Below are 68752 nucleotides of genomic sequence, written 5' to 3' on the forward strand. Positions count from 1 at the left end.
ACCTCCTTGTGAAAGCAAAGCTGGCTGCGGAAAGCTGATGGCCTACGCGCGGGGAACAGCTGATGCAGCAAGATGGCCCAACCAAAAAAAGAGAGATAAGCAGACACACACAAAAAAAAAACGTGCAGAGAATGGACACAGAGAACAGACAGCAAAAAACAAGGAGCAAGGAGAGGATAAATAAATAAATAAACCTTTAAAAACAAACGAACAAAAAAAAAAATCCCTTATCAGATACGTGGTTCCAAATATTTTCTCCCATTGAAATGGGTTGCCTTTTTACCTTCTTGACGAAATCCTTTGAATCACAGAAGTATTTAACTTTCAGGCAGTCCCATTTATACATGTTTTCTTCCATTACTTGTACTTTCAGTGTAAGGTTTAAGAACCCATCACTCGGTCATCAGTGCCTCCTCAAAAAAGAAGATGAGCACACACAGAAAGCACACAACAAACAGAGAGCAGACAGCAAGCACAAACAATGGGGGGGGGAATAAAATAAAATAAATCTTAAAAAAAAAAAGAACCCACTACCTAGGCAGGTCTTGAGAGGTCTTCCTACATTTTCTTCTATGAGCTTTATGGTTCTAGCTTTTCTATTTAGGCCTTTAATCCATTTTGAATTAATGTTTGTATAAGGCTAGAGATAGGAGTCCTCTTTCTTTCTTTTGGCTATGGATATCCAGGTCTCCCAGCACCATTTGTTGAATAGTCTATTCTTCCTCAGCTGGGTAGGTTTACAGCCTTGTCAAAAATCACTTGACTATAGATGTGAGGGTCTGTTTCTGAACCATCAATTTGATTCCATTGATCTACATGTCTTATCTTTCTGCCAGTACCATGCTGTTTTTATGACTGTAGCTAGGTAGTATGATTTAAATTACCGAGGTGAGAGTTCTTCAACATCGCTTTTCATTTTTAAGATATGTCTGGCTATTCAGGCTCCCTTACCCTTCCAATTAAATTTGGCAATTGTGTTTTCCATTTGTTTTAAAAATGCTGGTGGAATTTTTACCAGGATTACATTGTATCCAAATTGAGTATCAATTTGGATAGAATTGACATCTTAATGATATTTAGTTTTCCAATCCATGAGCATGGAATGTTCTTCCAATTATATAGGTTTTTTTTCTTTCTTTTAGCAATGCATTGTTGTTTTCTGAATACAAGTGCTTTACATCCTTTGTTAAGTTTATTCCTGAATATTTGATTCTTTTAGTTGCTATTGAAAACAGAATTTTTTCCCTGACTTCCTCCTCAGATCATGCATTATTAGTATCTAGGAAAACCACTGATTTTTGCATATTGATCTTGTATCCTGACACTCTACTCAAATTGTTTATTAGCTCTAGCAGCTTTGTTGTAGTTTTTCAGGACTTTCTAGGTATAAGATCATATCATCTTCAAATAGTGAAAGTGTTATTTCTTCCTTTTAGATCTAGATGCCCTTTATCTTTATCTGGATGCTCTAGCTAGAATCTTTAGCACTATATTGAACAAATACTGAGATAGCAGGCATCCTTGTCTTGTTCCTTATCTCAATGGGAAAGCTTTCAGTCTTTTATTATTAGTAAAATGTGAGTTTTTCATATATGAGCTTTATCATGTTGAAAAAGTTTCCTTCGATTCCTATCTTTTGCAGTACTTTTATCAAGAAAGGAGGCTATATTTTGTCAAATGCCTTTTCTGCATCAATTATATAGGATCATATGATTTCTCTACTTTGATTTATTAATGTGGTGTACTTCTTGTATTGAACCACCCTTGCAGGAATAAAACCCATTTGATCATGATGAATAATTCGTTTAATGTGTTGTTGAATTCAGTTAGCAAGTATTTTGTTGAGGATTTTTGCATCTGTATTCATTAGAGAACTGGGACTATAATTTTCTTTTCTCATAATATCTTTATCTGGCTTTGGTATTAGGGTGTTATTGGCTTCATAGTATGAGTGTGGTAGTGTTCCTTCTTGTTCAATTTTTTGAAAGAGCTTGAGTAAGACTGGTAGTAAATCTTCGAATGCTTGGTAGATCTCACTTGTGAAACCATCTGGTCCTGGTCTTTTCATGTTGGGGAGTTGTTTGATGACTGCTTCAATCTCTTTACTTATGATTGGTTTTTTGAGGTCTTCTATTTCTTCTAGGGTCAGTGTAGGTTGTAGGTACATTCCTAGGAATTGTTCCATTTCATCTACATTGTCTAGTTTGTTGGTTTTCAGTTGTTCATAGTGTCCTCTTATGACCTCTTTTATTTCTGTAGGGTCAGTAGTAATGTCCCCAATTTTTTATTTATTTGTATCTTTTTTTTTTTTCTTTGTCAGTCTGGCTAAGGGTTTGTCGATTCTGTTAATCTTCTCGAAAAACCAACTTTAATTTTGTTAATTTTCTCTATTGTTTTTTTTTTGTTTTCAATTTCATTTATTTCTGCTCTGATCTTTGTTATTTCATTCCTTCTACTTCTTTGAGACTAGTTTGCTGTTCTTTTTCTAGTTCCTCCAGCTGTGAGATTAGGTCATTGATTTTAGCTCTTTTTCTTTTTCAATATAAATTTGCTTCTCAGCACTGCCTTTGCTGCATCCCATATGTTCTGAAGTGTTGTGTTCTCCTTTTCATTCATCTCAAGATATTTACTGATTTCTTTTGCAATTTCTTCTTTGACCTCATATTATTTAAGAGTTTGTTTTTTGATCTCCATATATTTGTGAATTTTCCCTTTTTCTGCCTCTTCTTGACTTCCAACTTTATGCCATTATTAACAGAGAAAGTGTTTTGCATAATTTTGATCTTGTTGAATTTATTGAAATCTGCTTTGTGGGGAAGTGGATTTGGCCTAATGCATAGGGTGTCTGCCTACCACATGGGAGGTCTGCAGTTCAAACCCCAGGCCTCCTTGACCCATGTGGAGCTGGCCCGTGCACAGTGCTGATGTGTGCAAGGAGTGCCGTACCACGAAGGGGTGTCCCCCGCATACGGGAGCCCCACGCACAAGGAGTGCGCCCCATAAGGAGAGCCACCCAGCATGAAAGAAACTGCAGCCAGCCCAAGAATGGCACCACACACACGGAGAGCTGACACAACAAGATAACACAAGAAAAAGAAACACAGATTCCCGGTGCTGCTGATAAGGATAGAAGCGGTCACAAAAGAACACACGGTGAATGGACACAGAGAGCAGATGAGTGGGGGGGGGGAAGGGGAGAAAAATGAATGAATTAATTAATTAATTAATTAATTTTTTTAAAAAAAGAATGATGTCCAACATATACTCTGTCCTGGGGAATGATCCATGAGCACTTGAGAAGAATGTATATCCTGCTATTTTGGGGTGCGATGTTCTGTATATGTGTAGTAGGTTTAGTCCACTTATCATATTATTCAAGTTCTCTGTTTCTTTATTTATCCTCTGCCCAGATGTTCTACCCAATGATGAAAAGTGGTGTATTGAAATCTCCAGCTGGGAAGCAGACACGACTCAACTAATAGAGCTTCTGCCTACCATATAGAGGATCCAGGGTTCAATACCCAGGGCCTCCTGACCCATGTGGTAAACTGGCCCACGCACAGTGCTGCTGCGTACACGGAGTGCTGTGCCACACAGGGGTGCCCCTGCGTAGGAGTGCCCCACATGCAAGGAGTGTGCTCCGCAAGGAGAGACACCCCATGTGAAAAAAGCACAGCCCACCCAGGAGTGGTGCCACATACCTGGAAAGATCATGCAGCAAGATGATGCAACAAAAAGAGATGCAGTTTCCTGGTGCTGCCTGATAACGCAAGCAGATGCAGAAGAACACACAGTGAATGGACACAGAGAGCAGACAACAGGGGGAAGGGGAAAGAAATAAATAAAATAAAATTTTTTTAAAAAGAAAAGAAATCTCCAACTATTATTGTAGAGACATCTATTTCTCCCTTCAGTTTTGCCAGTGTTTGCCTCATGTAATTTCGGGAATCCTGGTTAGGTGCATATACATTTATGATTGTTGTTTTTTCCTGATGAATTGCCCCTTTTATTAATATATAATATCCTTCTTTCTCTATAATAACAATTTTGCTATTGAAGTCTATTTTATCCAATATAAGTATAGCTACTCCAGCTTGTTTTTGTTTTTTGTTTGTTTTGTTACTGAGTGGAATATCATTGCCCAGACTTTCTCTTTCCATCTATTTCTATCCTTGGGTCTAAGGTGAGTTTCTTGTAGACAGCATATAAATGGCTCATATTTTCTTATTCATTCCACTAGTCTGTCTTTTGATTGGGTAGTTCAACCATTAATATTCCATGGGTTATTATTTCACCCATTATTAGCTTTGGATTTTCTCTGTCATATTCTATTTCCACCACTCTTTTTATACTTTTAGTCACTTTTACTTCATTTGTAGACTCTCTTCCAAGTCTCTCTCTACTGTTTTTCCTTAATGAGGTATCACGCCCTTTAGTATTTCCTGCAAAGCCTAGGTATAAACTCTCTCGGTTTCTATTTATCTCTGAATATTCTATTCTTGCCCTCATTTTTGAAAGACAATCTTCCTGGATGTAAGATTCTTGACTGGCAGTTTTTCTCTTGTAGTATCTTAAATATATCATACCACTGTCTTCTTGATTACAATGGTTTCTGATGAGAAATCGGCACTTAATCTTATTGGGTATTTCTTGTATGTTATGCATTACTTTTCTCTCGCTGCTCTCAAAATTCTCTGTCTTTGGCATTTGACATTCCAATAAGTATGTGTCTTGGAGTTGGCCTATTTGAATTTATTAAGATGGGAGTATATTGTGCTTCTTGGACACTGATATTTGTGTCCTTCAATAGGATCGGGAAATTTTCTAACATTACTTCTTCAAATATTCCTTCTTCCCCTTTTCCCTTCTCTTCTCCTTCTGGGACACCCATGACATGTATGTTTGCATGACTTTTGCTGTCATTTAGTTCTCTGAGACCTTGTTCAATTTTTTCCATTCTTTTCTTCATCTGTTCTTTTGTGTGTTCACTTTCAGATGCCATGTTTTCAAGCTCACAAATCCTTTCTTTTGCCTACTTAAATCTGTTGTTATATGCCTCCAGTGTATCTTTTATTTCATTTATTGTGCCTCTCATTCCCATAAGATCTGCTATATTTATATCTATGCTTTCAAATTTTTCTTTATGCTCACCAAGTATCTTTATAATGTCCTCTTTTTTTTTAAGATTTATTTTTATTTATTTCTCTCCCCTTTCCCCCATTATCTGCTCTCTATATCCATTCGCTGTGTGTTCTTCTGCGTCCACTTGCATTATCAGGTGGCACTGGGAAACTGTCTCTTTTTTGTTGCATTATCTTGCTGCGTTAGGTCTCTATATGTGCAGTGCCACTCCTGGATGGGCTGCCCTTTTTTTTTCATGCAGGGTGGCTCTCCTTGTGGGGCGCACTCCTTGCACGTGGGACACCCCTACTCGGGGGCACCCCTGCGTAACACGGCACTCCTTGTGCACAGCAGCACTGTGCATGGGCCAGCTCACCACGTGGGTCAGGAGGCCCTGGGAATCGAACCCTGGGCCCTCCATATAGTAGGCGGACACTCTATCAGTTTAGCCAAGTCCACTTCCCCGTAATTTCCTTAATCTCTTTAGCCATCTCATTTAACTTATTAATGAGGTTTGTTTGAACATCTATGATTAGTTGTCTCAACTCCTTTATGTCATATGGAGGCTTATCTTGTACATTGGCCTGAGCCATTCCTTCCTGATTCTTGGTGTGGATCGTAATTTTTTGTTGGTGTCTTGGCATCTGGCTTACTAGATGTATTTATTCTGGGTGCAGTTTCTCTTTAGTTCAGGACTTTCTTGACCTTTCTCCTTTGCTGGTTGTGTAGTAGGAGCTGAGGATATAGATGATACTGTAAGCAGTGGTCGCTGAAGCTGTCCACGTTGCCCCAGGAACAGATGAATCTTCTCCCACCTTTCTCCTCTTCCCGGGTTAGGGGCAGAGCCACAGCTGTGTGTAGTAATCCAAGCTCTGCAGGCTAAGGCCGTCTGTAGTTGTTTGAAGAGACTGATGATGCTTCACGTCCCTTCATCCTTTGCCTGGGACATGAAGGAGCTGCAGGTGTGGGCAGGAATCTATGTCGAGCGGGTCCAAAATGACCATAGTTGCCCAGGTAGTCTGGTATAGCACCAGCCTCCCTCCTCCCCCGCCAGGGAGTGGGGATGGACCCTGTGGAGTGCCCAAAAATCTAATCTGTGTGGGCCAAATGTGCCTGCAGTTGCCCTGAGAGGAGTACGGCCCTTCTTCCCTTTAGGTAGAGGGGATGGAACCACGGGCATCCAACAGTTCAGCTCATTTAGGCTGAAAGTGCCTGCCATTCCTCACGCAGGCTGAGGAAACACCAGACCCCTCCTATTCTGTTGGGGGGGTGGGTCCACAGGCTCCCAAGAATCCAGTCTATACAGGTTATAATTCCCATCCTTGCCCAGAAAGGCTGAGCAAGCACAGCTCCTCTCCTATCCTACCTAGGGGCAGGAATGGAGCTACAGGTGTCAGTCTATTCAATCTGCGTTGGCCAAAAGCACCTGCAGCCATCATGGAGATGGCTGGGAAAACACCACCCCCCCCTTGTCCTATCAGGGTGGGGGTGGAGCCACAGGTGCCCAACAGTCAAGCTCATGCAGTCCAAGAGCCCGTGCAGAGCTACAGGTGTCCGAGTATCCAGTCTGTGCTGCCTGTAAGTGCCTGCAGTTGACCAGAGAAGCTGAAGAAACACCAGCGCCCTCTTATCCCATTGGGGGGGTGGGGTAAGACGGAATTGAAGGCACTCGGCAAATCAGTTCCTGCAGGCCAAAAGGCCCGCGGTTTGCCTGGAGAGGCTGAGAAAACACGGCTCCCGTCCCGTCCTACCGAGGGGCAGCGAAGGCGCCCTGGGAGTCCAGCTAGCCAGTCTGTGCCAGCCGGAAGCACCTACTTACTAATCAGGAGCTGAAGTCGGTGTCCAGTTCTTTCTTCCTCTCCCATTTTTGGGAAGTGGAGCTTCCAACTCCAGCCATGGAGCAGCTCCCAAGGCGGCTTGTGCCGCCAGTGGAGGATGGGCACCGGCCTCCGGGGCGATCTTCTCTGCAGATGGGCAGTCTCCTCCTTCCATTCTTTCAAGGATGTTGCAGAATGGTCTTCTGGTCTCCTGCCTCCTCCACCCCTGTCCCCACCCCCTCCCCAAACAGGTGATTTAGATAGCTCTGGGTGATTACTAACTGCCCTGTAGGATGAGCTGACTCTTGGAGCTCCTTACTCTGCTACCATCTTGCCCCTTCCCCTGCCTGTATTATTTTCAATAAAAGTAAAGAATTAATGTTAAAATAAAATCCAAATGCCAACAGATCAGTTGGGTTTCCAAGCAGGGACTCATGGCAGGACAGGTAGATAAGTTCTGGAATGGAGAAGAGGGTTCTTCTTGAGGAACATCAATCCCTACCACAATGTTAACACATCAGGCAAGGCCCAGGCACACACAAAAAAGAAGTGGGTTGCATCTTTATCTCAATGAAATATGCACATTTCTTCATAAATATCTCCTCATCCTTCTAATACTTTTCTCCTAGAGAGTAGAAAATATTTTGTTTTGTTTCCCCAAGGGTAGATGTTTTCTGCAAAGGAATGTTGGCTCACTGTGCGGAAGACTGTTTTTACAAGCTCCTTATCTATTTCCAGGGCTATCTCTGTATGTTGTCTGCATGCTTGTATGCTGGTGTATCTAAGAACGGTTAACCCTCATTGAATATAAAGGCTACGCTGAGCTGCTGATTGGAGTGGCAGCCCTATGGGAATCAAATTCTCATTAGGGAGCAACTGCCCTTGTGACTTCATCTGGGGCTCAGATGCAAGTCCACATTTTGCCTTCTTGGGTACCACATCTTATTTCCCTCTCACACCAGATATTATTGTTTCAGGAATTACAGCTTATGTTCTCAATCGCTGCAATTGAGGTATAGAAGATAAGAGTAAAGACTTTAGACCGAGCCAAGGTTAGAGTCCAGCTAGGCTATTTGCTAATTGAGTCACCTTGATAAATCCCCTAAACTCTCCACATCTCTTCTGTAAATTGATGCCTCATTAATGATGTGAAGAGGATCAATTTAAATATGGGTAAAGCACTTGTAACAATGCCTGGCACACAGTAAGAGCTGAATAAATCTGAAGCTCTTTTTTATTCAATTGCCATTATGGCACATGGGATTTAGAAGGACACTTACCCGACTATTTTTTTTAAAGATTTATTTTATTTATTTCTACCCCCCGGTCTCCCCTTACCCAACTATTAATGATGGTTTCTTCTGAGGAGTGGAAGATAGGAAGGGGGGCTATTGCCCCCATACCTCGGTATTGTTTGAATTTATTCCTTTTTATTGAAATTGTAGTAAAGAAAAAGTAAATAAAATGGCACCTGGCTAAGTGACTATGAAAAATCTCTCCCAACCTCCCACTAAATTAGTTAAAAAGACACAAAGATGTAAAACAAGCAAAATAAAATCTTACTGAAATATTTAAAACTAACGCAAATCCCTCATATTTTTATGTAACGTTTTATGTAATCTAAGTATCTTTTAAAAATAAATTAAAAATGTATTTAAAAAATAAAAAGCTGACATGATGTGCAAAAAACAAAAAACTAATGCTGCCAATCCAATACTTGAAACCTATAAGACCAACTAAATGAGAGAAAGAAAAAAAAAAATTGATTCACTGGTCCATCTGTGTTCTGCTCCCCCAAAAACAGCTATTAAGAATTGTATTAAGGGGAACGGCTGTGGCTCAAGCAGTTGATCTCCTGCCTCCCACATGGGAGGTCTGGGTTCTCCTTGCCTCCTAAGAAAAAACAAACAGACAACAAGCAAAAATAACAAGCCAATAGACAAGAGAGCCAACTCAGGGGAGGCGAAGTGCCTCAGTGGTTGTACACCAGGCTCCCCCCCTGAGATCCCAGGTTCAATCCCCAGTCCAGGTACCTCAAAAAAATTAATTAATTAATTAATTAATTGTATCCAGCCCACTAGCAATTAAGAAATTTGACACCAGTAGCAACCATGAAATCCCCAATCGGGAAATCAGTACCAATCAGGAAATCCCCCCTACTTAACGGTAAGTTTACTTGTTTGTTCTGAGGCAAATATCAGGTGGCTGCCTCCACTTCCCCACTGGTTTCTCTTTCTATATTCATTAAAAAACTACAACTCCCAGAAGATCCCTGGGCAGGAATAGGGGCTGATAAAGCATGGGTCTTAGCCCCATCTGCCTTGCCCTAAGGTCATTCTCTAGAAAAAAGCAGCTGGAAGTTTGTCAGTGCAAGGCACGAGTGCTCCGGAAACCTCGCCTTTGTGCTGGTCTTGAAGGAATCACTTGAAGACGTTCTCTAGTCAACAGGAACGAGGAAGGCTGTCAAAAGGGCAGGCAGATGGCAGTGCTGTGGAACTGCAGGAAGCATAGAAGCTGACTCGACCCTGGAATCCGGCAAGAACGACTGAGCAACCACATCCAGTAGGCTGTCACGTCCTCTGGACTCACCAGGCAGAATGTGCAGGGGCAGAGTCTCCCTCCACGGTAGCATCTGAATGAGTTCCAAAAGGAAACGGCCATATTTTGAATTATTATTGCTCATTATTGGAATAACTGTAGTTCACTCATTACCATTATGTGATTCACCTTGTCAGACCCACAGAGCTCCAACTATTGTCTAAATAGAAATGCATCTAAAATAGTGCAGCCATTTTGGAAAACTTTGGTAGTTCCTCCAAGAGTTAAACACAGAGGTATAGCACTCAGCAATTACACTCCTAGGTATATGCTAAGAGGATTGAAACATTTGTCCACACGAAGATTTGTGCATGAATATTCATAGAAGCATTATTCACGATAGCCAAAAAGTGGAAACAGCCCAAATGTCCATCAATGGATGAATGGATACACAAAATGGGATATTTCCATACAATGGAATCTAATTCTGCCATAAAAAAAGGAGTAAAGTACTGAAATATGCTACAGCATGGGTGAAACTTGAAACCACTATGCTAAATGAAGAAGCCAGATACAAAAGGTCACGTGTTGTATGATTCTGTTTTTATGAAGTGTTTAGAATAGGCAAATCCATAGAGACAGAAAGTAAGTTACCAGGGTGTGGAGGGAGGGTGGAATGTGGACTGGCTGCATGGTATAGGATTTCTTTTTGGGGGTGAAGAAAAATTCTAAAATTAAATGGTTGTGATGGTTGCTTAACTCTGTAAATACAATAAACTGCTCAAATGTACACTTTAAAAGTATGACTTTTATAGTATATGAATTATATCTCAATATAGCCGTTATTAAAAAAGAAAGAAATGCCTCAAAATGTTAATACAATGCTTTTGAGTGTGTCCAGTGGCACCATTTTCATTTCCACTTTTCTGTTTTTTCCGATTTTTTCTCCCTCTAATGGGCGACTGTTACTTCATAAGCTGAAGCTCTGGAGTCAGACAGACTCTGCTGAATTCAAATTCAACCTCCTCTGGATAAACTGGGTAATCTTGGGCAAGTTACTTAAGTATTCTAAACCTGTTTCCTCATGTGTTAACTGGGAATAATATTGTTTACCTCAGTGGCTAATTGTGAAAATTTAAGGAGATAATGTTGTAAAGCACTTAGCTCACAGCCTGGTGCATTAGCAAGTGTCAAAAAAATATCAGATGTCATTTTTGTTATAAAAAATGCAAGGCTGTTTCATAGCCACAATAAAAATTAAAATAATAATAAAAATATAAGACAGTAAAATAATACTAATAATTGCAGTGAATATTATGTAGCACTACCTCAGACATTTTATGTATTTTAACACATTTAGTCTTCATAATTACCTTGTGAAGATGAGCATTTACTGTGGAGTTGATGAACCCTTGCCAGTGGGATGCAGTCTGTACATTTTACAAGAATTCCAGAGAAGGTAAAGAACATAAAGGCTGAAACAATCAGGGAAGACTTCATGGAGGAAATTGCCCTAGAAGGAAAGGAAGGTGGGCCCTAGAAAATACAGCACGGGTGGGAAAGGATGGCCAGAACCTTGCAGGTAGAAGAGAAGTTATGGCAGCAGAGGTGGAAAACAATAACATTTGTTCAACCTGAGTGATGAGTACATGGCTATTATATTTTCTTTGCTGCACCTTAGAAATAACAATTAACAAAAATTAAAAATATTTAATCACCATGTCCTGTTGATTTTCTGGTCTTTAGTTTTTGACCCTCCTGGGAACACATAATAGAAACCTTTACTGGTCACAATAATGACCAGTTTTAACAGTTTTACTTATTCTTTCTAAAATAAACTTACAGTGTTTCAATCCAATTTGCCTCTTTTGCTGACTGCGCCTTGCAGGGTTTCTCACGGGGATATACCTCACCCCTCGTCACGACTGCATTATATTCTATAGCAGGAATGCTCCATGATTTGTTTTTCCATCCCCTACTGATCTCAATTTTCCGCTATTACAAGCATCGTTGCCACGAGCATCCTCGTACAAGCCTTTTTCATGCGTCGTGAGACTGTTACTCTTAAGTAGACACCAGGAAGCGGAAATGCTGGGTTATACATCCAATTTTTAAAAAGTAAATTACAGACTACACGTGCTGTTCTCCTCGGCTTCGCTTGCGAACTCCGAACCCAGACGTTTTAACGCGATCCCTGGGCCCGGAGCGCGCGACACTCGCATGGGTTAAACCCGCGCAGGGCGCAGCCTCCCAGGCGGGCGGATTAAGTGCGAGAGCGCAGCGACCTACTACCCGACGGGCACGCGCTCAGGCGCCGCCTCAAGGCCCTTTCATTGAGAAACCCCTGGCGATCACGTGAAAAAGGCCTGGCCGCCGCGTGACGTCATCGCAGCGCAGACCAATGGGAGCCTCTGTTTATATCGGGCTGTCCAATTGCCCCTTAGCCCCCGCCCCTCGCCCCGCCCCGGCGGCGCGGCTCGCAGGCCCGGACGGAGAGCGCCGAGCGGGAGCGCGAGGCGGCGCGGCTGGAACGCGGCGCCCAGGGGCCGCCCGGGTTGCAGTCTGCAGCCGCGTCTCCGCCCGCTCTCCTCGCGTTCCTGGGCCGCTGAGCGGCTCCAATCCGGGACTGAAGCCGCTGGCCGTCGCGGGCAGCAGGGTCCGCGCCCCGCCTCAGCGCCCGGAGGACATGCGGGAGAGAGAATGAGCCAGAGGGACACGCTGGTGCATCTGTTTGCCGGGGGGTACGCGCTGAGGGGGCCGGGGCGAGGCTGGGGCTCGCGGCCTGCGGCGCGGGCTGGAGGAGGCGGAAGAGACTTGAGTGCCGGGAGCCCGAGGGCTGAGGTGGGGGGTGCTGGAGACCCGGGTGGGGAAGGCTCGAGCCCCGGAGCCGAGGGGGTGGGTCGGCCTGGAAAAGGGGACCCTGGAGGGGCGCGAAGCCCAGGCGGGATCGTGTCGGGCTTCGGGCCCCGGGAGGCGGGGGCGCGCCCCGCGGGCCGGACGAGCAGCTGGCGGCGCGGCGGGCGCGTCCGACCCCGGGCCCCGCGGCCCGGCCTGGGTCCCGGCTGTGCGGCGGCGGCCGAGCGGGGCGCCGGGCCTCGCGTAGGCTGCCTGGCCCGGGAGGGAGGCACGGGAAGTGCGGCGGCCCGAGACAAAATGGGCGCCGGGGCCTCCTCGCGGCGCTCACGCCCCACCTCGGGCTGGTTTCCGAGCCCTGGGCGCTGCCCGGTGCTCCCTAACGGGCCTGACGGCGTAAGCGTGGAAGGCTTTGGGGTTCTTTTCGCTGCGACAGCCGTAGGTTGTCGCGAACTCCTGGAGCATTCCCTTCCCGAACTTCTCCATGGTGCGAGATATGCAAGGCGGCAGGGACTGTGAGGTCAGGTTTTTTCCACCAAAGCCAGTCCTGTGCATCCATTTCTTTTTTCTTCTGTTTAAAGGAGAAAGTGGGGGGTGGGGAAAAGTCACATACTTGAAGATAGTAACTATGTGTGTAGAAGATTAGGGCTAAGCTTAACGTTTTAGTTACTTGAATGCTACATTTATTTTCCTGAGCCAATTTAGTCTCCACTTTAGGTTTGTTCCTTCCAAATTATTTGAAGAACCATAGCAATTTTAAGTTTGACTTACCTCTTATTTGTAGGATTATAGAGAATTTTATCAAAAATGGCTACGGTGAATTATTATGCTAAGGCTCTTTTCTGCCTTAGGCTGGCACGTTCATTCATCTTTATTGTACATACATTATGCCATTTATGGGCTAGCCACGGTTCTGGCGTAAAACAGTATTTTTTTAATCCGTGAGATCCCAGTTTAGGAGGTTTGCTTTCCATACTTCTGAAATGTTTGCTACCTGCAATCTTGGCAAATTAAATAATTTCTTAAGTAAATGGTCCTATGACCAGTATTTTTATAAAAGAAAGATGTCATGCCAATAGGTGTGTTACCTTCTATGTGTAGATCATTATGGAAAGACATGAAAGGAGACCACAGATCTCATTCTGGCCACTCTTCTAATTTGAGTGAGAAATGGGCAGACCCTTTGGTTTTAATTGAAAATGAAGGGAATGTATTACATGCTTTCTAAGACCATTTTCTACCTCCTAAAATTCTACTCTACATTCAGGATTCATATGTCAAGTGTTGTTAAAAGTAGGGTACACTTACATTTGAAATAAATATTAACTTGCTAGCACAAATTTAAACAGTTTGGATTAGGATTATCAGTAACTTTTTTTATTGTTAATACATGGGAAATCCCTACTGATTAATTTTTTCTTTAAGAAGAGTAATGGAGGGTTTATGCGATATTTAAATACAAATGGATTAGCAAACAAACCTAGCCCGTGCAAGTTAGGGTATTAAATGAGGTACTGTTGTAGTACCTTTGTATAGTACCTGTATATCAATGTGTAAATGAGGTACACAAGATACAAGTGCTCAACCTTATATATATAGTCCCTTCCTTTGCATCTTGTCTTGATTCTACATTAATATGTGGTTGCTTAATTCATTTCACTAAAGCCTGCCTTTTTATGGTAAACATTTGCATTGATTTTTAAAATTTCTACAGTAATTCTGCATGAGTTTTATTTTTACAACAAAAAAGTATATTAAGATATTTCCACTTCAGTGTATATAAATCTGCCTAATATTTTGCTTTTTGTACTTTTTAACTAAACTTATTTGAAAAATCTATTTACCTTTGAGAGAAGTTCCAAGAACTTTTCAGCTTTCATATACTCTTCACCTAGATTACCCTGTTGTTAATATTTTGTCGCATTTGCTTTATTTTTCCCTCCCTTAGTATTCCTTAACTATTGATGGATGTTTAAATTGTTTCCATTTTTTGCAGTTACAAATGTTTTTTTTAACATCTTTTAACTTGGGGGGGGGTGCTTTGTGGGATGTAGTGAAGATGAAGAGACTGGCTTTTCATAGAGTGAGAGAGACCACCAGGGGGTTTAAACCCAAGTTGAGGGTTACAGAACAATCATGCATGAAAAACAGGATTTCCATATACCACCCTATTAGGAGCACCTTGCATTGGTGTTAACCATCTGTTACAATTGACAATAGCATATTTTGTAATTGTACTATTAACTGTAGTCCATGGTTTAACTTAGACTGCCTTTAACTCTAGAATATTCTGGAACCTTCTATGTTCTAGGCATTGTGGAGATGTGCTAGGCATTGTTAAATTGTTTTTACTGTTTGAAGTTAATTAAACTTCCAAGTTGTTTATTTAGGCAATTTTTAAAACAATGTTCTTTATAGAAAATTAGCTTTTAAATATTGTTTATATTCAGTTAGAATTATGTGAACTAGAAATTACAATAACCAGATAGAGGAAAAAAGAAAGATCTCTTTTTATAGGCTGCTGTGCCCAGGCTACTTCTCACTCAGGTGTCATTCAGATTAAGTTATGATTGCTCTTACTGTATTTTAAAAGAACCAAGTGTAATCTTTCATAGTGTCATTTAATTTAGGCACAGATTGTCTGAATATGGAACCTTTGGGTGTAACATTTTTTTGTGATTTTATAATGGTATATATTCAAGTCGATGTCAGGGTCTCAGAGAGATTTCTAATAGCTTAATAGCTGCACTATTGAAGCTAATATATTTGAAACAGACTGTCACGGACCTTGGGTCTGGGTGGCATACTCACATGCATAACTCGTGCTTTCTCTCAGATACCCTTTGGTCTCATTTTGCTTTTGCCAGAGTTAATATTCAGAGTTTGTAAGGTCATTGGTTAAGTTAATTGGGTAATGGAAGCAACTCATGGTAGCCTGTAAAAAGGATATAAATCTGATTTAATTTTAGCTATACCTGTAATTACTTTTGATCTGTATATGAACATATAAGCTGTGTGAAATGTATTTTTAAAGGCTTTAACAAAATTATACACTGTCTGATTATTGTATCTGCTGCGTATGTCTGCCAAGAGGCAGTCGACTCTGAAAAAGAGATAGTCTGTTATTTTGATATCCTGGAATATTCTTTTAATTATTCAGTAAGAAACTCACTTGATAACCAGATAATGTTGATTCTGCAGAAATTTTGTGATAGTGATACTTGTTAAATTATTGCGCCTGCTTCCTTGTAAGGTCAGGGCAGAAGTAGAATACTTAAAAGTATAAATAAAGTGATTTACTTTCATCTCATGATATCCATCACTTATCATTTCCTTAATTTTCACACTTCTCCTTTTCCTCTTTTTTTCTTTGCTTCTACAAATGTATTCTTTCCATCTCAATACTAGAATGCAAGTTTAAGGAGAGTAGCTTATTCTGATGCAGAATATTGTAGAATAGCAATATGGGTTAGGGACTCCTGGGAATTTCCAAGATTTCAGGGGTCTGAGAGATTAAAACTATTTCCATAAAAATACCAAGACATTATTAAACTGTGTTCATATTTACACTAAGAGTACAAAAGCAATGGTGGGTAAAAGGTCTGATGCCTTAGCATGCATCAAGGCAGCAGCACAAAACTGTCTTGGTAGTATTGTGTTTTTCACCACCAAGAACTTGCAATTAAAAAAAGATCAGTTTCACTTAAGAATGTTAAGTAGTACAAATTCTATTAAATCTGGATCCTTGAGTACACATCTTTATTTAATAATCTGTGTGACAAAATGAGAGATATGCATAGAGTATTTCTGCATATCAAAGGGAAGTCTTGAAATTGTTTGGTTTGCAAACTAAAGTATCTCTTTTTCATGGAGCACCATTCTTTGTTGAAAGAATGCTCGTATTGCAGGCTTTGGCTCTTCAGACTTCAATATTTGGCAGACATTTTCTTTAAAGTTGGCTTCAAGGAAAACAACTGATAACATTTTTTGGCAAATAATAAGATATGCATTTTCAAGCAAAAATTAAAAATTTCTAAACCATGGACTCTCGTGCACTTGATAGCTTCCCATTACTTAAAGACATTTCCTGTGAGATGAGTGGGGATAGTGAGGAAGTGTGATTTTTAAAAAAATATATTTTGTAATAAAGTGCATTGACATTTAGAAGACTGACCTGCATAACCCATTGAACCAGTATTTTTTAAATGATCAATGAGTGCATCTTGATGCAATGCCAGACCAGTGGATTTTAATATAAAAGTATGAAAAGTTCATTGATATATTTCGATGCCACATTCCCACAAACCTTTAAGAATCTACCACTTGTTGAGTTTTTATGTAGTATTGAAGAATAGTCACAATTATCCAAAAAGGGATTGAGAATAGGGAATTGAGGGATAATAAGTAGTTGTCACCATAAATAAGTAAATTATATAAATTGTTAGGAGGTGTTAAGTGCAATGGGGGGAAAAAGAAGGGTGGAACAGGATAAAGGGGGATAGTGGTTGGGATGGTATTGAGAAGGTGACATTTGAGCAAAGACCTGAAAGAGGGGAAGCAGTTAGCCCTGCAGAGAGAACAGACCATTAAAGAACTTTCACTTTTTCCAAAATGGAAGAAGTCATTGCAGGATTTTTAAAGGATAACTGGCTGCTGGGGCAAGGGCAGAAGTAAGGAGACCATTTGGCTGTTGTAATCCAGATGAGAGATATTGGTGCTTCACACCAGGTTAGAGGTAATGAACACTGTGAGAAATGGTGGGATTTGAAGGTATAGCTTACAGGACTTATGATTGAGTAGATGTAGAGTTTGAGAAAAAGAAGAGTCAAGAACAATTCCAAGGTGTTTTTTTCTTCTTTTTTTCTTTTTTTAACCTTCCCCCCACCCCCCACCCTGATGGTTCCCTTATCTGTTTGCACTCCCAATTTGTCTGCTCTCTTGTGTCCATTCACCGTGTGTTCTTCTGTATCTGCTGCATTCTCAGTAGCACCGGGAATCCATGTCTCTTTGCTGCGTCAGCTCTCTGTGTATGCAGCGCCATTCCTGGGTGGGCTGCACTTTTTTCCCACTGGGCGGCTCTCCTTGTGGGGCACACTCCTTGCACGTGGGGCTCCCCTACATGGGGGACACCGCTGTGTGGCACAGCACTCCTTGCACACATCAGCACTGCACATGGGCCAGCTCACCACACGAGCCAGGAGGCGCTGGGTTTGAACCCTGCACCTCCTATATGGTAGGTGGACGCTGTTATCAGTTGAGCCACATCTGCTTCCCTGTTATTACTTTATGAGGCACTGGGAACGATACCCTGGATCTTCCATGTGGGAGGCCAGCACTTAACTGCTTGAGCCACATTGCTCCCTGCTTGTTTTTGTCTTCTCAGACATTGTCTTCTTGCTCACTGTCTTCTCATTTCAGCTGAATGTCTGCTTGTTGTCTGCTCATTTTTTTTTTTTGTCTTCTTTAGGAGGCAACAGGAACCAAACCCAGGATCTCCCATGTGGGAGGCGGGAACTCAGCTGCTTGAGCCACATCTGCTCCCCCAAGGTTTTTGGTTTGGGTATCTGGAAGGTGGATGGAGTTATTGACAGCTGAGATGGTCAGAGTTGCAGGTGGAACAGGTTTGAGCAGAGGAGAGCAGAAATTTCATTTTGAACATGTTAAGTTTGAGAAGTAGTGATGTCAGGAAGGCAGATGTTCAGGTGGTTGGACATATTAGACTGGAGACCAGAAAAGAAGTCTGGATGCAGAGAGAGAACCAAGGACTGACCTGTAGGAAACTCCCACAAAAGATCAGAAGAAGGAGAAGAACTAGCAAAGTAGACCTAAAGGAGTGGCCACAAGACTGTGATGTCCTGGAAACCAAATAAAGTACCTAGGAAAGAATGAGTAATCAGCTGTCAAATGTTACTGTCAGTTAAACAATTAGATGAAGTCAGAGAACTGGTAATTATTGAATTTAACAATTGGAGGTCACCTTGGTTAGCAGTTTCATGGGTTGGGGGTAAGTCAGGTAGGGGAGAGAAGTAACCCTAATTGGAGTCAGGGAGAAATTGGATACAGCAACTATAAACAACTTTGAGATTTGCTGCAAAGAGAGGCAAAGAAACAAAGCAGTATTTCATGGGGGGAAATAAGAATAATCTGTTAATTTTTTTCTGCATCAGAAATATTATACATACCTTTAAAAACTTATTTTCAGCCACTCTTAATATCGGTCTGACTTTTCATAAATTAATCTGTCGCATGTAGAGAAAATTACCATTTCAATATAGTTTCTTGTCCAAGAATAAATCTACCAGAGGAACAATTTTTGCTAAGGCTTCCTAAATGATTTTATGGAATTTCAGGAACAGGCTAGCATGGTCTGAGATTGGGAAAAAATCCTTGAGTTTGGCTAACATTTTAATGAAATCTCTTTAGTATTATTTCTTAGTTTGACTAATGCTTTAGTCAGTAAATTACAGTGGGGTATTACCTTTAGGCAGAAAAATGACAAAATATTTCAACCTACTCATTTTGCTTTACAAAACTAAATACCGCATTTGTTTGGCAAAATAGATATTAAAAGCAAATTTCTTGGGGGCCATATATGTTCAAAAGAGCATATGTCTAACAGTCCTGGTATTCTGTCTCAGAATCCCAGTGCTGGTTCTTTTCCTAGCAGGATCCTGGGATGTCATGCATTCAGTCAGGTAAGGCTAGTTTAAAGCTAAGGAGAACTGGATTTGTGGTTTAGCAGTTTACAGTTATGGAGCTGATGGGGATTTATATCTGTGCACCTGACCTAGGGATTTGTGACTTTTGACATCATGACCGAAATTGATAATAGTACTTTTACTTTACTCAAATTTACTTTATTGAGCAGTTTTTCTCTCCCCTTCCCCCATGTCCAGCTTCTCGTTCCTGTTATGCTGTAACTTAAGTGGGAGAGCACTTTGAGGTCCCCAACAGAGGCCTGCTGTTTCCTATAAGACCTATTTGCACATCGTTTTTTCTTTTTTAATTCCTTCCCCTTTCCCCCCTCGTTGTTTGCACTTGCTCTCTCTGTCCATTTGCTGTGTGTTCTTCTGGGTCTGCTTGTCTTCTCCAGGAACCGATCCTGGGACCTTCCAGAGTGGGAGGCACTCAATCTCTTGCACCACTTCAGCTCCTGCCTGCTGCATCTCTTATGGTCTCTCCTCCGTGTCTCTTTTTGCTGCATCATCTTGCCTGGGCCAGCTCTCTGTGCAAGCCTGCACTGGCCAGCACTCTTTGTGGGCCAGCTCACCACACGGGCCAGCTGATCTTCACAGGAGGCCAAAGGAATAGAATCCTGGACCTGGCGTATGGTAGATAGGAGCCCAGTTGCTTGAACCACATCCACTTCCCTGAACAAAGTTTTTTGTGCTTTGTTCTTTCTAACCATTCTCTTGGTTACATTGCCTAGCTTCAAAAAAAACTTCCATTCTAAGTAGGTTTTAGCCACTGCTTTATTTCAAAGGGTGCTTACGACCCTTAAGTAGCTGGTCTCCTGGCATGCCAGAATTTTTAACCTTATTATGTATAATAAGAAACAAGTAGAAGCAACTTGAAAAGTCTTAGACAATTTCTTAGACATTTCCAAATGTTCCCTTTTATTAGCATCTGCAGCATTATAATAGGCTGAAAATATAACTGTGTTCCACCGAATCCCTGGTGCAGCTTGATTTAATTATTGTACAATTTGGCAAACATGAAAATACAATAGTTTTAAAAGTCTTAGAAAAGCAACAACACCAAATAACACTGAAAGTCTTAAAAAGGTGTTTAGTGATAACTATCTTAAACAATTCTTAAATAGTCTGTAAAATCAGTGCATATGTTTACCTGACTCTCACCAAACACCCTTGGCTTTATCATGTCTTTAAAATACATCACTTTTGCCTACAAAATTTTAAATGAGCATTGATTTCACTAAGAGCATAATAGTTTAGCTGCTCTAATATCAAAATACGAAGGGTGACATTTAATAGTTTTATTAGATTAAGAACCTAGACACTGACCTTTTTGGATTTTTGATGTTTGAGAAAAATGAACCTGTATATTCTTCTGCTGTGAAATTTGGGTATTTTCTTGTAAAAATTCTTTGCTAACCAAGAAAGCATATAGAGCAAATGAGTGAATGACTTTTTTATAGAAATAATTTTGCATAATAACATTTTTTAAAAATTCTTACTGTGGTCATATATATATATAAAATCACAATTTCCCATTTTAACCACTTTCAAGGATACAATTTTGTGATAATTACAGTGTTGTTGCTACCATTATCACCATCCATTACCAAAACTTTTCATCACTCCAAACAGAAACTCTGCTACACCAATTAAGCATTAACTCCCCATGTAGCCTCCAAATTGGGACTTTTTTATTATAGCAAATTACATTGGCTTATAACTCAGAACTGATCTTAACTCATTGGCCACCTCTTTGGTCAAAGATAAACAAGGGCAATTAGAAAACAATAAATAACGAAGACCTCCTTTAAAGCTTTTGCAGTAAGGATGGTAAGGAGAAGAGAATGTTTAGAATGTAGAACCATTGAGATTTGAGGACAGCTGCATATCAGAAAACCTCTGTATCCCTGTATCTCCATTCCAGCTAATGATGGGCTAACTAATGAACTCTCGATTCCAGATTCTTCTTGATCTAGATTTTTCCCAGCCTTAGCAGGTACTATCATAACATGTACCTATCTTACTAATTTTTAGAACATTATATTGACTCTGCAATATTCATGAGGAGTCTGCTTTATTATTAAGTTTTTTATAAATATATCTAAATCAGTATTCATTGCTGTATTAGTCAGCCAAAGGGATGCTGATTCAAATACCAGAAACTGGTTGGTTTTTATAAAGGGTATTTGTTCAGGGTAAGAGCTTACATATACCAGGCCATAAGCATAAGTTACTTCCCTCCCCAAAGTATTTTCACATGTTGGAGCAAGATGACTGGTGACAGCTGTGAGAGTTCAGGCTTCCTGGGTTCCTCCCTTCCAGGGTCTTGCTTCTCTCTGGGTTCAAGGGTCTTTTCTTCCCAGGGCTTGCTTCTTCCTGGACTCAAAGTTCCTCTCCTCCTGGGACTTACTTCTCTTTCCTCTGCAAGCTTACTTCCCGGGGCTCCAGCTTAAGAGCTTCAGCATCAAACTCCAACATCAAAATTCCAACGTCAAAAACCCCCAACTCTGTCCTTTGCCATGCCCTTTATCTGTGAGTTCCCACCTACCAAACACCCTAATGATGTGGCCCAATCATAACTCAATCATGCCCAGGTACACACCAGATTACAAACACAATCCAGTATCTATTTTTGGAATTCATAACCATATCAAACTGCTACAATTGCCAGGAAATGTTTTCTTTGTGGAGGACTAGAATAAACAAATAATTTAAAACGTTATATTTATATAGAACACTTTAAATATATTTTCCAGTTTTTTCCTTTATTTTATGTCTTGTTTAGTGGAATAAGTCCAATCAAAAGCCCTAAAGTGATCTTATCAAGCAGTCTAATCAAAGGCTGCTCAACTGAATAATGGAATCAAATGGTATCACACCTATAGTTTACAAACACAGTCTTTCTCTTTTTGGGATTCATAAAATAATCTCAAACTGCCACAGTATGTAAAGTGTTTTGGTTTGCTAGGCTGCTAAAATCCAATATACCTGTAATGGGTTGGCTTTTACAATGGAGATTTATTAATTTATAAGCTTATAGTTTTTGAGGCCCTGAAAATGTCCAAATTAAGGGATCATCAGTAGATGCTTTCTCCCCTAAGATTCCTGCCAGTGTGGACTCTTCTGCACATGGCAAGACACAAAACTGTTCTCCATGCTTTCAGCTTCTGGCTTCAGTGGCTTTCTCTCTCTCCTCTCTCTGAAGTCATCCCGTTTATAAAGGAATCCAGTAAGATGATTATAGACCCACCATGGGCCATGCCTTAATTGAAGTCATCCAATTAAAAGGCTCTTAACTGAAAACCTAATCAAAGGTCCCACCCACAATAAATTCACACTCATGGAATGAACCAGCTTTAAGAACATGATTTTGGGGGGTACATACAGTCTCAAAGTACTTATTCCAGCCTCTGGCTCCCAAAAAGACATTGTCTTTCCATGTGCAAATTGCATTCATTCCATCACCTGTGAGACTGAGAACAAGTAATCCGCTTCCAAAACACAAAGGAGGAGCAGTCACAGGATACATGTTCCCTTTGCCATAGGGAGAAATTGGAAGGAAAACAGGGGTCACTGGTCCTATACTATTCCGAAACCCTGCAGGGCATACTCCTTTAGATTTCAAGGTTTGGCAGTCATCTGTCTAGAATGATGCTTTGTCCTTGGGGACTGATGAATCGGCAGCCCCTACTTTTGCAAGTGCTTGCTGAGTGGCCATGTTCTCAGCTCTGTCCTCATCAGGCATCTGAGTGGCAAGCCAAACTCTAGGCTCCACCCTCTAAGAAAACTGGGCTGGACCACATCTCCCCAATCTCTGGGGCAGAGGCTCAAACCCCTTAGTATAGTGGGGTGATGGCCAGACTCTCCAATTCCCGGGGAATGTGTTCCACCCTCCCTGATGACTGGGGCTGCAGCACTCTTCCTTAGCAAAGGTGCAGAGGCCTGCCTTCTTCAGGTGCCGGGGCATGCTCACCCTTTCCACGCACATGGGTGAGCTTGCTCTCATGGCCTGAGAAGAAGTTTTCAGTCCAGACCTCAGCTTCCAAAGTTCTGCCTTTGAGGTAATTTTTCCCTTCAATCTGTCCCCTTTAGTCTAGCCTGGCAGGGATTCTGTTCCTATAGCTCTCAGGAAAAACTTGTCAGTTTCGCATGTAGCAGACAGGGCTCTGAACTGTCAGACAATAGGACTTTTCCAAGGTCCTTTCTTAATAACTGCATTTCTAATTCTGACTAGGACTGAAATGGCTGGCTAGTTCCATGTTCACTTAAATCCTCACATGGGGTACTATTCTGTGGGGACTCACTTTCCAGAAGCTCAGAATTTTCCAAACGTGTTTCTGATTTTTTTGTGCCCAGGATCAGTTCTCAGCTTGTCTCAGCATTTTACAATAAGCTACAAGGAGAAGCCAGGTTGCACTTTCCACATCTGGTTTGGAAATCTCAGCTAAATATCCAGACTCATCACTTTCAAATTCTGCCCTCCATCTGACATCAGAACACAACTTTGCCAAGTTCTATGCCACTTTAAGACAAGTTTGCAATGGCATACATCATGTCTGTCTAATGTCTCATCAGAAGTACCTTTAGCATTCATATTTCTACCTACAGCCTCTTCAGTGCACTCTAGGCTTTTTCTATCAAGCATCTCACAATTCTTCCTGTGTATCCAGTCAATAAGCCATTTTTGGTATTGCAAATACCAAAATCTGTTTTGGTTTGCTAGGCTGCTGAAATGCAGTATACCAGTAATGGGTGGCTTTTGCAATTTGGATTTATTAATTTATAAGCTTACAGTTTTGAGGTCATGAAAATGTCCAAATCGAGATATCTTCAGTGATGCTTTCTCCCCAAAGATCGGCTGCTGGCGATCCTGGACTCCTCTGTCACATGGCAAGGCACAAGGCAGTGTCTGCTGGGCTCTCCCTTCTCTTTTGGGTTTCCTTACTTTCAGCTTCTGGCTTCAGTAATTATTCTCTCTCCATGTTCATCCCTTTATTAAGGATTTCAGTAATGGGATTCACGTGGCCATACTTTAATTAAGTAACCTAATTAAAGGTCCACCCACAGTGGGGCCACACCCACAGAAATGGACCCGCTTTAACATGATTTTCTGGGGTATATACAGTCTCAAACTACCATTCGTGAGTACAAGGAGGCAAATTTTTTGAATACTCCTTCATTTGCAGTTGCATTTATTTTATAATTCTTGCTTATTTGGTATAGAATTCTAGGCTAAACAATCTGTGGCTGTTAAAGTCTGTTTATTCTAATGGCTTTTTCCTTTATATGTTACCTCTTGTTTTTCCTGGAAGTTGATGTCTTTGTTTCCAGTTTTAAAAGATTGCAATAGTGCATCTTGGTATGGTTCTGTTGTTTCTGTTTTTGCAGTCATTGTACCTGTTGAACCTGAGCTCACAGTTTATTGAGTTCTTACTCTTCAGAGAATTAGTCTCCTCAGGAATACACTTTAACACACCATTTTAGTTTACCAAAGGGCTGCTGATTTCAAGTACTAGAAATGGGTTGGCTTTTATAAAGGGGATTTATTTGGTAGTAAGAGCTTACAGTTCAAAACTGTGAGAATGTCCAAATTAAGGCATTAGCAGAGATGTTTTTTCACCAAAGAACATGATCTTTCTGGGATTCACAAAAAGTTTTAAACTGTCACAATAGGAAAAAAAGGGCCGTTTTAGCCAACTCTGATTTTTATTTTTTTGTTGTTTTTTTATTTTAATTATAGAAGTGATTCATGTCCATTGTGAAACCAAGTATATATTTTTAGACTTTACAGAATGTATAACCAAAACAAATGTTCATGTGTATTACTGATTTTGAAATATGTGTTTTATGTTCAATAAATTTGCAAACTGAGTGCATTACACAGCTTTAAAAAACTATGTAAATTCAACTTAAAACAAGTATGGGGAAGTGGACTTGGCCCAATGGATAGGGCATCCGCCTGCCACATGGGCGGTCCGCAGTTCAAACCCCGGGCTTCCTTGACCCGTGTGCAGCTGGCCCATGCACAGTGCTGATGTGTGCAAAGAGTGCCCTGCCACGCAGGGGTGTCCCCTACATAGGGGAGCCCCACACGCAAGGAGTGCGCCCTGTAAGGAGAGCCGCCCAGCGCGAAAGAAAGTGCAGCCTGCCCAGGAATGGCGCCGCACACCCGGAGAGCTGACACAACAAGATGACGCAACAAAAAGAAACACAGATTCCCAGTGCCGCTGATAAGGATAGAAGCGGTCACAGAAGGACACACAGCGAAAGTACACAGAACAGACAATGGGGGAGGGGGTGTAAATATAAATCTTTTTTAAAAAAACAAGTGTGATTTGATATAAATAAATCATTGGTTGTAGTGTGAATATGGTGCAGACTACTCCACAGGATCTTTGGATTTCTGTGTTGCAGACACTGCAGTGTGTAACTGATGGCTCACTTCTCTTTACTTAGCCTTCAACTATTAACATAGTTGCTCTTGTGATTTCTATGTAAGATTTTCCCTGTGACCTAATATCTCACCAAGTTTTAAGCCTGTTTCATGGTCGTTTATAAATAATAGCTTTTCTTTGTTTATTGCGAATAAAGGTCTCTCAGATCTTGTTTCAAATCTGCTATAATCCTACTGCTATTATCTAATTGTTGATGTGTTGACTTGTAACAGTATCAGAGTGGTTTTGATATTTTCTCTCATTCTGCATTAAATTTTTTCATTTTTAAGTGGATTTTTTTTTTTTTAAGTTAGACCAGTAATTTATTAAGGAATGGAGAGAGGAGAAATGGGAGAAAATAACAGGTTAAGGGTCCCAGGTAGAGGGGAAGGGGCTTGAAAGTGATAAAGAAGGCTGATTTACAGACTAGTTTCCCATTACAGATTACAAATGCCCAATTTTACTTGCATGCTGATCCAGAAGCGGTAAAAGGCAAGAACAGAGACTGGAATTTTTTTAAATATGAAGTTAATTATGATTAACTGTTTGACATAATATAACTGTATTCAGCTCCCAGTATTAGTTCATAGTCTAGCAATTCCTAATAATTTTCATATATTTTTATTGAGATTTATTGAAGTATAATTTACATGTAATAAAATTCACCTGTTAATGGCAAAACTCAGTGAGTTTTGGCATATATGTAAGGTTTTCTGTCATCCCAAGAATTCCCCCAGCCCTTTGCATTCAGTTCCCTCCGCCCCCAACTACTGATTTCATTTTTCAATTTTGTCCCTCTACTTTTGCCTTTTCCAGAATGTCATAAAAATGTCTGTTCTTTTCAATTAGTATAATGCTTTTGAAGTTCATCCACTTTGTTGCTGTGTATCACAGGCTAGTTAGTATTCCATTGAATGGTTGTGCCATAATTTGCATATCCTTTACCAGTTAATGGACATTTGAGTTGTTTCCAGTTTTTTTGCTATAAAGAAAAAGGCTGCTAAAACATTCATATACAGGTATTTGTGTGGTTGTTCCTTTAATTTTATTACAAACAGCCAAGCCATTTTCTAAAATAGCTGGAGCATTTTACAGTCCCACCAGCACTGTATGTGATTTCCAGTATTGTATGAGGATGAGATTTCCTCCTCACCAACACTTGTTCTCAGTATTTTTAATTTAGCCATTAATAGATACTAATTTTGATGAAGCCCAATTTTTTTTGCCATCTAAGAAATCTGTGTCTAACCCAAAGTTACAAAGATTTCTTTCCAAATGTTTTTCTAGAAGCTTTATAGTTTTATGTTTTACATTTAAGTTGAACCATTTTGAGTTAATTTTTAAATATGGTGTGAGGTAAGGGTTGAGTTTTATTATTTAAATATGCATGGTCTCTATTTAAAATTTTTCCACTCTTACATTAGTTGCATAAAGGTTATTTCTCGTTTGTTTTCTTGGTGACATGTAATATTTCAGCAACATGAAATTCACTGTCTTAAAGATTTCTTCACATAAATTGTATTCGGTGTAAATGTGATGATATGCCATTTTTATTTTTAAATTCTTAATTCTAAAGGTAGAATTGTTTAGTCTCTCCCCCCCCCCCCCCCCCCGTCCCCCATTGTCTGCTCTCTGTGTCCATTCACTGTGCGTTCTTCTGTGTCTGCTTAGATTCTTGTCAGCGGCACCGGAAATTTGTATATCTTTTTGTTGTGTCATCTCACTGCATCAGCTCTCTGTGTGTGTGCCACTCCTGGGCAGGCTGTGCTTTTTTCGCACGGGGCAGCTCTCCTTGCAGGGACACACTCCTTGCATGTGGGGCTCCCCTACGCGGGGGACACCCCTGCATGGCTCAGCACTCCTTGTGCGCATCAGCACTGCGCACGGGCCAGCTCCACATGGGTCAAGGAGGCCCTCGGTTTGAACCCTGGGCCTCCCATATGGTAGGCAAATGCTCTATCAGTTGAGCCAAATCCACTTTCCTGTTTAGTCTTATTTCTGTGGTGGGTTGCTTTTCATTTTCTTCCTTAATTGCACATTTTGGAGGTCCAAGCTACCTTTGATTCTGTTTGCTTTCTCTTAAGAGCTTTTGTCTTTTAAATGCACTTAAGTCATTCTTTGTATTTAAATTGGATTCTTGCTAATCTTGCCTGTCTGGCACAAATTTCCACAAATGGGTCTAATAGATACTGATTGTAAGACTCAAGTGCCATAAGTTCTCTAATGGAAACATTTCTTAGCAATTTATTTATGGGTATTTAAAATAGGAGAGCTATGTATGCACATATCCATCAGTGGATTATTTCTTACCTGCTCAGAAGACCATTTCTTGAGTTTTGAAAGGTAAGAGAGGAGCTTGAAAGATAATATATACCTCAAATCATGGTCTAGGTCTCAGCAACCCATAAGTAATACCTGGATAAGGGAGAACTAAATAAACTCATAGAACAGCATTTAAAATCATGTCGTGTGGCTTAACAATAAATTTTAGTAACAATGACAACCATTTGGAGGCGTCTTTTGTTGACTATTATTTTTAGGTAGATGTTAAACTCAGTTATTTTTTTTGCTACTGGATCTGTTTGCAGTTAAACTAAACTTTTTAAATAATTGCTTACATTCTTCTAAAGTCATTTAACATTTAAAATTTTGGTATGCCAGTAAAGCCCTCGTTGCCCACTATATACGGGCATATTACTATTTTATGAATTAAATTAAAAGTTTTATTCATTTGGGTTTTCTTTCCCCCCAGATGTGGTGGTACGGTGGGAGCTATTCTGACATGTCCACTGGAAGTTGTCAAAACACGGCTGCAGTCATCTTCTGTAACACTTTATATCTCTGAAGTTCAGCTGAACACCATGGCTGGAGCCAGTGTCAACCGAGTAGTCTCTCCTGGACCTCTCCATTGCCTAAAGTGAGAGCACTGTGTTCGTGAATTTTCTCTAGTCTGTTTACCTCAATCATCCCTACATGTTTGTTTACATTCTGCCACATTTGAAAAGATTTTTTAAAAAATTTGATAGAAGCTATGCTGAATTATATTCATTAAAAATGATTATCCTTAATGGAGATAAACAATTAGATGACAACTATAAAATAGAATATTATTCCCAAATAATGTATTTTTGGAATAATTTTCTTTATTTATCCAGTTTTTTTCCTAAAGCTTTTATAGGTATTTTGATTTGGATTGTTAATTTATTTTTGAAATGTGGTAGCATTAATGGTAAGTAACTCCTTTTGCCTGTGTGTGTGGTGTTTTCTTTGTTTTTTTGTTTTTTGTGGTTTTGTTTTTTTGAAGTACTCACAAGTAAGGGCATCCAATTAATGACAGTCTGTGATTTTTATATAACCTAAAAAAAACATAATTGAAGTTTAAAACAGAATTCTACTAATTTTAAAATGTTTTTCAGTGTTTGCCATTTCTTGAGAGTTTGAAAAAATCCGTTTTTATATTTTAACTGTAGTTCATTGTATTACAAATTGGATTTGAAATGTCAAAACTGTTATCAGATACTACATGTTTATTCTTACTTACGTAACTAAATGCTTTGTGTGTCTACCTTATCTGCTCACTTGGAACTTAATCTGTTTGAACTTAGTTGAGTAGTGTTTATTTTGCAGTAGTACATAAACTGATCCTGTGTGTTTACCTTAACTATCAAAATATTTCATCAGTCTTTTCATTTTTTTACCTGAGTTATCTAACTATGTGAATCAGTAGACTAAAAATTGCTAACAGTTTTTAATTAAAACACCATAGTGACTTCCAGGAAGATGGCGGATTAGAAAGACGCAGACACAGTACTCTCTCACAGAAAAATAACTAGAGGAGAGGCAGAAATGGCCTGGGGGAGCAAAGGGTCTAGGGTGTAGGGCACAGGGGAAGGCTGGAGGCCACCCAGACAAGAGACAGGCTCAGGAAGGAACCTCATTAAGGCCTGGAGTAGACTGTAGCTGTTGGTGCCAGCACCCCTAACCACCGTACAGGGAGAAAGCATTGATTTCTTTGGCCTCTGGCTGCTGCTACAAAGGGGGCCACAGAGATCCACCTCCCCAGAAAAGGAGAGGGATGCAGCCTAAGGCCGACTCAGCTTTTGACCCACAAGTCTGGTCTGCTGTGTCCCACCAGCCCTTCCTGACTGGGTGGGCCTGCACCATTGCTTGCCTTGGGAACCGTCACGGAACTAAAAATATCTGACCCCCTCAAGCTCCCCTTCTACTGACCAGGACTGGTTGTTGAGGAAACGGAGCAGAGTGGATTTATTTCCTACCTGTGAAAAGAAAGGGGTTCCCAGCAAAGGTTGGAGACCTGTCTCTGAGAAAGTTTGAATTACGACACTCTCAGCCTCCAGACAGGAACCTCTTTGATCCAGTCCCTGTTGCAAACATTCTCTCACCAGGCTTTGGACTGAGAGACCTGCTGGTGAGTGCCATCTGCTGGCCAGCCAAGGAAGTGCATATGAGGGAATTAAAAATAAATGAGAGAGAGGGGTTTTTACAGCCTTTACTGCCTTTTTCCCTGAGGCCTTTGAAAGTACGTCTGCAACCCATTACTGGGTTCACAGCCCAGATTTGAGCATTTAACAGGGACAATCCCAAAGACTAGAACAGGTTAAACCAAGAATTAAAGAATGGCAATAATACAGTCTCCTGCCACTAAATCACTACAAAAGAGAGAGAAATTGAGCAAAAGAGTCAACTCACCATCATAATCAGATGCCTAGACATCAGCAAAATATTACAAGCCATACTACGGAAATAGAAGAAACGGCTTGAGCAAAGATTATATCAAAGACCCAGATGAGACACAGGATTTGAGACAACAAATCAATGAGATTCATACAAATTTCCAAAATCAAATTGAGTTGAAAGACAATATGGCTAAAGACATAATGGACATAAGGAAGACACTGAGTGAGCACAAAAAGGAATTAGAAAACCAAAATAGAAAAGTAACTGAGGTCATGGGAATGAAAGGCATGATACGTGAAGTCAAAACACATTAGAGGGAAGCAGATGTGGCTCAAATGGTTGGCTTCATCTCTGGGGCCTCCTGATAAAAAAAAAGAAAAGTGTGCCCACATGGCAAGCCAAGTACCTATGCGAGTGTCCGTGCAAGTGAGACAAAGCAAGATGATGATGCCACAAAAGAGAGATGAAGGGGAGAGTCAAGGTGAGGTGCAACAGAAACGAGGAACGGAGGTCGTGCAAGTGACAGGCAACCTTTCTCCACATCAGACATTCCCAGGATCGAATCCCGGTGATTCCTAGAGGAGAAAAATGAGAAGACAAAAAGAGTAATAGATACAGAAGATCACACAGCGAATGGACGCAGCAAAAAAACCCAGCAGGGTGGAGGGTAGGGGAGGGGGAGAAAACACATAGAGGTATACAATAGCAGACTCAAAATGACAGAAGAAAGAATAAGTAATTCAGAAGACAAGAGCTTAAATTGAAGACAGAAATAACACAGAGAGAAAAGAATGGAAAAAATTGAGCAGGGTCCCAGACATTTCAATGAAAACATGAGACACAGCAGTGTCATGGGAGTTCCAGAGGTTGAAAAGAAGGGAAAAGGGGCAGGAAGAGTATTGGAGGAAATAATGGATGAAAAATTTCCAACACTCATGAAAGAAATGAACTTACATGTCCAAGAAACGCAGCATACCCTGTCAGATAAATCTGAATAGACTACTCTAAGACACATACCGCTCAGAATGTCAAATGTTAGAGATAAAAAATTCTTAGAGTAGGAAGGAGAAACAAACCATCACATGCAAAGGATGCCCAGTAAGACTTAGTGTGGATTTCTCATGAGAAAACATAGAGGTGAGAAGACAGTGGTATGATACACGATCCTGAAAGAGGAAAATTACCAGCTAAGAATTCTTTATTTGGCAAAATTGTCATTCAAATATGATGGTGAATTTAAAATATTCACAACAGAAACTAGGAGAGTTCATGAAAAAGAATCAGCTTGGGAAACAGACATGGCTCTAACAGTTGGGTGCCTGCCTACCATGTGGGAGGTCCAGGGTTTGGTGTCTGGTGCCTCCTGGAGAAGACAGACAAACAATGAGCAGACAGACGAGAACCATCTGGGGGATGGGGGGGTGGGAGAGGGAAAAGAAAAAAGAAAAAAGAATCAGCCTTTGCAGGAATTTTTAAAGGGTGGCTTAAAACCCAAAAGAAAAAGACAGGAGGGAGCGGCTTGGAGGAGAGTGTAGAAGCCAAAAATAGCAGAAAAGATAATCAAAAGAATAAAAAGACAGATGTAAATAAGATATGACATATGAAAACCAAAGAATAAAATGGTGGAAGTAAATAATGCATTTACAGTATTATCACTGACTGTGAATGGGTTAAACTTCCAAAGCAAATGATACAGACTGACAGAATGGACTTAAAAACTTGAGCCATCCATATGCTGCCTACAAAAGGTTCCCCTTACACCCAGGGATACAAACTGGCTACAAGTGAAAGGTTAGAATAGAAATACCCCATGCAAGCAAAGACCAAAAAAGATCAGGGGTAGCTTTACTAATATTGGACAAAACAGACTTCAGGTGCAAAAAAGTGATGAGAGATACAGGAGGCAATCGTATATTAAATAAGAGGCACAATCCACTAGGAAGAAATAACAGTCATAAATATCTATGCACCTAACCTGGATGCCACAAATACATGAGACAAACTCTGGCAAAACTGGGAGAAACAGACATTTCTACAATAACATTTGGAGACTTCAACAGACCATTCACATTATTAGATAGAACAATTAGAAGATCAACAAGGAAACAGAACTTGAAGAATATGCTAATCGAGCTACCTAACAGACATATAGAACATTGTACCCAAATTAGGTCATATGTTATTCATTCTTCTCAGGTGCTCATGGATCTTTCTCCAGGGTAGACCACATGTTAGATGACAAGGCAGGTCTCAAAAATGTGAAAATAGTGAAATTATACAAAGCTCCTTCTCAGATCATAATGGAGTGAAACTGGAAATCAATACTATAAAGGAAATGTGTGGAAGCTGAGCAACACACTTCTAAACAAGCAGAGGGTCAAAAAAGAAATTGTAAGTGAATTTAGTAAATACATTGAGAAGAATGAAAATGAGAACACAGCATATCAAAAGTCATGGGTTACAGTGAAAGTAATGCTGAGAGGGAAATTTAGAGCCCTTAAATGCCTATGTTAAGAAAGTGCTAAAATCAAAGATCTAACTGGACAACTGGAGAAAGTAGGAAAAGATCAACAAACTATTCCCAGAGCAAGCAGAAGGAATGAAGTAACAAAGATTAGCACGAAAGTAAATGAAATTGAGAACAGAAAACAATAGAGAAAATCAAGAAAACCCAAAGGTGGTTCTTTGAGACGATCGATAAAATTAACAAACCCGCTGCGAAACTAACAAAGAAAAAAAGAAGATGCAAATAAAATCAGAAATAAAGGAAGTTACGACTGACCCCACGTAAATAAAAAGGATCTTAAGAGGGTATTATGAGAAACGGTATGCCAACAAACTGTATGCCAACAAACTAGACAACCTAGATAAAAAGGACAAATTCCTAAAAATGCATATTAGAAATACAAGAAATAACAAACCAATCACATTTTAAGATACTGAATCTGTCATCAAAAATCTCCCACAAAGAAAAGCCCAGGACCAGATGGCTTCACAGGTGAATTCTGCCAAGCATTTTAGGAAGAATTAACACTAATCCTGTTTAAACTCTTCCAAAAAATTGAAGAGGAGGGAAAATTACACAGCACATTTTATGAAGCCAACATTACCCAATACCAAAGCCAGATAAAGATACCATAAGAAAAGAAAATTACAAACCAATCACTCTAATGAACATAAATGCAAAAATTCTCAACAGAATACTTCTGAATAGAATCTAACAGCATACAAAATAATTATGAACCATGACCAAGTGGGATTTATTCCTGTTGAATCATGAGTGGTACAACATAAGAAAACCAATTAATACACCACATTTAACAAATTGCAGGGGAAAAAATCACATGATTATCATCTCAATCGATGCAGAAAAGACATTTGACAAAATCAGCATCCTTTCTTGATAAAAACATTTCAAAAGAATAGAAGGAAAATTCCTCAATATGATGAATGGCATATATGAAAAAAGTACAGCCAACATTGTACTCAATTAGGAAAGTTGACATCTTTCTCTCTATAATCAGAAATGAGACAAGGATGCCCACTCACCACTGTTATTCAACATTGAGCTAGAGTTTTTAGCTAGAGTAATTAGATAAGAAAAATAAAGATAAAAGGCATCCAAAAAGGAAAAAATTAAAACTCTCACTTTTTGCAGATGACATGATCTTATATTTAGAGAATTCTGAAATGTATATGACAAAGCTACTTGAGCAAATACACGAGTTCAGGAAAGTGGCAGGATACAAGATCAACACATAAGGAGAAAATAGTGGGGAAAATTCCATTTACAATAGCAACAAAAATACTCAAATACATAGGAATCAATTTAACCAAAGAAGTACAGGGCCTGTATTTAGAAAACTAGAAAACAATGTTAAAAGAAATCAGTGAAGACTTAAACAAATGAAAAGACACTCTGTTTTCATGGATTGGAAGGTATCAGTCCTACCCAAACTGATTTATAGATCTAATGCAATAGCAATCAAAATTCCAACAGCCTACTTTGCAGAAATAGAAAAGGCTATTACCAAATTTATTTGTAAGGAAACATGCATCCAAATAGCTAAAACATTCTAAAAAAGAAGAGTGATATGGGAGGTGGGGGGAATTTTACTGCCTGACCTTGAAACATACTACAAAGCTACAGTGGTCAAAACAGCATGATATTGGCATAAAGATAGACACATCACTCAATCAGTGGGATAAAATTGAGAGCCCACAAATAAACACCTCTACAGCCAACTGATTTTCGACAAACCTACCAAGTCCATGTTAACAGGACAAAATGGTCTCTTAAACAAATGTTGCTGTGAGAACTGGATATCCATAACCAAAAGAATGAAAGAGGACCCCTATCTCACTCCCTACACAAGAATCAACTCAAAATGGACCAAAGACCTAAATAGAAAAGCGAGAACCACCAAGCTACTAGAAAAAAATGCAGGGAAGCATCTGAAAGATCTTGTGGTAGGTGGCGTTTTCTTGGACCTTATACCCAAAACATGAGCAACAAAAGAAAAAACTAGATAAATGGGACCTGCTAAGAATTAACACTTGTGCACCTCAAAGGACTTTGTCAAAGGGTGAAAAGACAGCCATCTCAATAGGAGAAAATAATTTGGAAATCACATATCCAGTAAGGTTTTAATATTCATGATCTATGAAGAGATGCTGCAACTCAACAATAAAAAGACAAATGACCCAATTAAAAAATGGGCAAAAGATTTGAATAGACATTTGTCCAAAGAAGAAATACAAATGGCTAAAATAACACATGAAAAGATGTTCATTTTCATTAGCAGTTAGCAAAATACAAATTAAAACTATAATGAGATATTTCATACTTATCAGAATGGCCACTGTTAAAAAGACAGAACTACAAGTGTTGGAGAGGATTTGCCACATGACCAAAAAAACCACCATAATATTGAAGATAAATACTTCTATTTGATAAATAATAGGAAGACTATATTAATAATAATTTTAACATTTATTTCCACTGATTACTAGTCAACTCAGGAAGTTTCAGCTCTCATCAGTATTCAGTGGACTTCCAAGTCTGCATTCTTTTGTTTTGTTACTGCTTCACTCTCATTCTTGTTTTCCTGTTCTGGGGTTCTGTCCTAATCAGGGTTTTTAATGACCTTTAAAAAAAATTTTTTAACATACTTATTGAGATGCAATTCAGACACCATAAATTTTACCCATTCAAATTGTACCTTTCATTCATTTTTACTATATTCATATAGAGTTGTGCAACCATCACTACAATCTGAGTTCAGGACATTTTCATCACCACACACACAAAAGTACCTATTAGTAGTTACTATCCATTCTCTCCCTTTCCCCTCCCTGCCTCAACCATAGGCAGCTACTAATTAACATACTTGTGTATCTATTGGTATAGATTTGTTTATTGTGGGCATTCATATAAATGGAATCATACAATATGTGAGCTTTTGTGACTGGTTTCTTTTTTTCTTTTAGTATAATGTGGCAAGTTTCATCCATGTTGTAGCATTTATCTTTTTATTGTAGATTATTCCATTGTATGGATATATGCCACATTTTGTTTATCCACTTTTTGGTTAGTGGACTTTAGGGTTTTTCCACTTTTTGGCAGTTAAGAATAATGCCAATCTCTGGACATAAGTTTTTATTTCTTTTAGATATAGACCTAGGAGTGGAATTGCTGGGTCATATTAGCTTTATGTTTAACATTTTGAGGAATAGCCAAACTGTTTTCCAACATGGCTGCATCATTTGACATTCTCGCCAACGACGGTGAGAGTTGGAAATTCTACATCCTCACCAACACTTACTAATATTAATCTATCTGATTACAGACTTCCTAATGGGTATGAAGTGTTTCATAGGTTCTTAACCAAGGACCCCAGGTGGTTGGTTCATGGATTAGCTTTAGTAGTATAAATTTAAGAACATTTGCCTTTCTTAATCACTCAGAGGGATCTAGGATACAGAAAAGGGTAAAGAAATACTGAATCTTTGAAATGTGCTCCATAATTTGTAATTACTGCTCTGCTTTGTCTAATCTATTTTAATCAAAAGTGATTCTGTATCACCTGTGTCCATCATTGTTTTATACCTATTAAATCAGAATATTTTGAGGGTGGGATCAGGGAAATCTGCATTTTAAACAAATGCTCAAGTAATGATTATAGTAAGATTACAATTTGTCAAGTGCTTTCTATGTGCTAGGTACAATTTTAAGCTCTTTATGTATTAATTTATTTAGTCCTCATAGTAACCCAATGAAGAAGTTCGGTTTTTTTCCCTTTTTTACTGCTGATGAAGCTAAGGATGCTTCATTGTCCTATAGCTAGTCAATTACCAAAGTTGATCTTTATACCCAGGAAGTTTGTCCCCACAGCTCAGGCCCTTTACCATTATGCTCAGCTGCCTTTTAAGAGATTATTCTTAATCATACAGGTGTTTGAGAGCCAATAGACCAGTCTTTTAACTCTGAAAGTACTTAATCTTCATCAATCCTGATCCTTCTCACTTCTAAAATTTATTTTAATAACATCCTCCAGAGAGCCTTCCTGACAGAGAAACATCTCTTTTTCTTTATCTGCTGGCCATATATGTATCTAGCTTGTACAGTATTTGTTTATATGGTCTATTAAAATTATTTGTTTCCTCTCTTTTCTGTTTCCTTGCGTAGTCATTAAAAGCGCTGTAACTACTGCATATAATAAATGTTAACTGAGAGGAGGGAAAAATAGTAACAGGCCAACCATTTTGCTGTGGCATTTCATTGGAATAGTTGTATAGGATAGTATTTCAGTACTGAGAGTTGTTTTGTCCAATACCATAGAAAAGTGCCTTACATAATAACAGGGAACCACATTTCTAATTGGAAATTGAGTTTACTGGTGAAGATTTTAAAATTGAGGAGATTGGTGATGAGAGTGGCATGATCATTAATGAAAATAAATCTGTATTATGTTTTTAATATTTTATGAAAGAATTTGAGCAGAGTTCCTTTTTATCAGTAATCTGTTATCAATCTTTAATAGTTTGTGCTTTGTCAAGAAAAAACAGATTTTTATAAATAAGGAAAGTTGACCCAGAGCAATGTAACATATTATAGTACAAACATAGTTAAAATACAGTTATATGGGCTTTAGACTCTAGGTTTGTTATATATAAAGTACAAAACTTTGAAGGACACCCCTTTGTAAACAATGTTTTTCTCTTTCAGGGTGATCTTGGAAAAAGAAGGGCCTCGTTCCTTGTTTAGAGGATTAGGGCCCAATTTAGTGGGGGTGGCCCCTTCCAGGTAAAACAAAACTTTAAAAATAAGCAAAATTATGGTATTCTTTTTCTTGTTTCAAGGTATTTGAATTTTATAGTTTATCAATTTAGTTAAATTTATAAATACAGTGTTAAATGTTTTATGCAAAGTTAAAATATTTAATTTTCTTTTTAAGAATTTCAGATGCTTAACAGCAAATTTGCAACCATAATAAAGTAAAGCTTGGTGGCAAGGAACAGTACCGGGTGTTTCAAGAACTAAAAATATTGATACTGTTAAAAATTAGCAACAGTAATATAAATACAAGAGTATGTTCCATAATGTAAGGGAGAAGTTTTAATATTTGCATTCAATATGAAATTATTGATAGTCTTGTATTGAGGGGGGAAGAAGCATGGTATATTATAGCTAGACGTTTAAGAAATGCTATATTTCATGGATACGAGTTTTAAGCACTCTTATGTTTAAAAGTCTACAGGTAGAACTGAGGGGTTTGTGTGTGTGTGTTCAAACTTGAAAATAATGAAGATAACATTTTATCTTTACATTGCATAGAATAAGAGGTATAAGAGTAATAATATTTGTAAGATAAGCCTGGAAATTCCCTTACAATGTTCATTCACTGTGTGTTCTTCTGTGTCTGCTTGTATGTCATGTCATTGGCACCCGGAATCTGTGTCTTGCTTTGTTGCGTCATTTTGCTGTGTCAGCTCTCCTTGTGTGCGGTGCCATTTGTGGGCAGGCTGCACTTTTTTTCACACTGGGCGGCCCTCCTTACAGGGCGCACTCCTTGCGTGTGGGCCTCCCCTACACGGGGGATACCCCTATGTGGCACAGCACTCATTGCGTGCATCAGCACTGTGCGTGGGCCAGTTCACACAGGTCAGGTGGCCCTGGGTTTGAACCTTGGACCTCCCATGTAGTAGGTGGACACCCTATCCATTGGGCCAGATCCGTTTCCCTGTCTTTTGTTAATGATTTCTAGGAATGCATTGTTTATTCCTCTTCACAGTTTGGCACCATTAAGTGTATCCTGTTTTTTCTTTCTCATAAAGTAGAATGATCTGATCTAAATTACAGCAGCTTTCCTTTTTTCTTAAGCACATTTGAAAAGGTGTGACAGTGAAATTTACTCTATGTACTTGTTTGACTACTCTGTGTCTTATTGGACAGATAATCAGGTTTGATAATAGGAAATATAGAATATTTAATACGGCAAGCAAATAATTTGCTGGGAAAAGCTAAACACTGAGGAGATAGTACAGATGCATAAAGTCCTGGTCAATAAATTAATGGGAATTATTTACAAACTTAATGGAATGTTTATAGATATTGCAAAACAGCTTGACCTGTTGGGGATGATTTCTGTTGTCCTAAATGTTTTGTCTATTTAAGGATACTCTGAACAACTATGAGTATAGTATAGATTAGAATATATACCACAGTATCTCAAAATTGTTTCCTTCCTTCCTTTCTAATGTGCAGAGAATGGGTAGGGTTTTTAAATAAGAACTCCTTGGGGATTTTTCAGTCATTGTTTTTACTTTGATCAGTTCAGTCGACTCTATGTACTCCCTTCCCTATATACTTTATAAGTGCTCAATTCTACATTTACTTTAATCAGTTAAATATAATTTAATCTTTGCCTTACACCGTGAATTCATTCATGCATTTTTTCAGTCATCAAAATTTTATACAAATACTTCTTGTTTCAATAAGTCAGTTGTTAAGTAATTGTCACAGTATTTGGGGGAGGGGGACTTAGTTTGAGGTTGCTAGAAAATTTACATTTGAGTTTTGTTTTTTTTTTTTTAAGCATCAACACAAAAAGTACTTTGGGGTCTTCAAGGGAAAAAATGTAAATTAACCTTACGTTACATGATAATGTGGCTACAACTTATTTTATGTTTTTAGATTTTACTAAACATTTTATCTGCACTTTAAAATTATGAAGAAAAATTTACATGTTATTAAAATCTTACAAATTAATCACTTATTAATAAAATTTAACTTTCTTTTTTAGAGCAATATACTTTGCTGCTTACTCAAATTGCAAGGAAAAGTTGAATGGCGTATTTGATCCTGATTCTACCCAGGTACACATGATTTCAGCTGCAATGGCAGGTATGAATGTATAACATTAAAAGAAATAACTTTATGAAAACTAGAGACTTAAAATTATGATGAATTTACATAGGAAAGTTAAGACAGTTAATGTGTTTTTCATTGATAAGTACCTGCAAAAACTATTTTTACATTTATTATAAAGTAAATTTGATTAAGTATATATAATGTCTTGTCAATTGGCATTTTTATAATTAGGAGTTCAAGTGATGGGATACAGGTAATATAATATTTATATTGCCTTTTGTAGTCCACTAAATATTTAATGATCACTGTAAAACTTTTTAAAAATCCAACCCTAATTACACTATTATAAATAAGTTATAGAGCTGTAATTTACTTTTCTCTCCTCAATTTCTGTTAGTGCCTTTTCCCTTTTTGCTGCATGTTTTGGCTTCTGTCTGAAATGTGCCGGCAGTTCTTGGTAAAGTATTCATTTTGTCCTGTGCTCAAATGTTGAAATTTTGTGAGTAGTTTATTATTGATAACTTAGACAGAATTACCATAATGTGTATTTTTTTAAATGTATGTATAGGCTGGATTTGTGACACCAATAAATGTTTCATGTAAATCACATTAGAAATTTTAGCACTGGCTATGTGTACATGCTAGCTAATAGGAATGTTTCCAGGAACTTTTCTCCTGCAATTGATGACTATACATGATTCAGAATTAAAACAACTAGTCCTGGGTCTCTGTGATTACACTACCTTAAAGATAAGTTCTGGGAAATTGGTTTGACCAACCTGGTTCTGGAATCATTTGCAGCCATGCATGTTAGACAAAGCCATTAACTGCAGTTTTTGATAGAAAATTCTGTCCCGCCCTCTGAGATTTGTTGCATATTTAACCTAGCTTACATTCCCAAATTATGCTTTGACTTATAAAGCAAACTAGCTGTTTCCATCAGTTGTCTTTATTAATCAATAAATTGAGTTTCAATTCTGTGCTTAAAAATGAGTGCGTACCTGTTAACCATTTTCTGTTTAGAAATACGCTGGATCAGTTTGAACCAAATACTTACCAAATTAAATGTAAGTTTGAGATAACTAATATCTGAAAGATTGATAGTCCTTACCATAAAATAAAAAGCATTTACTTTGCAAATTGTTTTCAAGGCTTTTTCTATTTAGTAATCGTTGAATGATTCTTTGAAGTTTTATAGCTGGAAGCGACAACCTTAAAGATCAAGATAGTAAAATACTCTCATTTGCCAATGAAGAGATCTTGGGCAAGTTATATAATTTATGTTAACCCCCATTTGCTTTTTCCATGGAATGAGTAGATTAGTGTTTATAGAGAGGGATTTTGAAAATTAGTTCTTTATAGTTTAATGCCATAGAGATTATTTAGTTAGTATTATTTTTAATCTACATTTCACAAATGTTGATTTTGATAGATATGATTTCTACCCTACAAATTTCAGTGGGTAGGAGGTAAAAGTTGGTGGCCAGTGACAAATCAGGTAACCACTGTTTTAGGTTATTTAAGAATTTATTTCTAGATTATCACTGTTTATGTTTGGGAGGTTTTTTTCACCCCCAGAAAATTATAAAGAACTTTAATCTTTCTTTTTTGAAAGAATTGAAATTTAGAAAATTGATGTACAATCATTTTCACTTAAGAATAGTTGTTATATATTCAGTATTGCAAATTTAGAGGTTCAGAATATCTTAATTCCCATGACATCTTTTTTCATTGGACTATCTCATCAGAATGTATTGCTGTATTTGTATCACACTGCAAAGAATTTCAGTAGAATTGTCATTGTGTATTTTTTTCTCAAATGTTGTATTAATGCTGATTTGTGGATTGTGTTTTTATCCATTGAGACTATTCCAAACTTTAGTTCCTTGAATTTTGGTTATATTGATAGTCTTTTACTTATGAAATTATTGAACTGTACATTTATTGTGTAATTTGAAAATACGTCTTCCATTTGTTTGCAATTACATTTTTCTGAGAATTGTCCTTCCAGAGCTTCCTTGCACTATTCATGAGTATTAATATTTAGCTTCCTAGTTATTATACATAACTACACGGCTGATGAAACTGATGGTCCCATACAGTTTGTCAAGGTAGCCTTTTGCCCCCTTCATTCCTGGAATAATCTAGACCACATTGCTCTGGTTTTTCTTCGGGATCATTTTTAGAGGTCTTCTAAATGTGAATGATTTGGGGGGCATAAAGTGCCTAGAGATAGTCGTTTCAATTTTAAACTGGCTATTCAAAAAAAATGCTAACCTTGTCACTTTAGTATCAAAAAATGCACTAAAATAGATCATTAACAATATTGCCTGCAAGATTTTGCCATACCATATAGTATATGCTTTAAAGATTAGGGCACCTAGTTTTTATTCCAAGTAACCTCTCAAATCAGTTTCATTTTGCATTTTACCCATCAAATGAACCGAAGTGTTTAATTTAGATCGCAAACCTTGTCTTTACTAAAAGGGAAGTTTATTTAAAGTACAGTTTATTTTCATATATTTTACCATTTCAAGTGAATTCTGTAAGAACTTATGAGCCTTTAAAACTGAACTCTAAATTTTCATGCATTAAAATTCTTTCCAGTTGCGAGGATATTTAATGAAATTAAGTAATATTGATTCTTTTTGTGTTTTACCTGCCTTATTTTCCTATACATGCAATTGCAAGGATATTTAATAAAATTAAGTAATATTGATTCTTTTTGTGTTTTACCTGCCTTATTTTCCTTACACATGACCTTAGCCAGACCTGTATATCTTAGTTGTTTAGGTTATTTATTTTTTGCCTCTATGTTTTCCTTTAAATAAACTTACATATCCCTCTGTACTCGCCTAGACACAGGTATTTATGTAAAAAGTAGTATTGGGTTTCTTCCTTCTTTAACCTAGTTCTCGATTTTTTTAAGTTTTTGTCTGGCATGTATATATTTTTATATACAACATTATAGATTTAAAGGAAATCTGATTTTTATTGAGATTATATATTCAAAGAATTACTGCTCAATTTTTAAAATACCAATAATCATTAACATTTTCTACATAACCTTGTGGGTTTTCTTTGCTTACGCATAGTTATTTTTCAAGATATATTTTTCTATTAACTGAAGTTTATTATTAAAGGTTAAGTTTTTACTCATTAAATAAATTTTTTATCTTGCATATATAAAATATTTTTAAATAATATTTTATTTATCCATGGCAGTTCATTCAGCCAGATGGATGTTTGGACAGATGTTTCATGTGTTTGTATGTAAACCTTCTTCTGTTTTTTGTTTTATAGAACCCAAGAAATTAAATACAAAATAATCCAAAATATTCCCATAAGTATGGATGTGCAATATTACTGGCCATAGTGCAAAAGGTGACAGGTACTACTGTAGAAGCATATATTCTATTTATTTTGTAATAACATTATAAATAGTCACAAACTGAAATTATTTGAATATTCTGGTTTTTGTTTTTTGTTTTTAAAAAAACAGATTTACTAATTAGGCCAGTTGTTAAAGAATGGAAAGTATGTCTTCAACTCTTTGCCAGCGATAGATGATATAATGGTAGGAAAATGAGATACGTTAATCCCTCTAAGCCAAATATATTTTTAGATTCCCCTTTGACAAGGTTAGCATTTTTTCTTTAAGACAAAATTGGGCTTCTCTTAGGTAAGTATTTGAATTTAAACTGCTGCAGATGGCAGAATTTTCAGTACTCAGTGCATTTTTTTAAAAATTTGTGGCCCATTTTGATATTTTCCTTTCCTTTCCTTTTTTTCTTTTTTAAACTTAAAATTTTCAAAAGTAGATCTCACAGTAAAATATTTCTCAAATCCTCCCAATGGGATTCAGTTTGTACACATGTTTCTGATGAGGTCACTGCTTGTTGTTATGATACAGAAAAGCCTGTGTCTATTTTAGGCATTTACTGTACATTTCTCCCGAGAAAAGAGTGAGATCGTGTCATCTCATGCTCCCCATCCGCAGGTCACTTCCTGTAGAAATATGGACTAACTTAAACCTCGTGAGTACTGAACTGAGCATCTCTTGCAGCCTCTAGTATAAGAAACACACCCTGGGTTTTTATAATAGCTTTGGAATTAATAGAAGGCGGGAAATGAACTTTTATTTCCTGAATTTATGTGTGCATTATCTGAGTATTTTGTAAAAAGTAAATTCTGGTCCGCTTATAATCATTCTAGAAGGAATTGTATTCATGTCATAAAAGCCTGGGGTCTTCAGCTTGACCATACCAGGCTTGACCTCCCAAGAATTGGTAAACATTATTTAAGATACGCATAGTTGTAAATGGTATCATACCATCCTACAACTTTTTGAAAAATTAGTAGTGCTCTTTGCTTAGTGTAACATATTTAAGAATCTAATACAGTGCTTTCAATTCTCTTGTTTGTTGATACTTGGCTTTCTACTCTCTTGCAAAAAATATTGATCTTAATACCATTACTTTCCATATAAATGCAGGATAAGAATATCTGGGATCTTAGCTGTTTTAGTTTGAATTTGGTTTTTGTTTATTTGGGTTTTTTCCCCATAGTTTTTAATACATTTTTCTTAATGTATTAAAAAAGGGGGGTTAGGTGGGCTTTGTTCTTATGGAAGTTAATTGAAATAAAAATACAGAAAATGCAATACTACAGGTATCACTCACTTAATAAAATAGCCATTTTCAGTAATTTTGTTAAAAATAATTTGTTAATCTGGTTTTCACTTGATTTAAAATATTAAATGAAATCTTAGAAGAAACAAAACTTTAAAAATGGCCTTTTAGACATTTTTAACAGCTTTTGAATAAAATACTGACCACACTACTAACTATATGGTCAATATATTGGCACTTTACGTGAACTGGCTATTACCATTATAAACCTACAAATGGATCCCTCATATACCTCTAAGTCAGCGTTAATGTTTCAGTGAGTGCTAAGAATATTAATGTAAACTAGCATATTATCAAAATGCCACAAAATCAAAATGCCAAAATCAAAAGTAATAGGCAGTTTTTAAATTTCAGGGCTTACCATTCCCAGTATCTTCGTGTCTTTAAAGTAGGAAAATATGTTTACCTTTGGCATTTTGAATAAGCTGTCAACCTCAGATTTCCTTGCCATATATAATTTTAAGTTAATGGTTTTCTTTTCTTTCTTCTCACTTGTTATATTTCTTGAGTTAATAAAATTATATTTTTCCAGGTTTAATTAACCTTATGATATTTCCTTAGTTTATTAAAGTATCCTTATTTAAGAGGAAGTGATAACGTAATAGTCAAGAACTAGAGTTTTACCTGGTAAAGGACCAATAGCTAAAATCCTGTGGATTTTTACTAGATTCTTTTTCTAACCTGATAGTTTGAGTAGTATGGCTAGTGTCATTATTAAGAGATAACTCCCATTGTTGGGATAATTGAGCCAAAACAATCACAGTAAGCACAGCTGGGTGATCCAACCAGTAATGATATAAATAAGGTGACAACATTGTCTCACTTACCTAAATTTTAATATGCCTTGTTCCATGGGTTATTATGTGCTGGAAATGAATTTTAGTTAAGTGAGAAATACCTGTTGTCTGCTTTCTGTCTTTATTAATATGTACGGAGATAATTTAAAATTATAATTTGTAGGTGTTTTTTAAAAATTTATTCCTAATACATTTATAAATATTAATTATATTTTAAAATTATATATGTGTAGGGGGGTTGTTTTGTTTTTGTTTTTGTTTTTCCAGGTTCTAATTGAGGAATTTTGTGACTTGGAAGAGTATTATGGGCAGAAACTTGGGTACTAAGTTTATATTTTTAGAAATAGAATTTTTATTTTTTTTAAAATTGATGCTTCTGAGCATTAATAGGGCTTATTGTCTTTCCAAATAAAATTTAATTGAATTAGAATTTTTACCTAGACAGGCTGTTTGTTTAAAAAGTTTGATATAAAGATTCCCAGTTTTAGGCTTTCAAAATTGAATAAAAAGCAATTTTTTTTTTTTTTTAATTTTACAGAATGATTAATAAAAACCACTGTGATAAATGCAGGAAAATTTTGTTGTTTGTGCTACTTTGCGTCTGGCTTTCTACTAATAAGCCCTTAATCTTACTGTACTGACATTTAACTAATAAAAATATTTAAATTTAAAAAATAAAGATCATTAAATTTGGGTATAACCAGAATATTGATGTCTGGTGCATAAATTATAATTTAAATATCTAAGTTTTTCATTTTAGGGCTGGCAGATGCTTCCAAAATTGTTAGTCCCATTCTAGTTTTATATTTTGTGAATGTAATATTAAAAGCATTTAAGAAAAGTGAAGACTATAATCTTTATAAAATTGCTAAAGGTATTATTAAAAACTTTTATTCCTTTTATTAATTAAATATATTTATCTTGCTTGCTAAATAGGTTTAATTGGAGCATCCTTTCGATGTCTTGCTATTTCTAGTGTTAAAACAGTGGGTTAAGGGAGTGAAACTTGACTTATCTAGTTATCTGACATTACAGAATGGAAAAGGAGCTGGGAGACCAAATTCAACTTTGTTAAACAATTTAATAAAATTATTTTGCATCTGTAGACATACCCATCTTAGCTTTGAAACCCAAGAAAGGTTTATGATTGATTCTGCACTGTATGTCCATTAAAAAAACAAGTGATTTCCTAAGCTTACACAGCATTTTTTGTTCCTGGAAGTACTTTATTCATTTTAAATGTGCTAATACACCACCTTTCTAAAAATGTGCTTGAGCTGATAGTATTTGATAGAAAATATTAAAACAGTTAAGGTCCTTGGACATTTCTCCATGCAAGTTTTCATTAAATTTAAAGGTCAACTAAATAAATATACCTTGACGTAAGTAGTTCTATGAAGTTTGTATAGCCAATCTTAAATGTGTACAAGCAATATCGTTAAACCCTATTCTGCATAGATGAAGCAATCTTATAAATTCTCATTACCCAGATTGCCTTCACGTGCTGCTTTTTTCCTATAACTTTAGGAAAGTGGCAAGTAATAAAGATAGGCACTGACCTAGAAAAATCCTGTTCCAGAGATCTTAATTCACTACCCGCAATGAACCATCTAGATGTTCACCCTTCTGCACTAATAGTACCTAGTATTTTTTGTGTTAAACTAAACTAAAACTATATTCTACCCTGAGTTTCTTTTCAATGTCTATAAAAGTGAGGGTGAAGTTCCAATTTCTAACTTTTTCTGAACTTTTTGAGTTTTCGTATGTGCTTAGGTGGATGAAAAATAGATCTGTCCTTTTAACCCTAATAGAAACCACATCTCTGTGATACCATTATTTTTGAGCAGTATTAGTAAGTGTATGTTTATATAAGTATTCATGGGGCCAAACAATAATCTTTTCTGTTACACAACCAATTTAAGATAAAAATATTAATATGCTGAGACATTTATATAGATACCATTTTGAACATAGTGAATTGTGATGTTACTCAGACCCCAAGTAGCTGTTGTAGAGTTTGCATGCTTTTTAGCCCTAGAATACATAAAATTTCTGTACTTTTGTTTGTAGTAATGAGTTTCTGAATTCAGCTTAGATAATAGAGGGTGCCCCTGAGGGTATTCTGTGTAGGTTGGGAGAGGAATTTATATATAATTAGCTTTTGCTCTTAAAAGAGTCTTTTAGTTAAGGTCAGAATTTTGAGAATTTTATTTACGTAGATTGGAAATAAAGCAAAAATACTCATTGTATGGATTTGTAAAATAAAAATATAAAGCATACATCAGTTAATAGTTTAAATATGTTTCCTTTAATATAGATTTACATAATTTTTAAAACCTTAAATTTAATATTGTGCTCTTCATTTTTACTAGAGTTAATTTTAAATATGTTTGTTTAGGTTTTACTGCAATTACAGCGACCAACCCCATTTGGCTTATAAAGACTCGTCTACAGCTTGATGCAAGGTATGTTAATTATTAAAATAAAATGAGTTTTGGGTTCTAAGCCCCCCTCAGTTAGGGGTAAGAGTCAGCATCACCATCCCAGAAGCCTCAGGATTGGGGAATGAATGATCGACTAGAGTGGACTTTCTGTTATTCTACTGTAGACTTACAGTTATTCTAGGAATGGAAGAACTTTTATCATTGACGTGGAGGCAGTGGCCACCGGAGGTTCTAAAGGGAGGGAGAGGGGAAAAATAGGTGTAATGGGAGCAATTTTGGGGCATTGGAATTGTCCTGAATGACATTGCTAGGAAGATAGAGGCCATTATATATCTTGTCATAACTTTTAAAACGGTGGGATTTTAAACTACAGTGTAAACTATAGTCCACAGTTAGTAGCAATGCTCCTCCAGTATATGTTCATCAGTTGTAACAAGTGTACGGCACTAATGAAAGATGTTGTTAATGTGGGAAAATGCAGGAGGGGGAGGGAATCCCTTACATTTTTTATGTATCATTTATGTAATCTAAGTATCTTTAAAAAGTAAAATTTAAAAAGAGTATTAAAAATATAAAAAATGAATATTTTTATCGATTAACTGATTTTTTTCTATAATTTTATATTGAGATTTCAGTGCTAGATATTTAACTACATTTTCTTCTTCTTAAGTTTGCTGCTGCATTTTTAGTTTTTGAAACACAAGGGAAAGTGATATAGTAGTTTGCAGTATGTGACTTTAGATGAATAGTGCAGGCTCTTCATCTGTTACCATTGCCTACAATAGCAAGAGTCATTCATTCAACAAATCTGTATTGAGCACCTACTGTATACCAGATACTGCTATGTTCCAGAGAAACACCAGTAAACAGTGGAGATCACTTTTATATTTTGGGTTTAAGAATTAGTGTTATACCCTGTAGACCATAAAAAAACTGATCTAACAAATCATTAGTAACTGCCTGCTTTTATATATCTGTCTTCCACATTCTCTCATGTCAAACTGTATGCTATTTGGAGTCTTGAAAAGAAATGTCTAATTCTTGTTCCATCTGGATTAGCCCTTTTAATGAAACCTTAGGTGGTTTAATAAAACTCAAAGTTTATTTCTTAAGTCAAAGATATGAAAAGTGATGAGTGATAAGACTTAATGCAAGTGTAAAAAAGGGTGCCTACGTTATACCATTAAACTACCAGTGGTACCAGCGATATGCTTAAGTTTGATCCATAAGGAATCTAGGAAAAGCATGACTTAAAAGTCTTCTATATTATATATTTTTTTCACCTAAAATTTTAACACAAGCCAGCACAGTTTTTTAGGCTTAAGGGCAGGGGAATAGGGATGGGGTAACATATAATATGTGTAAGTGTAAGTTTAATTTGAGGAGGCAAATTTATAATGCTGAGATCAAAAGCCATTGCTGCTGGGTTTGGATGCCATCCTTTGAGACTTCTAATTGTTTTAACTTTCTTTCAAGGAACGATCTCTAGTGACAGGAACTAATTACATTTGATTGCATGGATCATTCAAATTTTTTCCGTGTCTAAAGACAATCATTAGTTATAGAACTGGAGGGATCTATAGGTTATCAGGTGGGGTATTTAGTTGTTTTATAAGTCAGAAGCAGGTTAGGTATAATTTATAAATAGGTAAGTGTTATATGTCTTCCGCAAGAGGTAGCATTTAAACCTATTTCTTATAGATAAGGGGAAATCAACATAAGACAAATATTTTTACAAACTAATAAAATTCAATACCTCTGTAAGACTAGATTCTGTACCCTTAGGTAGCACGAAATGAAGAAATTTTCTTGGTCACAACACTCAATTCTTTAACTGTAGAAGACCTCATTCATTATCCATCAGGAATACTGAGATGAAAATTAGGGCCATTTCCTTCAAGGAGTCATAGGAAACTTATTTAAATTCACCTATCCACTTTTTGGGAGGAGGTAGAAGGAGTTAGAAGAGTCTCTCAGGTACATAGGTTACTCAAGAGTCCTTGCTTTATGCCATACTGGTTACCCATCTAATATGACAAATTTGAAACAAAAGAATAGGAAGTCAAAAATAATTGTTTTTGGGAAGCAGATGTACCTCAGTGGTTGAATGCCTCCTTCCCATGTACAAGGTCCTGGGTTCAATCCTCAGTACCTCCTGAAAAAGAAAAAAATATATATATATATAGTTTTTATATATTATATATATATATAGTTTTAAAATTCTAATTTCACTTTATAATTTAGAGAAGACCAAGCTTTGTTAGAGTGGTATATTTCTACTATATTTTATTTACTTTGTTTAAAGCTTGTACTGTTTTATTTATATTAACAAGATTTTTCCTTTTTGCTTTCCAGGAACCGTGGAGAAAAGCGAATGGGTGCTTTTGAATGTGTTCGTAAAGTATATCAGACAGATGGACTTAGAGGATATTATAGAGGCATGTCTGCTTCATATGCTGGCATATCAGAGACTGTCATTCATTTTGTTATTTATGAGAGTATTAAGCAAAAACTACTGGAATGTAAGAATGCTTCTACGATGGAAGATGAGGAAGAATCTGTGAAAGAAGCATCAGATTTTGTGGGAATGATGTTGGCAGCTGCCACCTCAAAAACTTGTGCCACAACTATAGCATATCCGCATGGTAAGAGGAGTTGAGTTTATTTTTTATTTTTTTAAAGATTTATTTGTTTGTTTATTTTCCCCCTTTCCCCTACCTCGCTCCCCCACCCCCACCCCAGTTGTCTGTTCTCTGTGTCTATTTGCTGCGTCTTCTTTGTTCACTTCTGTTGTTGTCAGTGGCACCGGGAATCTGTGTCTCTTTTTGTTGCGTCATCTTGTTGTGTCAGCTCTCCACATGTGCGGCACCATTCCTGGGCAGGCTGCACTTTTTTTCACACTGGGCGGCTCTCCTTACGGGGCGCACTCCTTGCACGTGGGGCTCCCCTACGCGGGGGACACCCCTGCGTGGCACGGCACTCCCTGCACGCATCAGCACTGCACGTGGGCCAGCTGCACACGGGTCAAGGAGGCCTGGGGTTTGAACCGTGGACCTCCCATGTAGACGGACACCCTAACCACTGGGCCTAGTCCACCTCCGGAGTTGAGTTTAAATGACCATGTTCTGTTACAGCAGAAATATTTTTTCCATACCAACCCACAGCTCACTCATTAGTGCATTTATAATGTTACAGAATTCTTCATAATGGGACTAGATATGCATAAGAACACGAGGGAATATTAATAGGTCAATATGTGCTAGAAAATAGCGTAGTCATGATCAGGCATGGAAGTCATGGAAGTCAAATTCCAGCCTTGCCGTCTGCCAGCTAGGTAACCTTAGGCAAGGTTCTTTTTTTTTTTTTTTTTTTTTCAGAAAAGGTATGAATGTAGGAGCTATGCTAGTTCTTTTTTACATACATTATTGCTAATCTAGTTAAAATACTCTATAAAATACTTTGTGTGGGTCTAGATATGCTAGAACATAACCAGAATTGTCCTCATTTTCAAATGGGGCAATGGAAAGAACATTAAGATAGGTTCTGGGCTCCTACGTGTGAGCTAGGTACATAGGCCTGCTGAGGTGAGGGATGGGATTTTAGGGTTTAAGCATCCTCTGGCTGGAAGTGAAGTGATGTCATCCCAAGAAGACTTATAGTCGATAAATATGGGTTTATTTTGGAGTGGAATGTATAAAATGGCATGAATTTTTTAAACAAGACAGGAGATTTTAAATAAATATTTCCATTTGCAGTGGGCTGCTTTGGGCTGTTTCACCAGGCCCATGAGGGGTATTTTATTGGGAAAATTTAAATAATTGATGTGGAAAGAACACTTTGGCTCTTGTAAGCTCTGAATTCTTGCCACATCATCTACCCCCAACTGACTGAAACCTCTCAGTAATCCCAATCTTCTCACCTTAAAAGGTGAGAAAAATTGGACTAACTGTTAACTTTAAGGTCCCTTTCAGTTTTAAAATTTTTTTATTTTCACTTACTTGCTTCCCAAACTGGGCCTCACAGCTGGCAGCTAGGACTTCAGACACTTATAGCTTCTTTGTCCACATGATAATTCACATCAATAGATACAGAAGATGGAGGATAGAGTAAGAATTCATTTTTCTCTTTATTTGTCCGTTTTTTAATCTTTTCTGCTTGCTTCTCATTGTACCGTTCCGAATTCATCTTTGATAACCTCTCTCACCCATATCTTTTTCCTGCTTCTTAACCTTTTTCTCTTCTCCCTTGTATATCTATTTAACTATTACACAACTAATACTTCACTTTTCTTTCATTCTTTTTATATTAAAAATATGATATTACAAGCTCGGTGTTACAATAATGTGACTATTTTCAATCACATTGAAAATCACTATTCTGAGTTTATGTTTATAGCAATAAGTGAGATGGGCTCAGTGTATTAGGAGAGAGTATAAAGATATCACTAACGTGTAATAAAATGACTGGCTTTTTTCCCCCCTAAACAGAAGTTGTAAGAACAAGGCTACGTGAAGAAGGAACAAAATACAGATCATTTTTTCAGACATTGTCTTTGGTTGTTCAAGAAGAAGGCTATGGCTCTCTCTATCGTGGTCTTACAACTCACCTGGTGAGACAGATTCCAAACACAGCCATTATGATGGCCACTTATGAACTGGTCGTCTACCTACTCAGTGGATAGCGACATCCAGCTGCCATCCTGCAGGTGGGAAGACCAGAAGATTACTTGGACCATGGCCTAGCAAAGCCCACAGAGGGACAGAAGAAAAGTAGTTTGGGAACACATAGCTATGCCTAAGTGGATGTTTGGTTGTAGGAATTGATATAATGGCCCACATTACTTGTTCTTTCTGGAGATGTGGAAAACCTTGGCTGCCTCAAAGGAAATGCCTTTAAAAGCACTCCTTTCTCAAAATTGCCATTTTCTTTACCATGTCTGCCTGACACTGAGTTGTATTGATTTATGGCAGTCAGAATATAGTGTTATTTATTCCATGAGTGCTTTTCCAGTTTGCTAAACAAAGCCATCCCTTAATTATATACTGTACTATAATTATCCAGAGATAGTTTTGACAGTCATAAGTTTCTAGCTTCTGGCTTCTGTTCAGTTCCTTTAAAATTGCAAAATAATAATGATAATAGTGAAGTCCTCAGTATTTTCACATTTCCCTGACAACCTGGCACAATTTTATTTGATATTAGTAGTCACTGTTTTTGACAGCCAATGAAATAGTATCTAAATATCGTATATAGTTTTAGTACTAAATTGTTTTTGGTTTCCACTTCTAACAGGTGCTTGATGTTTAGAATAATGTGGACATTTTAATTTTTCATTAAAATATGAAACTCAAATGGTATTAGTTTGGAATAGAAAAAAAAACAGTAAATTGTTGATTCTTGGCCAATTCAGTGACTTAAGCATGTCCTCATACCTCTTGGTACATGAATGAAGACAGATGATAGAATGCACTGTCTTTTCATTGTTTTATTGTGAACCTGAATTATCACCTGCTTTTCATACCTAGGTATCATTTACTTAAAGAAGAAAAATTTACCCCTTCTGAATCTTTCTATGCTTGATTTTGCATTAAGAATTTAAATCTTTGAGTTAACTCCAGAAGTTCTGTATACATTATATTGACTTCATAGAGAAAATGGTCATGTTTAGCTTTCCCCTTACAAGTTTTCTTTCTTCAAAGATGAGATTATGCTAATACCTAGGACAGTATAAACATCATAGAAGGGCACTCTGCTGTCTGATTCAACGGGTAGTGATTTTAATTGACTTAAACTGCTTTTAACAAGAAGTTTATTCTGTACCAGTTTACTGAATAGTAAATCATAGATTCAGGTTAATTCAGGGTAAATGTGCCAGCAGGATATAGCTTTTAAATTTCGTTATTGAGTTCAATTCTACCTTTTAATAGTTTAAATATATATGATATATATGGCCCTTCCTTAAGATGTTCACTTCTGTTAAGAGATTTTGCCTGTGAATATTGCTAGACTGGTGTATAAAATTTGTACAATTAAAGTCCAGTATGGTACTCATTTCAGTATACATGAACTGTACATTTTGTGCAGTAGCTTTATATCTTAAGAATGACTCTTTATGATTGCACTTTGTGGCCTTTTTGGGGGGATGAAAGAGTAGGGGGTATTGCATGTCAAGATTTTTTTTTAAAATATTCTGTGTATACTATAGTACCCTCAACATGACTGAAAATTGTAGCATGTCATTCCAAGCTTTCTCTGCGGTCACCAATGAAACAGTTCTCTCAGATTCTCCCATCTTCTTAACTTCCTTGTAATCAACGGTAACTGGATGTGTTTGCAGTGCTTTGATTGGAATTTAAAATATTCCAGCTTCTTTGGAGACCAAAGGCAAATTCAGTCTGTTTACCTTTGGGATTACTAATACCTTTTATGGTGAATTTCAGTTTTGACATTATTTGTTGAGGAACATACCAAAAAGCAAAAATGAGTTTTCTAATTTAAATTTGTAGAGAAAGTTTCAATCTATCGTTTTTGCCTTTTCAGGTGCCAGTTATACTGCCTAAGACAGTGCCATTTGCCTTGTGAAAACCCATAAACATGAGTTGTGTTGAATGTAGGACAGAGAGTCTCCCTTATCTTAATATCTCAGTACTCCACAAATGAATAAGAATGATATGAAAACCAGCAGCTAAGGAGCATCTTATTTTTTGTAGCAAATCCATAATAAGTGTCCTTCAGGATGAACATGTGTTCAGATCATATTGTGCTTAGGGAGCAAACTTTACATTGACCTTTAGTGCATTATATTCAGCTTTTAAAAGTGAGTTTTATGTATGTACTGGAAGGAAAAGAGATTCTTAATTGTCATAGATTTTGTTTCTTTGTGCAACAGCTAGAAAGGAGAAATGAAGTTTATTTTGTTTTCCCCGAAGGACAATCTGCAATAGTTTACTTTATGTATGACAGAGATAACTTTTTAAAACTATATGAAAGTTGTATATAAAATTTATCTCTGAAATATTTCTTTGGAGTTTTTTTTTTTAATTGATTTGAATGTTTAAAAAGGAAAATGCATATTCTTATTGGACTTTCTTAACTATTTTTTTTTCATTTTGTTTTCTATTGGATAACATTTTTGGTATAGAGGTAGACAGCACATTTTAGATTATTATCTGCTTCTATAGTAGATACTCAGAAAATTGAATAGAATTTATTCAGATTTATGCTATAGATACTGTAAGAACATCTTGTACTACTCTAACAAAGCAGCAGATAGACCTCTGGTACCTGTTAGCTCATAAAAATAGTTTCCTGAGTTTCAAAGTCCAAATCTGAGCATTTTTAACCCTGTGGTTTGGGGATACCATACAGTGCTTTTAAATCCATGAAAAAATTGTTTCACCAAAACTTTGTCTTAATTCACATGTATGTAACTTTGTGGAACCAACCTTACTAGATGAGACCCACAAGTAATAAATTTGTAACTTCAAAACCATGATAGAATATCATTTAATTCTGCCTTTTGTCGCCCAACAAAACCTAATGCACATTGTGAAACATCATAGTTTATTATATTAGGACCAGCAGAGTTTGAGTTGTTAAAAATAATAAATATTTACTCTGTACTGGAATATAAACATTTCAGCATTTTTAGATTTGTTTAAAATTGCTAAAAACGTTGATTTGAATTTGAAAGGTTTAAGTGCTAGAAGTTCATCCTTTACTCTTTGAGCATTGTTCAGTGCCCAGGATTAGGTTATTTACGTGCTCTTCTGCCCGGACTCTTAGGTCTGTAGGGACCCCTTTGGGGATGATAAATAAAAGTTAAGCCTTTTCCTTTTCCAGTATTCATCATGACTTTAACATTCCTAAGGATGTCGGTATTTCTCAGTGATTTAAATTGGAAGGCTTTTTAATATATAAACACATTTAGTACAGTGTACTTTCTGCCCACTCAAATATCTTCTCCTTCATGTCCTTAAATTTCTTATTAACCTATACAGTGACTTTTATGCTGCTCCTTTTAGAAACTGAAAATTCTTGTTCCACTTAGTTTTTGTGTCAGTAAACGTTTTGAGTATGTACCCCTGCATATGTGAACAATTAAATTATGATCTATAAATGACTAAAGAGTCAAATACATGAGAGATGATATCTTTTAACTATTGATGTGAGGTTTGCTATTCTTGCATTGATGTACATGGCTGTAAATAATGTGCATTTACCTGTATTTATGTTAACTAGCTGACTTACTTGAATTGCGAAAATTCAAAAAAATTAAAATGTGCATATGAGAATATGGCGATTTTTTTCTGTAAGGTATTTTAATAATTTGGCATTGTGACAATATAATCACACACAGAATTATATATAGAAAAAGTGTATTGCCCTTTTCAAGTTAAGTGTTCCATTCATTCAGCAAACCTTTTTTTGAGCCCTTTCTAGCTGCTATTTCTAGTGGTGGCTCTAGGAATTAAAAGTTCAAACATTAGCCATCTAGTTTAGTAAGAAATATCTGTTCTTGTATAATATTTTCCATAAGTTTACTGATCTTTATAAAAGTCTGGTGCTTTTGATTTATCGAAACAAATGCAATTTGAGAAATTGTAGCTTTAGGTTATTTGGTTGCTAAAACTTATATAGTTTTTATACAGATGCAAAATTGTCTTGTTCTGTTTTAATTTTAGCTTTTAGGGAAGTTAAGAATGATAAAAGTACAGAGCTGGGAAACTTGTTAGAATAACCAAATGAATCCACATGTGATGGGTGGAAAAACAAGTAACACAGGTAAAGTCTTGGATAGTAACTACCTTCTTACATTTTGTCTATTTTGTTTTATTTTTTTTATGTCTTCCTAAATTGTAACAAACATCAAACATCACCCAGTCCTGTAGATGAGGGAAACAGGACAGATTGGTCATGTTCCAGTTTTCAAAATTACATAAAGCTAAAATTGTTTAGTCTACTAACAGTGTTCTTTCTACTGAAGACTGAAATTGTGAATAGACTAAAGAGATTGGCAAAATAATAATTATGGTTGGTATCAGGTTTGAGAATGTGTCTCTGTGTTTGTTCATTAATGAGTACTGGGAGCTATGTGACAAAAGAGAATTTTTCAGGCAAGCAAGATATAGTTAAGTGGTTTTCTTTCTCTCATTTTATTTTTTCTTGCTCTACACAGACCAGATATTCTACCTTAATATATATGGAGTCAGTTCAAGAATTTAAATTCTTGGAGTTGTATGTTACACAATTATTTCATGTAATTTTCCTGACAGTCTATTAAAAATTGAGTGAATGAACTAGGTTTTAAAAGGATAATAATCACAACTGCACTTTTGACTTGGCTGTTTGAATCTTAAGCCTTGTGTTTTTATTACACAGATGATCATTTATCAGCATTTGGGGTGGATTTTTAAAAGCAAAACACCTCTTCATTTAAAGAAGAGAGAATTTTGAACTGTGTTTTTGGAGTAGCTTAATGAAGATGAGGGTTGAGTTATGCTTTGGCCTTGGGTTGCAAGCATTTACCCAAAAGGATAGATTTCATGTGGGTGGAATGACATAAAGGCTATGGAAATTGGCTCAGAACGAAACATATTGGGAAATATGAGAAAGGGAGCTGAGTATCTAAACTAGAACAGTATGAACTATCTTAGAAGCTGACCAGTAGCACTTAGGTTACATCTCAAGCCACTTAGGAACCATTGGATTTTTTCATTCCCCAAAGCATGATTATATGACATCATAGAGAGTCAAAGTTATCAAATATTAGGTTCAGTATGTCCTATATAAGGTGCCCTCAGTCATACTACCTTTGAGCCTCTGTGCCACCTGAGGATGATCTACATTCTCAAGAGATGTGATTCTTTCTTAGATCTGGAAAGACAACATAGAGAAAATTAGCATTTTAACCAGTCTTAAAACAAATTTTATAGACTGACACAAGAAAGGCCATTCCTTGTTGACATAAAGATCAAAGTATTTCAGTAGCCCAAGTCAGAGAAACTACCCATTTTCTTTGATTCCTTTCTCCTGGAAATTTAAAAGTAACTTTCTTACGATTATGAGTCTGATGGTAGACCCAAGATTATAAACCAACAAAGGAACTCATCATAGCCAACCTAATGAAATTTAGTACTAGATCCTAGTTTTTCTGTTTCCCAATCTGATGCTCTTTCCAAAATGCCTCATAATTTCTCTCTGAGTCATTGTCAAGAATAAATAACACATTTCCTGCAACAGCTTGTTGAAAACTGCTCACTTCGAACATTCTCCGAAATGATTGGTCTCCATTGTGTGGATTTGCTAAGATGTCGTAGTGGCCTGTTTGGCTGTTTGATCTATAACTTCCTAGGTTGTATACTGATTTTTTTGGTTTTGTTTTTTCTTGCCCCCTCCCCCAATAACTGGTGTTACAGTACCTAAACATCAAGAACCTTGACCTTTACCTCACCAAACACCAAAGATGGGTAATAGACTAAAGGTAAAAGTTAAAACTGCAAACCTTCCAGAAGAAAAAAAATACCTTTGCAACCTTAGGATAAGCAAGGATTAGAGTTCATAAAAAGCAGTAAACATAAAAATAAACATCAAACTTAAAAACAAGTCATTATTAAAAGTAAAACTGCAGCCACAAATTGGGAGAAATATGTGCAAATGCATATATATGGTAGGATATATTACAAAAAAGAACAGGCAAAGAGTGCAACAGGAACTTCACAAAAGAAAAGAAACAAAAAGATGCTTAATATGATTAGCAATACAAATAAGAACCAAAATGAGATACCATTATACTACACACCCAGTACAATAACCAGTAGACTGAAAACACCACGGTTCTAAAAACAACTGACCTCATATTTTTTAATGTAACATTTTAAGAAAAAAAACTAAAAACAACTGAAACTCTCACATTAGAATATAAAATTATACAGCTACTTTGGAAAACTGCAGTTCTAAGAAAGTTGAAACTATGTCCACCTTATAACCCAGAATTTCTATGCAGTATTTTCCAAAGAGATGAAAATATGACAAATGTTCATAGCAATTTTACTAAGAAAACTTATCAAGAGATAAGTTGTGTATTCATACAGTGAAATATGAGTGAGACAAAAAAGCAAGTCATGAATTGTTGATACATGCAATAACATGAATATATAACAAAACATGTTAAAAAAAGAAGCCAGGTACAAAATAGTATATACTCTATTACATTTACATCAATAGTGTATTAGGGTTGTCTAGGGAAACAGAACTGACTGGAAATATCTGTAAGTAGAATGAGATTTTATAAAACTGTCTCTCATGACCATGGAGATGCACAAATCTAAATTCTGTAGGTCAGCCTGCAAGCCAGGGGCTTCAGTGATGGTCCTTGATGAGTTCCCAGGAGACGCTGGCTGTCCAAAGTAGAGCTGAGAATTCTCTCTGAATGTTGAATTCATTTCCCCTTTTAAGGCCTTCAATTGATTGGATGAGATGTCACATTGCTGACAGCAGTCTCCTTAGTTGATTGTAGATGTAACCAGCCATCCATGCGATCAACTCACTGTTGATTAAAGTCCATGAAAAAGGGAATCAGATGTGGCTCAACTGACAGAGCGTCCACCTACCATATAGGAGGTCCAGGGTTCAAAACCAAGAGCTTCCTGGCCCGTATGGTGAGCTGGCCCACGCACAGTGCTGCCACGTGCAGTGAGTGCCATGCCAGGCAGGGATGCCCCCCCCAAGTAAGGGTGCCCCACATGCCAGGAGTGTGCCCCGTAAGGAGAGCCGCCCTACGCAAAAAAAAAAAAGCACAGCCCGCCCAGGAGTGGCACAGCACACAGGGAGAGATGACGCAGCCAGATGATGCAATAAAAAGAGACAGATTTCCAGTTCCGCCAAGAATGCAAGCATACACAGAAGAACATAGTGAATCGACAACGAGAGCAGGCAACGGGGAGGGGGATGGGTGGAGGGGAGAGAAATCTTTAAAAAAAAATTAAATCCATGAAATGCCCTTGTACAATTGGCCCATTGCTTGCTTGGCCAAACTGGGCACCTTTAGCCTACATCACAAATAGTATATACTCTATTCCATTTATATGAAGGTCATCATAGACAAAACTAAGTCTCTAGTGATAGAACTAAGAATAATGGCAAAATGGCAGGAGGGAAGGAGTTGACTAACCAGGCACTTGGTATAACTTTCTGGAGTAAGTAAAATATTCTATGCATTGATCTGGGTAGTGGATAAATAGATGTGTACATAATAAGAAAAATTCATTGCATGTTTTAAGATTTGTCCTCTAAACTTTTTAAAAAATCTGAATGCAGAAGAAGAAAACAAAATACTAAGGAAATGAGGAAATAAGAGTGAAAGCTACCAAGTGAAATCCTTAAAACCTTCAGATACTATAATTACCACTACAGTTCAGAAAATAAGCATGCTTAATATGGTTTAAGAAATAAAAATTTAAAAAATAAATGTGCCTGTCATGTAAAGAAGAGCTCTGGAGGACTCATCTATTCCATGACAACTAGTTCTCAGGTACAACAATTTTTTGAGTTATTGCTCCCAAAAAGGATCCCCTAGGGACTTTTTTCCCATCCCTCCAGTATCCCAGGCATAAAGCCAATCAAAAGAACCTAGAGTGTCAGTAGGTACTGGTGCTGGGACTTAGATTGCCAGGAACAATTATATCTGGTCTCAGGTTGAAAAGATGGGAGGTCAGAGTAGACTTAAGATGTTCCAAGGATGGAGATGCTCCATGGATATTATCAGAAGCAGAATCAAATCTTTGGGGAGGGCCTGCAGAACTTTCATGACATTACGAGATGCTGATTACCAAACAAGAAGTGCAGCTGCTGTGAGTGACTGAAAGAACATGGAAACAGACTTACACTTCAAAGACTGACAATGTTAGGATGTCAGATATAAACTACAGAATAGCTGTGATTAAAAGATGAGCACACAACTAGAAACTCGGAGTAAACAGATTTTTTAAATTAGCAGCAAGGTGAAAAATACAGTGGTGAAAATCAAGAGGTCAATAGATAAGTTAAAAGTGAACCAGGTATATTGAAGTGGTTTAATTAAAGATATATGCAACTAATTTGCCCAGAAGACAGCAAAGGGAGTCTAGGAAGAAGACTATGAAAAATAAGGTGACATGGTGGAAGGAATAAGACAGTCCTTATAACTTTTGGTTGGAGTTCCAGAGCAAATGGAGAGAATGGAGAATAGGCAAAAATTTTCAAGGAAATTGGAAAACTCCCATAGTTGATGATAAAAATGAATCCATAGAGAAACTTCTGGGGAAGATGGCAAAGTAGGACCTTGAGGACTCAGTTCTTCCACCAAGACTATCAATCAGGCAGGAACTGTCTGAAACAACTATTTTGAAACTCCAGACGCCAGAACATTGTACAGCATCCAGGGAAGAGCGGGAGGAAGAGCCTGATAGATTGTGGTAAAGAACAGTAAACAGCGCTCTCTGCATGGCGGCTTCTGGCACCCATCTCCCACTTCCATGGCAGGCCACTGCGCAGTCCAGTCCCTGGCTAACTGCTGGTGACAGAGAGGGACTTAAAAATCCTCCTTCCCAAGAACAGGGATGGGCATGGCTGTTTGCTGATCACAGCTTTTGATTAGCGAATTGATTCAGGTTGCTTGGTCCTAGCTATGAGGGCAGCTGTTGTTTCAGCCTGCCACGGACATTGGCAGCGGCAGCCACTGCCTCAACCCCAACCCAGACCAAGGTGTGGCAGTCAGGATTTCAATCCCCCCTGAACAGAATGGAGACTGGAGATTTAAAGACATAGCACCTCCTCAGGGCTGCTTCGGGACAGTTTGCTGAAGAGCTGCATATGCTGGGAAAGCCAGGAAAGATCAGCTCTGGGGAGCCATCAGAAAAGGCTTTGGTGACCTTCCTGACCCCTTCCCCAGGGCACTTTGAGCTGGTCAGTGCCCCGTCATGGGCCCTTGGCCCTATTTTGTCTAAGAAAGACCAACTTGGGAAGGTCTTTTCTGGGGTGACCCTTCTGCCAGAATTTTCCCTCCAAGTAAAAGCACCACGAGACAATGAAAGCAGTGAAAAAACTGTAGAGTCAGTTGGACAAATGCCTGCTGGCTTCAAATACACAAAAGAGTGTGAAACAAAGGCACCAAACAAACTCCAGTAAATGAGAGTTCCAAAACCACTAACAAGCAAAATCCCAGGACAAGCTAAAGACCCAGAGAGACAGGAAACACCCTGCACACTGCATTTGCCTTGGGCAGACCTTCCTGATAGGAGGGTTGAAGCTCAACAAAATATGTCTTATCATCAGCTGGTTACAAAACCAAGAAATACATCCCATGGAGTAAATCCCAGAATTAAGATTTTTAAATATTAAAATGTACAGTATGCAACAAAAGATGCAAGATGAAAAAGAAAGAGGAAATGATAGCCCATCCAAAGGAAGAGAATAAAAATATAGAAACACCAATGAAGAAAAGAATTTGGACATTCTGAAAGAAACCATTACAAAAATGATCTTTAAAGTGCTCAAGGAGATGGAGAGTACAGAGAAAGAACTAAAAGATATCAGGAAACTAATGCATGAACAACATGAGGCTCTAAGTAAAGATAAAGAAATTTTTTAAAAGAACCAAACAAAACTACTGGAGATGAAGACCACAATAACTGAAATGAAAAATGCCCAGGAAGGTTTCAAGAAGAGATTGAAGCTGGCAGAAGAAAGAATCAGTGAAAATAAAGAAAAGACTCTTGAAATGAATCAGACTGAGAAGCAGAAAGACAAAAGAAACATTAAAATTTAAAAGAGCCTAAGACAGCTATGGGATACCATCAAGCACACCAACATAGAAATTATGGGAGTCCCAGAAGGAGAAGAAAGAGAAAGGGGGCAAGGACAAGAGAATTCTGAGAGCTGCAAGAGGAAAGCAATGTGTTACATACAAGGGAGTTCCAATTAGCGTGCCAATTTCTCATCAGAAACTATGGAGGCAAGAAGGTTGTGCATTGAAATACTTAAAGTGCTAAAGGAAAACATACTGCCAGCCAAGAATTTTATAGCTTGCAAGACTCTCTTTCAAAAATAGAGAAATTAAGACATTCTCAGATCTGAGGAAATACATCATCACTAAACTTACCCTACAAAGAATGCTAAAGTGAGTTCTTCAGGTTGAAAGGGAAGGACAGTAGAAAGTGATTCAAAGCAGCATGAAGAAATAAAAACGTGATAAAGTTTACAATGTGGGTATTTATAAATGCTAGTATTATTGTATTGTATTGGTATGTAATTCCATCACTTACTTCCTCCAGGTGCTAAAGTGTAACTGTGTAGAAAGTTATGATAAATCTAGGCTTTAGGATATACAATGTACAAAGATATAAATGGCAACAAGTACAAAAAAAAATTGTGGGGGTACAGAAGGGTATAGGTAAAGTATACGTGCATGCTACTGAACTTAAGTTGGTATCAAACCAAATATGATTGTTACATATTTAGTATGTCAAATTTTAATCACATGGTAACCATAAGGAAAACATGAAAAATATATCCAGATAGAAATGAGAAGGCACTCATTATCGTGCAATACAAGATAGCAAATAAATATAAAAGTAGGCTTTAACAGAAGTAAAGGACAAAACAAAGACTTATAAAGGCTATATAGCAAAATGACAGAAGAAAGTCCTAAATTATCAGTAGTGACTTTAAATGTAAATGGATTAAATTCTCCAGCTAAAAAACAGAGTTTGGTAGAGTGGATTAAAAAAAAAAAAAAGGCAGCATGACCCAACTATATGTTGCCTGCAAGAGTTGCAAGAGTCTCCCCTTAAAGTCAAAGATACAAGAAGTAGGTTGAGGGTGAAGGATGGGAAAAAATATACCAAGAAAGTAGTAACCAAAAGAGAGCTGGTGCAGCTACATAAATACCAAATAAAACATGACTTTAAGGCAAATTCAATTATAAGGTACAAAGATGGTCATTACATACTGATAGGGGACAATTCAAAATATATATAACAAATACTGATAGAGTTGAAGGGAGAAATTGATGGTTCTACATTAATAGAAGGAGACTTTAATATGCCACTCTCAATAATGGATAGAACATGTAGTCAGAAGATCATTAAGTCAGTATAGGACATGAATGATACACTAAGCCAACTAGACCTAACAGACATGTACAGACCACTTCACCCAAAAAAACAGAATACACATTCTTCTGGAATGCACATGGATCATTCTCCAGAAGAGACCATATGTTGGGTCACAAAACAAGTCTCAATAAATTAAAAAATATTGAAATCATACAATATGTCTTCTCAACCACAACAGAATGAAGCTAGAAATCAATAACAGGAAAAAAAATAGGAAATTAAGCTACATACTCTTAAACAACCCATGGGCTAAAGAGTAATAGGAAGTGAAATTAGGAAATATCTTGAGCAAATGAAAATAAAAATACCACATACCAAAACTTAGGGATGCAGTGAAGGCAATGCTGAGAGGGAAATATATAGCTCTAAATGCTTACATTAAAAAAAGAAGAAAGACTTCAAATCAGAGACTTAATCTCAAAACTGGAAGAACTAGAAAAAGAAGAGCAAACTAAACCCAAAGCAAGAAAAGGGAGGAAATAACAAAAATTACAGCTGAGATAAATGAAATAGAACACAAACAAAAAATAGAATCAACAAAACTAAATGTTGGGTCTTTGAAAACATCAATAAAATAGACAAACCTTTAGCTAGACTGACAAAGAAAACAGATGATACATATGACTAAAATCAGAAATGAAAAGGGGGACATTATTACCAACCCCATAGAAATAAAAAGAATGATAAGTATTATAGCATGAACAACTGTATACAATAAATTAGATAACCTACATGAAATGGACAAGTTCTTAGAAACACAAAAACTGCCTACATTGATCTAAAAAGAAATAGAAGATCTCAACAAACCAATTACTAGTAAAGAGATTGAATCAGTAATCAAAAACGTCCCAGCAAAGAAAAGCCAGATGGCATCACAGGGGTATTCTACCAAACAATGCAAGAAGATTTACTTCCAATTTTGCTCAAAGTCTTCCAAAAAGATGAAAAGGAGGGAATACTCCCTAATCATTGTATGAGGCCAATATCTCCTTTATTCCAAAGCTGGATAAAGATATTACAAGAAAAGAAAACTACAGACCATTATCTCCTATGAATAGAGATGCAAACATCCTCAAAAAAAAAACTAGCAAACCAAATCCAACAACATATTAAAAGAATTATATAACATGATTAAGTGGGATTTATCTGAGGTACGTAAGTTTGGTTCAACACAGGAAAATTAATTAATGTAATATACCACATTAATGGATTGAAGGGTAAAAAACAAGACGATCATCTCAATTGATGCAGAAAAGGCATTTGACAAAATACAGCACAATTCATGGTTAAAACAATTAGAAAACCAGAAATAGAAAGTAACTTCCTCAACCTGATAATGAGCATATATGAAAAACCCAGAGCTAACATCCTACTTAATGGTGAAAGACTGAAAATTTTCTAACAGGAACAAGAAAGGATGCCCCCTGTCATCACTGTTATTCAGCATTGTACTGGAAGTTCTTGCCTGTGCAATTAGGCAGGAAAAGTAAATAAAAGGTATCCATTCAACTGCAAGGAAAACAATTACATTTCTCTACCCCATAATATCTATGCCCCTTCTCAGCCTGAATCAGTCAGAGTGGATATTGCCCCAACTCCCTCAAGATTGAGGAATGAGCAAAAATTAAAGGGAGTGTTAACTACTGACTAAAGCAGATTATTGTTATTGTAGTTATTATCTTGTGTTAACTGAGTAACTGGTGACATTGATATTGGAAATAAAGTTTACATAAAAATGCATCCAAATTAGAAAGGAAGAAGTAAAACTTTATTTGAAAATGATATGATCGTATATACAGAAAACCCTGAGAAAATCCACAGAAAAACTTTTAGAAATAATAAATAATTTCAGCAAAGTGGCACGGTACAATATCAAAACATAAAAATCAGTAGTGTTTCTATATAAAAGCAATGAACAATCAGAAGAATAAATTTTTTAAAATTCCATTTATGATAGCAACTAAAAGAATCAAATATCTAGAAATAAATCTATCCAAGGATGTAAAGAACTTATACACAGAACTCTGCAATACATTGCTAAATGAAATTAAAGACCTAAATAAATGGAATGATATTCTGTGTTTACAGATTGGAAGCCTAAATATGGTTAAGATGTCAATACCACCTAAAGCAATTCATAGATTCAATGCAATCCCAATGAAAATTCCAACAACCTTCCTTGCAGAAATGAAAAACAAAGAAATGAGGTTGTAGGACTCTCACTTCCTGATCGTAAAACATATTACAAAGTCACAGTAATCCAAACAGCATGGTACTAGCACAAGTGCAGACATATATACCAATGGAATAGAATTGAGAGCTCAGATATCAACCCTTACATTTATGGCTGTATTAGTCAGCCAACGGGATGCTGATGCAAAATATCAAAAATTGGTTGGTTTTTATAAAGGGCATTTTTGAGGCAAGAGCTTACAAATATCAGGCCATAAGCAAAATTTACTTCCCTTGCCAAAGGTTATTTTCACGTGTTGGAGCAAGATGGCTGCCAACATCTGCAAGGATTCAGGCTTCCAGGGCTCCTCTGGGCTCAGCTCCTCTGGTTTCTCCACAAGGTCAGCTGTAGACTATGAGGTGAATGACTCTGTCTCTCTCCCTGGGGTTTCTGCCATGTCTAAGGAGCCATTTCTATTCTTGTGTTCTCCTGGCTCAGATCCTCTCTTCCCGGGGCTGGCTTCTCTTTCCTCTGTGTGCTGACTTCCTGGGGTTCCAGCTTAAGTCTCCAGTATCAAACTCCAACATCAAAACTCCAACATCAGAAACCCTCAACTCTTTCCTTTGCCATGCCTTTTATATGTGAGTCCCCACCCACCAAGGGGCAAGGACTCAACATCCTACTGATGTGGCCCAATCAAAGCCCTAATTATAACTTAATCATACCCAGGTACAGACCAGATTACAAACATAAACCAATATCTATTTTTGGAATTCATAATATATCAAACTGCTACAATGGCCAAATGATTTTTGACAAGGTGGCAAAGATCCTTTAATTAGAGAAAAAAAAATAGTCTCTTCAGCAAATGGTGCTGGGAAAACTGGATCTCCATTTGCAAAAAATAGATGTTTATATGCAAAAGAACGAAGGTGGGCCCCTACCTTATACCATATACAAAAATCAACTCTAAGTGGATCAAAGACCTAAACATAAGAGATAGAACTATCAAACTCCTAGAAGAAAACGTAGGGAAGCATCTTCACGACCTTGTGTAAGGCAATAGTTTCTTAGACTTTACATACAAAGCACAAGAAACAAAAGATAAAATAAATAAATTGGACCTCATCAAAATTTTTTAAAAACCTGTTGGTCATCAAAGGACTTTATCATGTAAGTGAAACAACAACTTACACAATGGGAGAAAATATTTGGAAAGCACATATCTGATAAAAGTTTAATATCCAGAATATTGTTTGTTTTGTTATTCTAGTCAACAACAAAAAGACAAACAACCCAATTTTAAAATAGGCAAAAGACTGAACAGATATCTCTCCAAAGAAGATACACAAATTCCCAGAATGCACACAAAAAGATGCTCAACACCAAATGCAAATCTAAACCACAATGAGATACCATTTCATACCCATTAGAATGGCTGCTACTAAAACAAAACAGAAAATAACAAGAGTGGGGGAGGATGCGGAGAAATAGGAACACTCCTACATTGCTGGTGGCGATGTAAAATGGTATATTCGCTGTGGAAAGCAGTTTGGTGGTCCTCAGAAAGTATAGAACTATCATAAAACCTGGCATTCTCACAGCAAGGTATATACCCAAAAGAATTGAAAGCAGAGACTCAAACAGATATTTGCACACCAATGTTCATTGTGCCATTAATCACAATTGCTAAAAGATGGAAGCAACCCAAGTGCTCAGCAACCAATGAATGGATAAATAAAATATTGTATGTACATACAATGGAATACTGTTCAGCCATAAAAAGTAGTGAAGTCCTGATACATGTGACAACATGGAGGGACCTTAAAGAAATCATGTTGCATGAAATAAGCCAGACACAAAAGGACAAATATTGTATCATCTCACTGATTCGAAACATTATGAATAAGCAAATTCATGAGTCAGAATCTAGAATATAGGTTAACAGAATGGGATGGGGATAGGGAATGGGAAGTTAAGGCTTAAAATATACTGGGTTCCTATTTAGAATGGTGGAAATGTTTTGGTAATGGATGGTAGTCATGGTGGCACAACATTGTGAATGCAATTAACAGCACTGAAATTTATCTGAATATGATTATAAGGGAAAATGTTAGATTGTAATAGAATAAAACATTTTTTAAAAAATCCATGGAACTATACTACACAGTGGACCCTAAATTAAGCCATGGACTCTTTTTAATAGTATGATTATAAAAATGTGCTATCATCAATTGTAACAAATGTTCCACACCAATGCAAAGTGTCGGTGGGGGGTTGGTGTATAGAACACCTGTATTTAATCCATCATTGTTCTGTAAACCCACAACTTGTCTAATAAAGGGGAAAAAATAAAAAGAATTGAGGAAAATAAGAATTTCTAAAAACAAAAAGAATCCGTAGCTCTATGAATCATAATATAAACTAAGATTAAAAATTGTCTATAAATAATGTAGTGAAACTGAAGACCAACCAGGCAAAGTGAAAAATCTTGATTTGTGCTGCCTGCATGAGGGGCTAGGTTTTAGAGATAACCTTCCTAATAAGCACTATTAAAATGTTAGAAAAAATACTCTCAAAGATACTAGAAATATTCAAGAGTTTATATAAAATCAGGACTGATGAGACACATGGTAAGAAACTACAAAGTTAAGAGAGTCTCCAGGCCACTTAGACCTGAAAGTAGTTGCTGATCTAGAAAATACAATGGAAAATTTAACTATAGTTTCAGTAGCACTTCAGGATGAAAAAGACAGAAGTATATGATCAGACCCCTCCCAGCCCCATTAAGCTGGGGCTTCATGAGTAAATTTGGATGCTTCTTCCACCCCCATGGAACTGTAGAGAAAGTTCCCTTGGTGCTGAGCAGAAAACAGGAGGGAAAGCCTATGTGGTAATAAATCAAGTACCTGCCCTTGAGCAGAATTAAGCCCACCAGTAGATAAAAGACATGGCAACAGA

At 37.2% G+C, this 68752-nt stretch overlaps 1 protein-coding gene across 1 annotated transcript; it reads left to right on the top strand.

Annotated features, from left to right (window-relative positions):
* Positions 1-11931: 11931 nt before the first annotated feature.
* On the top strand, positions 11932-55758 carry SLC25A36 (solute carrier family 25 member 36). The gene is made up of 7 exons (XM_004447991.5): positions 11932-12217; positions 28214-28378; positions 37388-37465; positions 39465-39565; positions 47419-47485; positions 49820-50109; positions 51952-55758. Exons 1-7 carry the CDS (start codon positions 12177-12179, stop codon positions 52143-52145), a joined length of 936 nt encoding a protein of 311 aa, XP_004448048.1. The 5' UTR covers positions 11932-12176; the 3' UTR covers positions 52146-55758.
* Positions 55759-68752: the final 12994 nt, after the last annotated feature.

This window comes from Dasypus novemcinctus, chromosome 4 (assembly GCF_030445035.2).
Source record: "Dasypus novemcinctus isolate mDasNov1 chromosome 4, mDasNov1.1.hap2, whole genome shotgun sequence".
Taxonomy (NCBI): domain Eukaryota; kingdom Metazoa; phylum Chordata; class Mammalia; order Cingulata; family Dasypodidae; genus Dasypus; species Dasypus novemcinctus.

What these genes read in the sequence shown, in the direction of transcription:
- SLC25A36 (XM_004447991.5), top strand. Translation starts at nt 12,177, where the DNA reads ATGAGCCAGAGGGACACGCTGGTGCATCTGTTTGCCGGGGG. An exon ending in GTGCATCTGTTTGCCGGGGG is followed by an intron (nt 12,218 to 28,213) that starts GTACGCGCTGAG and finishes CTTTCCCCCCAG; the next exon opens with ATGTGGTGGTACGGTGGGAG. An exon ending in GGACCTCTCCATTGCCTAAA is followed by an intron (nt 28,379 to 37,387) that starts GTGAGAGCACTG and finishes TTTCTCTTTCAG; the next exon opens with GGTGATCTTGGAAAAAGAAG.